At 36.5% G+C, this 67,615-nt stretch overlaps 6 protein-coding genes, 1 long non-coding RNA gene and 1 pseudogene across 9 annotated transcripts; 6 read left to right on the top strand and 2 right to left on the bottom strand.

Moving 5' to 3' along the window:
* The first annotated feature begins 8,754 nt into the window (after positions 1 to 8,754).
* Positions 8,755 to 17,332, top strand: fas (Fas cell surface death receptor). Its single transcript, XM_042742235.1, has 8 exons — positions 8,755 to 8,911; positions 9,507 to 9,615; positions 14,208 to 14,336; positions 14,610 to 14,724; positions 15,230 to 15,327; positions 15,498 to 15,619; positions 15,747 to 15,765; positions 16,117 to 17,332. The coding sequence occupies exons 1-8, from the start codon at positions 8,873 to 8,875 to the stop codon at positions 16,407 to 16,409; spliced, it is 924 nt and encodes a 307-aa protein (XP_042598169.1). The 5' UTR covers positions 8,755 to 8,872; the 3' UTR covers positions 16,410 to 17,332.
* Positions 17,333 to 19,455: 2,123 nt separating this feature from the next.
* LOC109062097 (interferon-induced protein with tetratricopeptide repeats 1-like) lies at positions 19,456 to 21,537 on the top strand. The gene is made up of 2 exons (XM_019079186.2): positions 19,456 to 19,608; positions 19,797 to 21,537. Exons 1-2 carry the CDS (start codon positions 19,604 to 19,606, stop codon positions 21,082 to 21,084), a joined length of 1,293 nt encoding a protein of 430 aa, XP_018934731.1. The 5' UTR covers positions 19,456 to 19,603; the 3' UTR covers positions 21,085 to 21,537.
* A 4,140-nt stretch (positions 21,538 to 25,677) lies between these two features.
* LOC109062098 (interferon-induced protein with tetratricopeptide repeats 1B-like) lies at positions 25,678 to 27,786 on the top strand. The gene is made up of 2 exons (XM_019079187.2): positions 25,678 to 25,819; positions 26,137 to 27,786. The coding sequence occupies exons 1-2, from the start codon at positions 25,812 to 25,814 to the stop codon at positions 27,416 to 27,418; spliced, it is 1,290 nt and encodes a 429-aa protein (XP_018934732.2). The 5' UTR covers positions 25,678 to 25,811; the 3' UTR covers positions 27,419 to 27,786.
* A 3,494-nt stretch (positions 27,787 to 31,280) lies between these two features.
* Positions 31,281 to 32,085, top strand: LOC109062102 (annotated as a pseudogene).
* A 1,341-nt stretch (positions 32,086 to 33,426) lies between these two features.
* On the bottom strand, positions 33,427 to 39,800 carry slc16a12a (solute carrier family 16 member 12a). Of its 2 annotated transcripts, none has more exons than XM_042742232.1 (8): positions 39,409 to 39,800; positions 38,716 to 38,820; positions 37,879 to 38,181; positions 37,391 to 37,494; positions 36,603 to 36,746; positions 35,437 to 36,421; positions 34,149 to 34,408; positions 33,427 to 34,054 (listed from the first exon to the last, which is right to left on the bottom strand). In XM_042742232.1, exons 3-8 carry the CDS (start codon positions 38,145 to 38,147, stop codon positions 33,918 to 33,920), a joined length of 1,899 nt encoding a protein of 632 aa, XP_042598166.1. In that variant the 5' UTR covers positions 38,148 to 38,181; positions 38,716 to 38,820; positions 39,409 to 39,800; the 3' UTR covers positions 33,427 to 33,917. The 2 variants fall into 2 exon arrangements, with proteins under 2 accessions (XP_042598166.1, XP_042598167.1); XM_042742233.1 differs by having other exon boundaries at positions 37,879 to 38,104; positions 39,409 to 39,794.
* A 702-nt stretch (positions 39,801 to 40,502) lies between these two features.
* Positions 40,503 to 52,960, bottom strand: LOC109062096 (pantothenate kinase 1-like). Of its 2 annotated transcripts, none has more exons than XM_019079182.2 (7): positions 52,231 to 52,960; positions 47,859 to 48,211; positions 46,886 to 47,139; positions 44,880 to 45,056; positions 44,209 to 44,332; positions 43,526 to 43,651; positions 40,503 to 43,032 (listed from the first exon to the last, which is right to left on the bottom strand). In XM_019079182.2, exons 1-7 carry the CDS (start codon positions 52,445 to 52,447, stop codon positions 42,973 to 42,975), a joined length of 1,311 nt encoding a protein of 436 aa, XP_018934727.1. In that variant the 5' UTR covers positions 52,448 to 52,960; the 3' UTR covers positions 40,503 to 42,972. The 2 variants fall into 2 exon arrangements, with proteins under 2 accessions (XP_018934727.1, XP_018934728.1); XM_019079183.2 differs by lacking the exon at positions 52,231 to 52,960 and adding an exon at positions 50,862 to 51,503.
* Positions 49,667 to 56,612, top strand: LOC122140156. The gene is made up of 3 exons (XR_006156856.1): positions 49,667 to 49,937; positions 56,197 to 56,340; positions 56,445 to 56,612. It is a non-coding gene; the product is annotated as an uncharacterized LOC122140156 (long non-coding RNA).
* Positions 56,613 to 58,030: 1,418 nt separating this feature from the next.
* On the top strand, positions 58,031 to 61,229 carry LOC109062027 (5-hydroxytryptamine receptor 7). Its single transcript, XM_019079116.2, has 2 exons — positions 58,031 to 58,638; positions 59,286 to 61,229. Exons 1-2 carry the CDS (start codon positions 58,031 to 58,033, stop codon positions 60,109 to 60,111), a joined length of 1,434 nt encoding a protein of 477 aa, XP_018934661.2. The 3' UTR covers positions 60,112 to 61,229.
* The last annotated feature ends 6,386 nt before the right edge of the window (positions 61,230 to 67,615 follow it).

Below are 67,615 nucleotides of genomic sequence, written 5' to 3'. Positions count from 1 at the left end.
AATCATTTGCATGTTACAATATGGAAGAAAAGATATCGCTACTTCCTTATCACCATAACTTTCAACACCAATGTTGTTTATTTGTGCCTATACTGTTCAAACATTTAGTATTTCAACATTTACATACTGGCCTCATTCACTTTTACTGTAAGTACAGTACCTCACTGTAAGTAACTCAGATTTTTACCTTTTTAATAAAGAAAAGGATAGACAAGTTGAAATTAGTTTTAGTGGTAATCAGCATTACGTGGACAGCACACACTTGTCAATAAATAAACACAGCCCCTTCAAGTTTCTATGATTAAATCCAGTAGGTTACCTGTATAAAAGCAGACACTGAACTGATGTCTCTGAAGGAAAAGCTCAGCACTGTACTTACAGAAGAGCTGCAGCAGATACCAAGTGACAAGAATTTGCAATGTATGGGCGTTAGTATTCAGAGTGTGTGTGCTCTTTCATTTTAAAGAGTGCTTGATTAGACAGAATCCCAAGGGGAAAGGATTAGAGGATTATGGCGTGTTTTCCCCAGAGACGATCAGCCACGCTAGACCAGGCTAACATCCTTCACAGCCAAATTAATACGGGGCTCAGATAACAGACACCAACACTTCTCATATCAGCGCTGAGGAGTGTGTCCTCTCCATGAACCCGGCTTACTGTCACACATCTCATATATGCACAAAGGCGATCATAAAGAGGTCTGAAATGGCTTCGAGTCGACCTCAGATTATGAAAACCTCAGAAACCTTCTCAGTCTTTGTTGATGTGAAACATTAATACGTCATGATATGAACACACACACACACACACACACACTAATACCCAATGGCAAACACACACAGGGATAAAGATAATGTGTGAATGTGCAGTTGTTCCCGGCTTATACGTTTAAGGCCACAAAAAACATCTATAGGAGCCAATAGCTAAAGAGAACTGATCATGGAGACACACAAAGCATGTCATTAAACAACAAATCACAGGACCAATAAAGCTGCAAATTAAGATTTCTAATGCCAATACTAGAATTATTTTTTTTTTCAGTTTTCTAACTGGCAATGCTTGTCACGTAGTTAAAAGCTTCACCTGACAGTTCTCAACTCCTACAGCTGACAATGACAGAAGAACGGTGACAGAAAGACTCGAAAGTCGAGACAAGGTTTTGTGGTTTCTATGTCACTGTGTGATCACATATGAGTAAAGGGGTGAGACATCAATGAATGTGTCAGTTTTATAGCCTACAGAAGTGCTACATTGGTGTTGTGTAGGAGAAAGGTGTGTTGATGTGACAGTGCTTTAATCAAAATAATTCTCTTTTGCACTCTTAGGCTGTCCATTTGAAATTTAAATCAAACCTAGAAATCAGTCATTGCACATATTATTTCACTAGTGATTAAACTTTGACAAAGTGAGTATTTTATAGTACAGGCACTTAAAAATGTTCCACTTGTCTCAAGATCCTGTGTTTGGAGAATGAGAAGTTTCTAGACAGTTTCTGAAGATACAATGGGCAACTTTTTGAGTAACGTTGTCACACAACTTTGGGAAATGTTGCCATCCAGGTGAGAGACAGAGCCCACGGCTGATCTAAAATAACCAAATAGAAATTTGTTACCCATTCTCAATGGGAAAGTGCCCAAGCAACGTGTATCATCAGCCTTATAAATAAAGGTTCCAAAGAGTTTTTTTGTGTGTGTGTGTGTTGCCATATAAGAACCATTTGGTTTCCCCAAAGTACCTTAACCCTTAATCAGCCCTTGGGGTCTATTTGACCCCAACACCATTTTCCTTTATTTTTTAAAAGTGTTCCCTTCATCTCAGGGGCATGGAATTCTGTGACTTTTCCTAAATATTCTATCTAAAAACACAAAAAACTGGACTTGACTTGGTTGTTCTAAAGGTGCATGTGTAAAAAAAAAAAAATACAAAAAAAATTCACCGTTTATGATCCTATTGACCCCACATTGAAAATGAATAAATCTGAAATATTTTACATTTTTATAAAGGCCTGGATCTAGAGCACAAATTCGAACAGTCTAATGCACACACACACACACACACACACACACACACGTGTGTGTGACTGCAATAGAGTTTTTTTTTATAGAAATTGGCATATAAAATCAACATATCTGGCATAAATCTGAAAATTTCCTCACAAATGCAACATGGAACAAGCATGTTCCTTCACACACACACACACACACACACAATAATTTACATTTACATAAACAAAAGCAGACAACAAAAACAATTTATAAACTTTGACAAAAATATAGATTTTTATTTTAGAATGTTTAAATATATATATTCACAAAATATATATCATAAAGTTGCGAGGAGAAGTTGAAACATGAAGTAAAATTGACTTGAAACTGTCCGTATGGACCTCTCTCTCTAACCAGCAGATGGCAGTATTCCATCCCCAACACATGGCCCAATATCCAGAAACCTTTTATATTTAATTTAGGTCATCATTTCATTTTTTTTTTTTTCATTAAAAAAAATACATTTCATGAGCCAATTTTTGGCATAGTTGAGTAATTGTTCAGTAAATAGGTAAAAAAAAAAACCATTATAAAAACAAAATTATATTTATTTTATCGTATATAAAAGAGTATATTTCCTTATGCAATCGCTCTGTAAAAGTTTGGGGTCTATATGACCCCAAGGGACTTAAGTGTAAACTCTATTTGAAGGACGTTTAAGGGTTAAAGTCAACAGTTCCTGAAAAAATCTTTTTTTTGTGTGATGAATTTTTAGTAATCTAAATTTTTTCCATTATTAAGAAGATTTTTGTACAAGTTCCATGAATGTTAAAAGTTCTTAATGCAACCACAGAACCAAAAACTGTGTACACCATACTTTAAATGTAGTAATTTTCATGTGTTCATATGGTATGAGCCTCAGTGATATTTATCAATGAGAAGTGTGTGTATGTTGTCCTCTGGTGCCATCTGCCAGTAACAGAGCAGAAGGAAAACACCCCATAATTAACAGCAGGAGCTTAACCAATAAGAAAATCACAGAAACTAGGTCACACAGCTGAGAGTCAGTCTAAAAAAAGAATATATGTGTGTGGCCGCAGTGTTACGTAAGAACATCAGCACACAGTGTCTGAAAATCAGACTTCCTGGCTACTAAGAAACTTATTTTTATTGTTCAGGTATGAAAGAGTTGATTTAAAATGGCCATCTCTCCCCCCACCCCACCCCCCTACCGACCCGATAAATGACATCTTCCTGTGTGTTTCTGAAAAAAGAGATGATGTAACATTGTGGTAACACCCAAACAGAGAGTGTGCACTCACTGACATACAATTTCTGCATAGAACGACCACAGCAGACAGGAGGTCATGCTGAAAAATGTTGGTAGTAGCTACCAGGTACTTAAAATTTCGTCTGCCATACGGGTTTAAAGGAAGGTGGATTGTTTTAGAGAAAGTCACAGTACCTCACATTATATTTCAGTATAATTTTTGTATTAAAGACAAGAAAATATCGTCTTTTGTTTTACCTGCAGATGTCAATTTGAAATTTAAAGGGGTCATATGATGCGATTTCTATTTTTCCTTTCTCTTTGTAGTGTAACAAGCTCTTGGTTTAAAGAAGATCTGTAAAGTTGCAAAGACTAAAGTCACAAATCCAAAGAGATTCTCTTTATAAAAGTTGAGCTTAAACGGCTCGTTCTAACACGCCCCCACATGTACAGGTCCTTCTCAAAAAATTAGCATATTGGATAAAAGTTCATTATTTTCCATAATGTAATGATAAAAATTAAACTTTCATATATTTTAGATTCATTGCACACCAACTGAAATATTTCAGGTCTTTTATTGTTTTAATACTGATGATTTTGGCATACAGCTCATGAAAACCCAAAATTCCTATCTCAAAAAATTAGCATATCGTGAAAAGTTTCTCTAAACGAGCTATTAACCTAATCATCTGAATCAACTAATTAACTCTAAACACCTGCAAAAGATTGCTGAGGCTTTTAAACTCCCAGCCTGGTTCATTACTCAAAACCGCAATCATGGGTAAGACTGCCGACCTGACTGCTGTCCAGAAGGCCATCATTGACACCCTCAAGCGAGAGGGTAAGACACAGAAAGAAATTTCTGAACGAATAGGCTGTTCCCAGAGTGCTGTATCAAGGCACCTCAGTGGGAAGTCTGTGGGAAGGAAAAAGTGTGGCAAAAAAACGCTGCACAACGAGAAGAGGTGACCGGACCCTGAGGAAGATTGTGGAAAAGGACCGATTCCAGACCTTGGGGGACCTGCGGAAGCAGTGGACTGAGTCTGGAGTAGAAACATCCAGAGCCACCGTGCACAGGCGTGTGCAGGAAATGGGCTACAGGTGCCGCATTCCCCAGGTCAAGCCACTTTTGAACCAGAAACAGCGGCAGAAGTGCCTGACCTGGGCTACAGAGAAGCAGCAATGGACTGTTGCTCAGTGGTCCAAAGTACTTTTTTCGGATGAAAGCAAATTTTGCATGTTATTCGGAAATCAAGGTGCCAGAATCTGGAGGAAGACTGGGGAGAAGGAAATGCCAAAATGCCTGAAGTCCAGTGTCAAGTACCCACTGTCAGTGATGGTCTGGGGTGGCATGTCAGCTGCTGGTGTTGGTCCACTGTGTTTTATCAAGGGCAGGGTCAATGCAGCTAGCTATCAGGAGATTTTGGAGCACTTCATGCTTCCATCTGCTGAAAAGCTTTATGGAGATGAAGATTTCGTTTTTTTCAGCACGACCTGGCACCTGCTCACAGTGCCAAAACCACTGGTAAATGGTTTACTGACCATGGTATTACTGTGCTCAATTGGCCTGCCAACTCTCCTGACCTGAACCCCATAGAGAATCTGTGGGATATTGTGAAGAGAAAGTTGAGAGACGCAAGACCCAACACTTTGGATGAGCTTAAGGCCGCTATCGAAGCATCCTGGGCCTCCATAACACCTCAGCAGTGCCACAGGCTGATTGCCTCCATGCCACGCCGCACTGAAGCAGTCATTTCTGCAAAAGGATTCCCGACCAAGTATTGAGTGCATAACTGAACATAATTATTTGAAGGTTGACTTTTTTTGAATAAAAAACACTTTTCTTTTTTTGGTCGGATGAAATATGCTAATTTTTTGAGATAGGGAATTTTGGGTTTTCATGAGCTGTATGCCAAAATCATCAGTATTAAAACAATAAAAGACCTGAAATATTTCAGTTGGTGTGCAATGAATATAAAATATATGAAAGTTTAATTTTTATCATTACATTATGGAAAATAATGATTAAATAATTGGATAATTTTTATCCAATATGCAAATTTTTTGAGAAGGACCTGTATATGTCACAATGTGGGAAGATTTGCATAACACCACCCAAATGTTCACACAAAGAAAGGAGGTGTAAGTTTGATTCTCACTGTAGTATAGTTGCTGCCGCCACCGCTGTTGTGGAGATGCTGTGTGTTTCGTGAAAGCAAAACTACTTTGTTTGGCCTTCCAAAAGAGGATGATATCCACTTCGTCATGCCTAGAGCTGATCCGTGCTGGTCACTGAGGAAATACCTCAACTTCGCACTGTGAATCGCCGGATCAGCCTTCGACTGCTTCGTTGAATCCGCCTGCCGCGTTGTTCTCAAGCCCACCGGCCGCTGCTCACTCTAGCCCACCGTGTGTGATGCTGCGTTTCATTGTGAAAGTGAAACTACTTTGTTTGGCCTTTCAAAAGAGGACACAACTAGAAAGCAGTGGTTAAGTTTCCAGAACAGTGCAACGCAAATATTCAGATGTGTGTAGCACATTTTGCGGAGGATGAGGACTGTTTCCTGTGAGAGTACAATACCAGTGTCTTTTTCTATAAAGTGGGGCAGTTCCAACTTTGCAAGGACAGTCTGGTGCTTCTGACTCACAGCCTGTAAGTACGTTTTTTATATTTAAGGAATTTGCCACTAATGATTCAAATGTGAGTTTTGAGCAGTGTAGAGTAGCACTTGTTATTTGTCGTTTCTCCAGACATGGTTTTATTTTTAGGCAGCGCGATACGCAACGCATCGTACACTGTTAAATACTATTAAAAGACAGTATTAAGTCATTATAATCAGTAATTATGTCCCCACTGGATGCAACAAATACCTTGTTTAAAATGGGTTTTTACTGTTTTTGTCTTGTCGTGCCGCATCACACAGTATGTTTAGACACAGGACCTCACAGTATGGTAAGGGTGTAACATTTCCATCACGCTTGAGGTATTCAGCCAATCACAACGCACTGGATAGCTGGGTAGTGAGTGTTCACATAGTTTTTTTAGCAACAATAATGTACATTATGTGCAAACATTATGTGTTTTTTGAACCTTAAACCGCATAAACACATTGCATTACGCCAAATACACAACATAATGTTCTTTTTAGCAATGTCATAAAGCCCCTTTAAATCAAACATAGAAATCTATCATTGCACATATTAGTTCATTGGTGATTTAACTTTGACAAAGTGAGTCTTAGTACAGGCACTTAACAAATTTCCCCTTGTCTCAAGATTCTGAGTTTGGAGAATGAGAAGTTTCTAGAAACGGTTACAAAATGGCATGCACTGCCCTGGCATGTCCTGGGTTCACACAGTGTAATAGAGGAGAATAAGATATATCAATAAATTGTATTGTAGCTGGCATTTTATTGAACAATTGTTGTAAATCACATGACCAGTTCCATTGCAATAGGTGGTAGGCTACAAAGCCTCAGGAAGCTACATCTCAACTGTTGTTTGATAAAATGGCAAATTTTCATAAGTATGTTAGATGCCAGGGGCGCCACCAGGAATTTTGGGCCCCATGACAAAAAAATCTAATTGGGCCCCCTCTGCGCAGCTGTTGTCACCACATCTCTAGGACCTAACTGTCCCATCAAAAGCTTTACATAACTCTAATCAAAGCCTTGCAACTGTCTTGCTGCTTGTAGTTCAATACTAGTACTAGCACAATATTAACTGCTGGTGATTTGTAAATGCAAGTCTGCATACAGTATGCAGTTCACTATTTGTGTGCAAGATTAAAAGCCATCATAAAAATGTCCTTAAAGCAATATTATGTAACATTTTTTACCTTAAAATGTAGGATGCACACAATGCATGTCGATATACATATATACTGTGATATAAACAGTATATTAAAATATGCCATATACCAATAAATGACACTAACACTACAGAACATTGACACAAATTACTTATAGTTCTGTATTACCACCACTTGATTACATACATTATATACGATAGATTTGCATGTGTGTGTGTGTGTGTGTGTAAGCTTCTCAAATAAATTGCCCTTCATGATGGGAATAATAAAGTCTGTATCTATAGATGTCATTTAATGGCCAAAATTCAGTCTAAATGAACACATCCAACTGGATTATTTTAATATTGTCTGTAACTTACATGCAGGTTGAGGTAAGCTACTCATTGTTTCTAACTGCATCCAGTACAGACAGGAGGTTGTTTTTTTTTTTGTTTTTTTATTTATGTCATAATGGTCATTATGTGAGAAAATTATTTGTGTTTGATTTCTGTCATTAATAAATATTTCATTTTCTTTTTTGTTATGGTAAAAAAAGAGCAAGAGAGACAGAGAACCCCACACAGACTCCTTGGAATGATGCTAAGTCATTAACACAGTGTTGCTCATCTTCTTCACTGGGACAGGGAGGGGTGCAGTTATGGGGAGACTGGGGTGCTGCTGACTCATCTGTTGTTAAGTCTGATAAAAGGGGCATGGACAATGATTTAATATGAATATCTTGCTAAACGTCTCCCTGCACTGATTTAATGTTGATGAAATGTAGGTTGACACTAGCCTGCAGCTAGCTATCTTATTTCACTTTGGACAACAGGTTAATACCACTCACAGACTAAAGGCTAACGTTACCCACCTTTCTTGGTGAAAAACTGGGATACAGAACAACACCCTTTCTTTTGTCTTTCCTCTCTTTCCTTTTCTGAAAACCAGATTTTATTTGACTACACAACATTATGGTCTCTGTATTTCTAGCGCGCCGTGCATTGATTGACTGTCTGCAACTAACTAAACACCGTCACTGATGAGTGCGCTAAGGCAGGACCAAACCATTTCATGCAGATACAGGGGGGTGGTTGGTCAATATGGATATTTTATTTTTTGGTCAATGGTGATCTTTAACTTTTATTGCCAAAATAAGTAAAATCAAAGACATCATTCATTTTATTATTATTTGAAATATACTCAATGATGATGGTTTATATAGTGTATAATATAATAAAAAAAAAAATATTAGTTTTTACCTATTTTTTGGAATTGTCCTAACTTTTCCCCCCTATACGGCGCCCATGTTAGATGCTAAAGCTTTAAAATAATAGATTTTTAATATCATTTTGGTCTACAAATGTTTGCAGTAAGAACGATCAGAAATTTGAATACAGCTCAACAACGGGGATTCCTTTAAGACAAAATTCCCTAGATGGGAAAGTCCGCCCTTTACCTCGAATCGGTTCTTTTGAACAGTTCGATTTAGTGAACCGGTTAGTTTGATTCCTTTACATCATACCGTTTTTAGCAAATCACGTGCTCTTAGAGGTCTAGACAATAAATGCTACTTATTAAAACCAACTATCATATACTAATTTCAATGAGTATGTGACTTGTTATTGTCTCGAGAACGGCTTGGACCAAGATTGACCGGTTTTGGTAAGACCGATTGATAAGATTCGGCTCAAAAGAACAATTAGCTCGCGCATAAGACACCTCCCCTCCTTCCGTTTTAACTGTGGATGTTGTTGATTATGTACCTTATACGTTTTTGGGGGATTTATCACTACAAAGCTGTTTCTTCGTGCCGTTTACTCTTAAGACATGTATGTCTGCAATCTCGTCGTATTTCTGTGCTGTGCGGTATGTAAAACTTTAAACCAATTCAGTTTTATATGGTAGCCTATATAAATTATTATTATTAAATTGAACAATTGCAAATAGCAGCTAACTTAATTCACGTGATGTGTGTACTACTAGGCATCTTTGGTTTCCTCTTGTGTAATTTAGATGGAAAATGTGTGCCTTTTTATTGTTTGAGTCACTTGTCAAAAGTTGCTAAAAGTTGCTAGGGTAGTGTGAGAAGTTGCTAAATTTAGCAACAAAATTGCTAAAAATATAATACTGCTCACTGTATATAATATCTAAAACGCGCCCGACATCGACAATCACTAGAGGAACACAGAAATGTATGGAATTGGTTTGTACTATATTTGTTGATTGCTATTTTAAAAATATTTGTATACAATTTAGTGTAAAATACTGTAGTATAAACATACTAAACGTATTGGTCTTTTAAGTTTCACTTTCGATTTTTTTGTCGCATAGCTTAGCCTATTGGTTTATGATCGTTTTAAGTTACCCATCATCTTATGGTTGAGAAAGCATGCTTGAAAAGAATTTCAACAAACTTTAATTTCATATTTTATCTGTTAAGTGCAGTTTTTCCGTGTTTCAGGTGTTAACTGTAGGACTGACAGAAGGCAGGCTCCGGCGCACGAGACGCGGCGCCTGTGAGTACGGGACTTACCAGCACGAGGGAAACACCTGCTGTCTTTGTCCCACAGGTAAGATCAAATATGTTCACACATACACGGTATAACGTTATATTGTTAGCGAGGTGGACATCGTTTCTTATTTCACATCAAACGTGTTGCGTTAGGGTTTGAGTAGGTTTACATTCAGCAGGGCTTTATTTTTCTGGTTGAAGATCCATCTTATTACGTGGCTACCTAACAAACAAACAAATAAATAACGTTAATAGGCTATTGGCAATGTTGCCAACTAATTTTCAGGGGAAGTTGCTAAAGGAATGTTGATTTGCTGCTTAAAGTTGCTAAATGACACACAAAAAAAAATCACAAAAAAAATCACACACACACACACAAAAATTACGTTGTGATGTCATTGTATGATGACATCATGTAATTACAATGCATAATTGTGTCACTACATCAAGTCTCAACAAAAAAAATATTTTATAGATGTTCATTTAGATTGGTTTGTAAAATAATATAACGTAACAATATTAAAATATAACTATTTTTGAATACAACACTGAATTTTTTTTTTAATTTTTGAACAATTACAATTTAAGTTTTTTTTTTTTAAATTAGCTAGTAAACTAGTAAAACTACACATTCTTAACAATTATAATTTTAAGCAGTGTATTAGCAGTTAGTTAGTATGCTACACTTTAAGAACTAAATATAGGACACAATCTACTATGTTAATATTAAGGAATTTTATGTATTGATGTTTAACAGGTTTTTTTTTTTTTTTTTTTTTTTTTAACCTGCATTTAAAATTACTCAATATATTTTGTGTGGTCGGGTTACAGGGTTACAATGGATAATGAATAATGGGTAAAAGATAATGTCCTGGAAAATTACTAGTACCTTATCCATTTTTCTAGATATTTTTCTTACAGTGTACTAACAGATCAACAGTCGCAGGTACAAGCTACTAACAAGGTGTATCATAAATGAACAATTATTAAATTATTATTATTAAATTGAACAATTGCAAATAGCAGCTAACTTAATTCACGTGATGTGTGTACTACTAGGCATCTTTGGTTTCCTCTTGTGTAATTTAGATGGAAAATGTGTGCCTTTTTATTGTTTGAGTCACTTATCAAAAGTTGCTAAAAGTTGCTAGGGTAGTGTGAGAAGTTGCTAAATTTAGCAACAAAATTGCTAAGTTGGCAACACTGGCTATTGGTTTAAGATAATATGAACAAAGTAATTGTAATCCAAGTTATTTCTATGGATCACTTAGTCTTATTTCTTTCACATTCATATATTCTAACTGATTTTTGTATTTCAAAACAATTTTATATTCCAGCGTAGTGATATGAGTCACAAAAGTAACCTCAGTATGTTGGGTAAACGTTTTTTTTGTTTACTTAGAAATATGTTGGTTAGAAGGAGGTATATTTTTGATTGGTAAGTGGTAGTTTTTTGTATGGTTAGTGTGTGACCATGGAGCACAAAACCACTCATAAGTAGCACGGGTATATTTGTAGCAATAGCCAAAAATACATTGTATGGGTCAAAATTATAATTTTTTCTTTTATGCCAAACATTAGATAGATAGATAGATAGATAGATAGATAGATAGATAGATAGATAGATAGATAGATACAATGAACAAAATTATAAACCCAACACTTTTGTTTTTGCCCCCATTTTTCATGAGCTGAACTCAAAGATCTAAGACTTTTTCTATGTACACAAAAATTCTATTTCTCTCAAATATTGTTCACAAATCTGTCTAAATCTGTGTTAGTGAGCACTTCTCCTTTGCCGAGATAATCCATCCACCTCACAGGTGTGGCATATGAAGATGCTGATTAGAAAGCATGATTATTGCACAGGTGTGCCTTAGGCTGGCCACAATAAAAGGCCACTCTAAAATGTGCAGTTTTACTGTATTCGGGGGTCCGAAAACCAGTCAGTATCTGGTGTGACCACCATTTGCCTCATGCAGTGCAACACATCTCCTTCGCATACAGTTGATCAGGTTGTTGATTGTGGAATGTTGGTCCACTCCTCTTCAATGGAACTGGAACACGTCGTATACACCGATCCAGAGCATCACAAACATGCTCGATGGATGACATGTCCAGTGAGTATGCTGGCCATGTAAGAACTGGGATGTTTTCAGCTTCCAGGAATTGTGTACAGATCCTTGCAACATGGGGCCATGCATTATCATGCTGCAACATGAGGTGATGTTCATGGATGAATTGCACAACAATGGGCCTCAGGATCTTGTCACGTCCATCAGTAAAATGCACTTGTGTTCATTGTCCATAACATACGCCTGCCCTTACCATAACCCCCCCACCACCATAGGCCACTCGATCCACAACACTGACATCAGCAAAACGCTCACCCACACGACGCCATACACACTGTCTGCCATCTGCCCTGTACAGTGAAAACCGGGATTCATCCGTGAAGAGAACACCTCTCCAAAGTGCCAGTAGCCATTAAATGTGAGCATTTGCCCACTCAAGTCTGTTACGACGACAAACTGCAGTCAGGTCAAAGCCCCGATGAGGACGACGAGCATGCAGATGAGCTTGCCTGAGACGGTTTCTGACAATTTGTGCAGAAATTCTTTGGTTATGCAAACCGATTGTTGCAGCAGCTGTCCGGGTGGCTGGTCTCAGACGATCTTGGATGTGTAGGTCCTGGGCTGGTGTGGTTACATGTGGTCTGCGGTTGTGAGGCTGGTTGGATGTACTGCCAAATTCTCTGAAACGCCTTTGGAGACAGCTTATGGTAGAGAAATGAACATTCAATTCACAGGCAACAGCTCTGGTGGACATTCCTGCAGTCAGCAAGCCAATTGCACGCTCTCTCAAAACTTGCGACATCTGTGGCATTGTTCTGTGTGATAAAACTGCACATTTTAGAGTGGCCTTACACCTGTGCAATAATCATGCTGTTTAATCAGCATCTTGATATGCCACACCTGTGAGGTGGATGGATTATCTCGGCAAAGGAGAAGTGCTCACTAACACAGATTTAGACAGATTTGTGAACAATATTTGAGAGATATAGGCCTTTTGTGTACATAGAAAAAGTCTTAGATCTTTGAGTTCAGCTCATGAAAAATGGGGGCAAAAACAAAAGTGTTGCATTTATAATTTCGTTCAGTGTAGATCAGGGGGTCGGCAACCTACGGCACACGTGCCAACAGTGGCACGCAGAGGGATAATCGCTGGTACGCGAGCAATAGGGAAAACTGCATACTGACGTACATTTTGAGGTAATAACTTCTCATAGTCACACAGCCTGTTAGGAGCTATAAATACTCTTAAAGTGTGAGAATTAACTTGCTCTAGTCTACGGATGTGCGCGCGACTGCTGCACATATTGCACTTAAGATCAAAGCCTTGGCGGTCTAACAGGTCTAATAGATGTCATAATTGTCAATGTGATTATGAATAATATAATAGTAGTAGGGGTTTGGTTTTAATGTTAGCAGAAGGAGAAGCAGAAGCATCAGCTCAACGGGAGCGAGGTAAGATAAAGCTGCAAATCATTTAATATTAGTTAACTTTTAACGATATGTTTATGGTAGAAATGTTAAATTACTGAAAGCTATATCCAGTAATGCAAACTACTCAAATTTTTTTTCTTCTCAAATATGGCAACTTGATTTTGAGAAAGAGAGAGAGAGAGAGAGAGAGAAGGGTGTAAATTGTGTGCGTCTGTCACTCTATTTTACCCCCCTCCTTGCTGAGAAATATAATGTAGCAATTCAGTATTGATTAATAAATGTCATGTGGCAGCACTGAAAACAAGTTTATGAGCTTCTGAATGTTACTTTTTGCACAGCGCGATCAGATCTCTGTGTGCCAGTGGTGTGTGTGTGCGCGAGCATCAATTAAAGCAGTGCATTAATATAGAACGGTGATTAAACTGTACAGTTTTAATGCATAGGACTTGTCACACATACACACACACATACAGTGGTGTTCAGTATAGTCACACTGTATATCTTTTATTTAAGAATCTTTTGAAAAGATTGTTTTAATGTTTATGAATTGTATCTTCAGAAACTATTTGGATGAAAATCAAATAGGCCTTTAGTTTTTTTTTTAATCTTATTTTAAAATGTGTATGTGCTGTAGAAAGCATTCTGTATAATACAGAATCCATTAAAAAAAGGGGGGGGGGGGGGTTGTGGGCACAGTGGTTAACCAGAAAAACTAAAAATGGCACGTCATGCTGAAAACGTTGCCGACCCATAGATAGATAGAAAGATAGATAGATAGATTCAGCTTAGCAATATAAAGTTCAGTAGAGATCATGTTCCATGAAGATATTTTGTAAATTTCCTACCGTTATTATATCAAAACTTAATTTTTGATTAGTAATAAGCATTGCTAAGGACTTCATTTGGACAACTTTAAAGGTGATTTTCTCGATATTTGTTTTTTGTTTTTCACCCTCAGATTCCAGATTTTCAAATAGTTTTATCTCAGCCAAATATTGCCCCATCCTAACAATCCATACATCAATGGAAGAACTTTCAGTCAATTTAAAAAAAAAAACTGACCCTTATGACTGGTTTTGTGTAATTATCAGAAACCAAAGGATGTTCTGGAGTATACAAATTTGTGTATTTGTGTGTGTTACAGGTTACCAGGTCATTAAAGACTGCACCGATAAAAATGAAACAAATTGTGAGAGGTGTAAGGATGGCACCTATATGGATCACCCGAACAGTGAATACAAATGCCAGCCTTGTAAAGTCTGTGATTCCAATGGTAGGTCCTAACACCTTGTTAGTTTTGTCAGTTAAATTGTGATTTTCTGCAAATCAGTGTTTTTTGTTTTGTTTTACTATCTAATAAACGTGAATTTTAACAGATGGGCAGTAAACAGTCAATTCTTATTTAGAAAATATTTGCCAAAACATCACTAATGCCAGTGATGGGGCTGTTTTCAAAGAATAGTATTGTACTTCTTGAAGCCCAAATGTAAGCATAGGCAAAACTAATTTTAAAAAGTCTTATTTCTGCTTTCTCTCCTTCCAATAGCAAACATGGACACGAAGGAGAGATGTTCACCATATTACAACACTGTCTGCTGGTGCAAAGAAAATTTTTACTGTGACAAGCGTGACGAGTGCAAGGCCTGTTATTCCTGTGACATGTATGTAGTCGGACAAAAGCCCTTTTCTCTCTGAAATGAATGACAGATATCTGTGTGCTTAGAAAGTTAGAATGGAAGTTACTGTAAAAAGCTGTGTGCATGCACGTTGCTCCCATTCAGACCAAATACAATATGTGCTAAAGCAGACTCAGTTTGGGGAAAATACTGAAATGATCCTGACATAAGTTATCTTTTTTTTCTTCCTCTCTTAAAAAGACAAAATAGAAAAGTAACAGCAATTCTTGTGATTTACATAACAATAGATAGCACTATGAAATAACTGTAACCCTTATAGGATACAGATGGTAAAGCTGTACTAAAGGTTCGCAAGGGTTTTTTTTTTTTTCTTCAATTTTTTGATTTTTTTATTTAGTGTTTATGGGTTTTTTGATTTTTGATTGGGTTTGTTTTTGGTTTTTTGATTTTTTTGATTTTTTTTTTTATTATATATTGGTTTTCAGTTTATGATTCTGTCTTCTCTGTTTGCCTATTGTTTACCCAACAGGTGTGAGGAACTTGGAGTGAAACAACAATGCACAAAAACCAACAACACTGTGTGCCATGATGCCAAAGAGCCTGTACATCCACAATCCACAAGCACAGGCAAGGGCTGCTTTATCACTGATTTCAGTACATGTTAAAATGCCAGTGTCCCAAGAGCACTTCTGTGTACTCACAGTATAAGCAATAACTCAAAAAAGTCCTCTAAAGTATATGCAGTATAAATGCTAAGTACATTACAGAGAATTGACTAATATGATTGCTTATTTCAGGGACCATTGTAGCCTTTGTGGTGTTGCTCATACTTTTGGCTGGTGTTGGTGCAGTGGTGTTCTGGCTATGGAGAAAACACAAGCTTTGTTTTAAGGAAAAACAGAGCGTACTGAATCATGAGGTAATTTTTTCTTATTCTAAGCTTTCGTCGCACCCTTGTGGTGTTACAGTGGAACGGCATGTTAATTTTTTGTTTGCATTTTCAAAACTTTTGTGACTGATGAATATGCTTGTGTTTCCCCATATAGGAAGACCTTCCCCTGAAAGGTATGTTTGCTAGTGAGAACTATTTGATATGTTTGCATGTTTTTTAAAGGCATCAAATATCAGTATCCTCCTTTGAAATGGTCATTGTTTTTTTTGGCATCAAATTTGTTGAATTCATGTTCAGTTCATTCACTAATTTTGATTACCAATAAGTAATATGTGATATTATCACCTTTTTACCCAGTTATTTGTTGGTAAATAACTATTTAAAATAACCATTAAAATAAACGCATGCCTTATTTTAGCCCCTATAGATGGAACGTTTCTGGAGAAAATAAAGTCATTAGTTCACAGTTCAAATAATAGCAGGATAATAAGCTTAAATCAGTGCTGTCTTCTTTTTCTGTGTAGATTTAGACCTGAACCCTCACCTATCAGAAATTGCTGATGTTCTGGGCTGGAAAACAATGAAACGTGTTGCCCACCACAGTGGGATAAGCAAAACTGGTATTGAGGAACATGAGCTTAATCACCGTAACGATGTGAAAGAACAGACCTTCGCACTTCTGCAAGCTTGGTCCCAGAGACAAGGTTTACATGGAGCCTACCCAGCTCTCATCAAAACTCTTCGTCACATGAACGAAAGAAGAAAAGCAGATGAGATCCAGAAAATTATTGAGAAAGAAGCAATAGCTCTGCCATAGACTGAATGAGTTGTGAACTAAAAAATGCACAACATTAAATGATAACATTGTCTTGATATTAGATATTCATATTTCATATAGTTTTTTTCTACAGTTTGAAAATACCAGTAGCAGGATTTGAATTTCTTTACTTGTCTAAATGATGTTGATCAGTCAAAACAAAGATTCTAGATATGAATGGTTTGCTGTAGATTTGGTCATTGACAGCTAGCAGCATAATAACCAAAAATAGGTCATTTTAGACTGATCTGTAAACAAAGTCAAACAATTCAAGTCATTCACAATCACTTTTATTTTGGTGTCAATTGTCATTTTCTCTCAGTATACCTCCACTCAGAATTTATTTAGTAATTTCATTTTTATTTTATTTGTTTAATTAAACTGTTAGTGCTCAGCTACTTCACTTGAAATCATGATGTTTCAAGTAATTTGCTGAGTATATCTTCTGTACAAAATAATATTTTGTACAAATGTGGCAAATTGTCATATTCAGAGCCACAATGGCCCAAACTCAACCAATTTCCTTCAAATTCTCCCAGTTAGTCAAGCATATAAGGGCAAAATCATTTAGCAATTTCACAAATGTAGTGTTTTTACAGCTTTCTGATAAGACTATCATAGATTTGTTCACTGCCAGCTGGCAGAATGATAACCAAAAATAGGTCATTTTAGACTGATATAAAAACAATATAAATCAATCAGTGTCATTCAGTCTTATTTAAGTGTCAAATTTTTCTCTCCGTATATTTTTCTCTCCACCCTGACTTTTACTTGTAATTTAACATTGTTTTTAATGACTTAAAATGGTATCCTGTTTATCATAAGCAGGTTTTCAGAATGAATTGTATCATTGTTAACAATGTCATCTGTAAGTGCTGTCACTTTACTTGAAACAATAAAAGATGATTTTTCAAATAATTGCATTCATGTTTGCTGAGGCCAATTGCTGTACAAACTAAAATTATTTTGTAACAAATGTGCTCAAGCCTTTAAATGACACAATGGCTCAAACTCAACCAAATTGCTTCAAATTCTCAATTAGTCCAGCATATAGTGCAAAACCATTTTACAACTTTAGTGTTATCTCAGCTTTTTGATAAGCTAATATCAACTTACATTTCACATCACCTTATAACCTAATACTTTACATTACCTTGGGTTTAACCTAATACTTTACATTACCTTACATGACCTTATAACCTAATACACATTATTACATGACCTTATAACCTATATACCTTTACCTTATAATTACTTTACCTTACATGACCTTATAACCTAATACTTTAGACTCTCCTTCCATGCACCTTGTTGATTGTGTGAAGCTGCACCAGAATAACTATACAACATAGCTATAATGATAACACTGCATGTCATAAATTCATCCTTAGTCATATACTGTATATGAAAAAAAAAATCTCATAATGTGGACATTTTAAGAATCAGTGATAACATAAAATATTGTCTTATTTTTCATTTAAATCATTCCTATTTTTATACTGTTATTTCTAGACCTAATACTTTTCTTTTTAAGATTACTTACCATGAGTAATTTTCTTTTTATTGTTTATTGATTTAGTGTTGATTTTTGTTTTATTGTACAACATTCGAATAATTTTCTGATCCTCTGATCTAAATGTTGTGTCAGCAGTGAATGTCCTCGTAAGACTAATTTATTTTTCTCTGTAACTCCAGTTCCTCACTGAAAAGAAATCTCAAGGGGCTGGAGTGCCACTTCACCTGGGATCTGGGGCAATATCGAAATGAGCTCCAGGGTTTGAGGAGGAACATGCAAGATGTGGAGCAGCAGGCGTGCATCAGACTGATCCACCATTACAACCTGCTAGGCTACATCCAACAGGCCCTTGGCTTCAATACAGAGGCGCTGATGTATCTTAAATACACAATAAATCTGTTGAATAGAGAGAGATCTAACAGCAAAACAGCTGGATAGAACTAAATAGATGTTTTAAAGTTCAACTTTGTAAATAGTGGCTCATATTGAGAGTGTGCTTGGCCAATCAATGTATACTTACGTCACGGGTAGTACCAGTTGTGCTGGTTAGACCCTGCTCCGGTGTAGGAGCTAATATGGGGTGCATTCCAAACGGGATATATCACAATCCCAAAAAGAAAACAATCATGGCCGCCATATTGAAGGGTCGTTCCAAACCGAAGTGCTCAAAACTGGCCACTTCAAAAGGCCCTTCGGAATGAAGGATTTTGAAGGGTACAACTGATGGACACTTCAGGCTCCCATGATCCTTTGCGCAGATTCTTTGCATGATGACGGCGCCTCTGTGTGGGCATGTGATTATGACACAGAAGGGCACTTCAAAAAACATTTGTTTGGTCCACTACACCCTTCAAACCTTCGAAAATTTTACTCCGGAGGGTAAACCCTTTTGAAGGGATTAGGGCATTGGAAAGTGCCCTTCCGAATGGAACGCAGGGTTGGTTCTCGAAAAAGGCAGTCCGGTACTAAAATCGCACCCAGTTCCAGCGGTGCGAAAATGCCAAAAAAAGTGGATAGTTCCACAATTAGTTCTGGTACTATGAAAAGTTTCCCGCGGTGCAAAAGGCCCTTTAGTTAATGGTAATATCAACATTTCTTAATACATTATTAAAATCAAACATTTTATGTTGATATTTAATGGAACTGAGCTAACATGAACTAAAAATTGACAGCTGTATATTTATTGTAAACTAACGTAAAAATAAATAAATAAATACATAATCATATGTATTGCTCAATGTTACCAAAGTATTACCATTTTTTTATTGTAATATGGTAAATATGCAAATCACTTTTTACCTTTTTAACCTTTTTAACGGCAAGATACTTGGTCTTGTCCATATAATAATATCAATATTACTTTGGACCACAGAGTACAAAGTACAGCATGGACATGTTGTGCTGTAAAACCTGCATCTTAGGAGTTCATGCTTGATGAAGGCAGGCTTTAAACTTTATCACTGTCAATACTGAAGAAACGAAACCTAAGCCAGAATAGAAAATTTCCAAGAGAAGAATCCTGAGCTGACGTGTTTAATGACTTGGTTCAGGTAGATAAGCAGATGGTTTTATGAGCTTGATCATTATAAATACAGCATGATATCTCAGTGGCTCACTTAAAGAACAAATCAACACTGCTAGAAGAAACATCTCTCAAACCGGACCACTGACCATTATTATGGAGTAAGTTGTTTACCATTCAAATATGCAAAAATGCATGACAGATTTTTAGACTGTTTGTAGGATTGTGTAAAAATGTTGTAGTCTATTAAAAATGTTGATTATCTGTTCAATGGCTGCTAGATATTCTATATTTTTATGTAAACAAAAACACAGCATCTTTTTTTTTCTAAATGATTCTGTAACTCCAGCCTGAAACAACGCCTTCAGAAGCTGGAGTGCCACTTCACCTGGGATCTGGGATACAGTAAAAATGAACTCAAGGCGTTACGGGGTAACTTGAAAGATGTGAACCAGGAAAGATGTACTTGGCTGCTTCACTATTATAACCTGCTAGGCTACATCCAACAGACTCTCGGCTTCAATACAGAGGCGCTGACGTCCCTGCACAAAGCAGAAAGTGTGATTCAGGAGCAGGGAACAGAAGAAGCTGGAGTCCGGCTGCAGGTCAACAAAGCTAACCTGGCTTGGGTCTACTTCCTTATGGGAGAGATGAATAAGAGCAAAGGATACCTAGAAGAGGTGGAGAGTCTTCAGGGCAAGCATCCTGCTCCTCCTGGATGTGCTCTACATCCTGAAGTCAGTGGAGAAAAGGGCTGGACGCTGGTGAAGTTCAACAAGTCCAAGAAGCGTCAGGCGATTGATTATTTTAAGATGGCTTTAAATGCAGAACCAGCGAGGAAAGAATGGCACAAAGGTCTTGCCATAGCTATGTTAAAAACATATAAAATTCATAATGGGTCTCCACAGCTTAATGAAGAGATTCTAAAACTGTTGAAAATTGCACATGAGAATGAACCAAACAATTTGCTCCTTCACGCTCTTTATTTAGAAAAACAGTCTGAGGTGCAACTAGAAAACAATGAGAGACAGATGCAAGATTTACTAGAGAAAGCTCTTGAAACCGGAGACCTGGAGTGTTTGGGTTCTATTTTCAGGTATTTTGGAACCATTTCTGTAGATAAATCTGTTGAAGCAGCAGAGAGAGCTCGAGAAAAGTTCCCTGCCTCAAATAGAGTGTTGAAATGTCTGGCAAATTGCTACAAATGGAAGGTTTTCAATGTGAAGGAAGACAACATGGAAAGGAAGACACTGGCTAGGAAATCCACTGAGCTGTTTGAGGAGGTTGTCAGACATTATCCTGACTCACTCAGAGAAACGGTAGCCCTTGCATCAATGCACATGTATGCAGGCAACAGGGAGAGAGCAGATGAAATTTACAAGCAGCTCCTGTCAGAGATAGAAGATTTCCCTCCCCACAGCCAACAGTATATTTACTATTGTTATGCCTGCTATCTATACAACTACAGACGGTTAGAAGATTCAATCAACTTTCACATGAAAGTGGCAGAAATCCCAGCTATTTCAGATGACAAAAAGAAGAGCATTAGCATTCTTAAAAAAATTACAATGAATCGTAAAAATCCTCGCCGTGAGGAAATTTGGAATTTTCTGGAAAGAATTCATATTGATGATTAAAATGTGCTTTAATGCAACAACCCTCAAAAATCACTACGGATGATGTTCTCTGTTTTACTTGATGGAAAACTATAATGTAGAAATTGTGCTCTGCCAGGAAATTAGAACTTTTTGAACTTATTGTAAAAATATGTATTTAATATTTCTCTCTTTTTACCTATGTGGAGGTCTTTACCTATTTAATGGCATTGTGTGAATGACTGAAGCCATTTAGGCCATTTGGCACCTATTTTAAAAGAATGTCATCAGAAGAACATTTAACCCAGGACAATAGAAAAACATAAATAAATATAAATAGTTTTCTCTGTATAATGAATTTCCAGAAAGACAAGTGGACATTTCTTAAGTCTTTATTCAAGGATATAAAGTGCAGTAATTTTCCATTCCATAAAAAAAATCACTTGTTAAATGGAACTTGTTAAGAAAAATTATATAATAAATCTTTCATGCTTATAATGACTTCATCTCCTGTTTCTGAGTGAAGAATTGATTTTGAAAACACACTGAATTTGAAATTGCCCGATGAAGATATCTAACAGCAAAAACAGGTGGAACCAACAAAATAATTTTTAAAGGCAGATTGACTTTGTAAACACTAACACAAATATTCAGTATAATATGGTGAATATGCAAATCTCCTCAAATGTCTGAACATCCAATCAGAAATACAGTCGGGTCACACCCACATAACAGCATCAACATCAAAAGATCCAAATGTTAATTGTAAACAAAATGTCTGGAATATATCTAATGATTATCCATGGTGCTTTAAAGTCGTTAAAATAAGCTACTAGTTTCTAAGCTACTAGTGTCACCTAGCGTAAATACAGCTATAATAAAGCATATTTCAAACCACCTTTGTCTCCCCCAACTCCAGCATCACAAATACAGCTCTTTATGGGTCTATAAAACTGAAGGCATGTCTCAACAGGTAAAAGTTGGTGTCTTTCAATAAAAAGTCCAACAAATTAAGTTTAGCTGTCAAGAAGAAACTCTGCAAGCTCGTCGGCTCGATTTAAACTTAAACATTCCATCAAATTCCTCTATCTTGTAAAAAACACTAGTGTTACCTCGTTTTACTCCATAGGAGGTATGCAAATACATGTTGACAGGCAGGTAGGACATCTCATCATTTCATTCAGACTGAATGTAATGATCAGACAATATAGACTAAATCTTTATGAAAAACATTAATTATCCTAGTTTTAATTTTCAATAAGTAGTTATTGTTGTATTAAATGCTGTGCTTTTTTTTTCAACACAGAAATTGTTCAAAATCAACGTCTTCAGTGATATAAAGCTTCATTCAGGACATGTCGCAATTTACAACAGTGACCTTCTACTTGGAGTTGCCACGTCCTCAGAAAACTGGTTAATTTCCAAGCATTTCTCGAGGCTTAGAATGCACGCTGCTAGTCGATGCAAATAAGGTGCAGGGAAAAATAATGTCAGGAAAAGTGTGACAAGGCTATAATTTGTGCTACATGGTTCAAAAAGGCTTGATACATTAACATATACAAACACACATAAACACAAACTAACAATCAGGGGTGCAACTGCAAATTTGATGAGGGGTATGTAAGATCATTGTTGGCTCCCCCCTGTATTCTAGCCCCTAACACTAACTCCCACAGAAAACTTTCTGAAAGTCAATGACCAAAAGCCAGTTAACTATCTTCTGCATGGAAGGATACAAACTCATCAGGGGTGAAAAAAGTGACAAAGGTTCAAACCCTCTTCACCATTTTCAATACCACAGGGAAAAAAAGTGTTTTGTATAACATCCCCTTTAACTCCAGATGGTTGTCCCTAGACAGTAGAACACTTCTGTTTAAATATTTTGGGCTTGTGTTTCTGGAGAAAATAAAGACATTTGATCACAGTTCAAATAATAGCAGGATAATAAGCTTAAATCGGTGCTGTCTTCTTTTACAGTGTAGATTTAGACCTGAACCCTCACCTATCAGAAATTGCTGATGTTCTGGGCTGGAAAACAATGAAACGTGTTGCCCACCACAGTGGGATAAGCAAAACTGGTATTGAGGAACATGAGCTTAATCACCGTAACGATGTGAAAGAACAAGACCTTCGCACTTCTGCAAGCTTGGTCCCAGAGACGAGGTTTACATGGAGCCTACCCAGCTCTCATCAAAACTCTTCGTCACATGAACGAAAGAAGAAAAGCAGATGAGATCCAGAAAATTATTGAGAAAAAAACAATAGCTCTGCCATAGACTGAATGAGAGTTGTGAACTAAAAAATGCACAACATTAAATGATAACGTTGTCTTGACATTAGATATTCATATTTCATATTTTGAAAACAGTTTGAAAATACCAGTAGCAGAATTTGAATTTCTTTACTTGTCTAAATGATGTTGATCAGTCAAAACAAAGATTCTAGATATGAATGGTTTGCTGTAGATTTGGTCATTGACAGCTGGCAGCATAATAACAAAAAATAGGTCATTTTAGACTGATCTGTAAACAAAGTCAAACAATTCATGTCATTCACAATCACTTTTATTTTGGTGTCAATTGTCCTTTTCTGTCAGTATACCTCCACCCTGAATTTATTTAGTAATTTTATTTTATTTTTAATGATTTGTTTAATTAAATTAGTCTGTTAGTGCTCAGCTACTTCACTTGAAATCATGAGGTTTCAACTAATTTGCTGAGTATATCTTCTGTACAAAATAAAATTTTGTACAAATGTGGCAAATCATCATATTCAGAGCCACAATGGCCCAAACTCAACCAATTTCCTTCAAATTCTCCCAGTTAGTCAGGCATATAAGGGCAAAATCATTTAGCAATTTCACAAATGTAGTGTTTTTCAGCTTTCTGATAAGACTATCATAGATTTGTTCACTGCCAGCTGGCAGAATGATAACCAAAAATAGGTCATTTTAGACTGATATAAAAACAATATAAATCAATCAGTGTCATTCAGTCTCATTTAAGTGTCAAATTTTTCTCTCCGTATATTTTTCTCTCCACCCTGACTTTAACTTGTAATTTAACATTATTTTTAAAAATGGTATCCTGTTTATCATAAGCAGGTTTTCAGAATGAATTGTATCGTTGTTAACAATGTCATCTGTAAGTGCTGTCACTTAACTTGAAACAATAAAGATGATTTTTCAAATAAATTGCAGTCATGTTTGCTGAGGCCAATTGCTGTACAAACTAAAATTATTTTGTAACAAATGTGGTCAAGCCTTTAAATGACACAATGGCTCAAACTCAACCAAATTGCTTCAAATTCTCAATTAGTCCAGCATATAGTGCAAAACCATTTTACAACTTTAGTGTTATCTCAGCTTTTTGATAAGCTAATATCAATGGTGTTTACACTTACATTAGATCACATCACCTTATAACCTAATACTTTACATTACCTTACATGACCTTATAACCTAATACTTTACATTACCTTACATTACCTTATAACCTAATACTTTACATTACCTTACATGACCTTATAACCTAATACTTTAGACTCTCCTTCCATGCACCCTTGTTGATTGTGTGAAGCTGCACCAGAATAACTATACAACATAGACAATATAGACTAAATCTTTATGAAAAACATTAATTATCCTAGTTTTAATTTTCAATAAGTAGTTATTGTTGTATTAAATGCTGTGCTTTTTTTTTCAACACAGAAATTGTTCAAAATCAACGTCTTCAGTGATAATATAAAGCTTCATTCAGGACATGTCGCAATTTACAACAGTGAACTTCTATACTTGGAGTTGCCACGTCCTCAGAAAACTGGTTAATTTCCAAGCATTTCTCGAGGCTTAGAATGCACGCTGCTAGTCGATGCAAATAAGGTGCAGGGAAAAATAATGTCAGGAAAAGTGTTCTCTCCACCCTGACTTTAACTTGTAATTTAACATTATTTTTAAAAATGGTATCCTGTTTATCATAAGCAGGTTTTCAGAATGAATTGTATCGTTGTTAACAATGTCATCTGTAAGTGCTGTCACTTCACTTGAAACAATAAAAGATGATTTTTCAAATAATTGCAGTCATGTTTGCTGAGGCCAATTGCTGTACAAACTAAAATTATTTTGTAACAAATGTGGTCAAGCCTTTAAATGACACAATGGCTCAAACTCAACCAAATTGCTTCAAATTCTCCTAATTAGTCCAGCATATAGTGCAAAACCATTTTACAACTTTAGTGTTATTTCAGCTTTCTGATAAGTTAATATCAATGGTGTTTACACTTACATTAGATCATATTACCTTATAACCTAATACTTTACATTACCTTACATTACCTTATAACCTAATACTTTGCATTACCTTACATTACCTTATAACCTAATACTTTACATTACCTTACATTACCTTATAACCTAATACTTTAGACTCTCCTTCCATGCACCTTGTTGATTGTGTGAAGCTGCACCAGAATAACTATACAACATAGCTATATTGATAACACTGCATGCCATAAATTGCTTCATCCTTAGTCATATATATTGCATATAATTACCCTGAAATGTTCCGTGGACACTGTGCATATTCATTTGCATGAAAACAAAACCTTGCAAAGAACAGAAACTTATATGAGAAGGATCCTGACCCCATGTATTAAATGGGCTTGTTTTGGAGATAACATTGTCATTATAAATACATAATAGAGCTCATATAAAGTGCAGATCACTACTGCTGAAGAAACACATCTACCAGACCAGATCACTGCTGCCCATCATGATGGAGTGAGTGTTTTTTTATTGAAAAAAAAATCTCACAATGTGGATATTTTAAGAATCAGTGTTACCATAAAATATTCTTATTTCTTCATTTAAATCTCATATTTATGCTGTTATTTCTAGACCTAATACTTTTATTTTTAAGATCACTTACCATGACAAATTTTCTTCTCTTTAATTGAGGATTTACTGTTGATCTTTTTTTTTTTTTTTTGTACAATATTGTACAAATAAATTTCTCAATGTCCTCTGATCTAAAAGCAGTGAATGTCCTCGTAAGACTAATAAATTTTTTTCCGTAACTCCAATTCCCCACTGAAAAGAAATCTCAAGGGGCTGGAGTGCCACTTCACCTGGGATCTGGGGCAATATCGAAATGAGCTCCAGGGGATGAGGAGGAACATGCAAGATGTGGAGCAGCAGGCGTGCATCAGACTGATCCACTATTACAACCTGCTGGGCTACATCCAACAGACTCTCGGCTTCAATACAGAGGCGCTGACGTACCTGCACAGAGCAGAAAGTGTGATTCAGGAGCAGGGAACAGAAGAAGCTGGAGTCCAGCTGCAGGTCAACAAGGCTAACCTGGCTTGGGTCTACTTCCTTATGGAAGAGATGGATAAGAGCAAAGGATACCTAGAAGAGGTGGAGAGGCTTCAGCGAATGCATCCTGCTCCAGCTGGATGTGCTCTACATCCTGAAGTCAGTGGAGAGAAGGGCTGGACGCTGGTGAAGTTTAACAAGTCCAAGAAGCGTCAGGCGATTGATTATTTTAAGATGGCTTTGAAAGCAGAACCAGAAAGGAAGGATTGGCACAAAGGTCTTGCCATAGCCATGAGCAGGGCATATATAAAGTCTGAATTTACTCCACAGCTGGAGGCTGAAATACTACAGCAGGTGAAAAAGGCAGCAGAAATGGACCCAAATGATTTGTTCCTTCAATCCCTTTATATACTAAAAAAGTTTGAGGTGCAGGCAGAAAAAAATGATAAGGATGTACAAAGTTTAGTGGAGAAATCCATTAATACAGGAAACTTAGAGGGTTTGGGTTATGTCTTTGAATATTTTAAGAACATTTCCATTGAGAGAGCGATTCAAGAGGGAGAAAGGGTTCAGGAAAAGTTCCCCACTTCCCCTAAAGTTTTGAGAATCCTGTCAAATTTATACAAAGGGAAACTGTTCACTATGAAGGAAAACAGTCAGAAAAGGAAGATCTTGATTCAGACATGCATGAAGCTGTTTGAGAAGCTTGTCATACATTACCCAGACTGTGTCAGAGGATGGTTAGCCCTAGCAACACTGCACCGTTACGCAAACAACACTAAGAAAGCCAATGAGATTTACCAGCAGCTCCTGTCAGAGAAAGATGATCTCCCTCCTCATACACAACAGTTACTGTACTATAGTTATGCGTGCCATCTACATCAGAGTAGACAGTCTAGAGACAAATCCATCAACTTTCTCATGAAAGCAGCAGAAATCCAAAACATTTCAGAGGACAAACAGAAAAGCATAATGATTCTTAAACAAACTGTGAAGAATGGCAGAAACTCTCGCTGTGAGGAGATTTCACAATTTCTAAAGAGAGTTCTTAATGATGAGTAAATATTCTCTTAATTTCACTTATTCACACAAAGTGAATAAATAAGTGTGAAGGTGTGGTCACGTTTATAAATATATACCATTGTTTGGCGAATTTTCTTAGGTGTTTCACCAGGAAACCATGCGTTTGAAGAAATTTGCAGTAGGTTTAAGTTGGTCTTATAAGGAATCACTGCATTGATTTTAAAGTTAATTCTGTGTGAGTTGTGCATAGAATATAAATTTTGTGGCTTTACATTACTCATAGCAAAGACATTTCTCCAATGATGACACGACACACTTTTGAAAATGTAGAAATTTTCCATCCCATTATCTGTAATAAAGTCACTTGTTGTATGGAACTCATTAAATCTGTTTATTGCTTGTGACTTCATTTCCTGTTTCTGTTGATATGGAAAAGATTTGACTAATTTGAAATACACAATAAATCTGATGAATAGAAAGAGCTCTAGCAGCAAAACAGCTGCATACAACAAAATAAATGTTTAAAAGAGTTCGATTTTGTAAATAGTGGCTCATATTGAGAGTGGAGCTGAGTATAAATGTTTGATAACATTTTATAAGGTTGCATTTGTTAACATTAGTTAACTACATTAGTTAACATTAACAATAAAAATACTTTTAAAGCATTCATCTATAGTTAATGTAAATATCAACATTTCTTAGTACATTATTAAAATCAAACATTTTATGTAGATATTTAAAGCTGCAGTCCGTAACTTTTTTTGGTTAAAAATGATCCGAAATAAATATTTAAGCAAGTAAATAACCAGCCAGTGTTCAAAAGCCTTACTTTAGCCCGATTCACAACGGTTAGTTCATAATAATGTTTTCTAATTTGAGTGGTACAGGTAGGTTTTCACGGGAAATTCGAGCATGCTGCCCTGTCATTATGTCACGTCTGTAAACAAGAAGTTGTCCCGGCTACTAGGCTATCGCATGTGAGGATCCTGAAGGTGGTGGATCGTTTATAGCCTTTTCTCACAGCAGCTATTATAATTAAATGTATCATTTTGATGGCAGATTGTAATCCAGAAAGGACTACGCGTTTATGAAACACATATGAAATTAAATTATATTCCAGTTATAAATGTGATTACAGATAGCCTGGGATTACAAAAGATTTGTATTTTAAAGACAACCAGTTCGAAGGAAGCATAATTTGTTTTTTTGGGTTAAAAGAATTTCTTAAGGGGGTCATATGATGTGATGTCAATTTTTTTTTTATTTAATTTTTTGTTACAAGCTCTAGGTGCATAAAGAAGATCTGTAAAGTTGCAAAGACTAAAGTCTCAAATCCAAAGAGATATTCTTTATAAAAGTCAACCATGCCCTCCTAAAACAGCTCATTCTAACACGCCCCCACATGTCTACGTAACGATGTGGGAAGATTTGCATAAAGCAGCCCAAATGTTCACACAAAGAAAGAAGGTGTAACTTTTATTCTTGCTGTTGCTGCCGGCATCATGTCGTGGAGACGCTGTGTATTTCATTGTGAAAGCGAAACAAATATGTTTGGTCTTCCAAAAGAGGACACAACTAGAAATCAGTGGTTAAGTTGTATTTACAACACTGTTCCAGAACAGTTCAACCCAAATATTCAGATTTGTGCAACGCGTTTTACTGAGGGTGAGGACTGTTTCCTGAACCAGTAGCCTACAATGCGTCTGTGGCACAACAGCTATTTCTATAAAGTTGGGCAGTTCAAACTTTACCAGAACAGTCTGGCACTTCTGACTCACAGCCTGTAAGTATGTTTACATATTTAAAAAAATTTGCCGCTCATTATTCAAACGAGACATGGTTTTGCAGACATGGTTTTATGTTTACGTGTTGCGATATACAACGCAATGCGTAAAAAGACAGTATAAGTCATTATAATCAGTAATTATGTCCCCACTAGATGCAACAAATGCCTAGTTTGAAATGGGTTTTATTGGTTTTGTCTCGTTGCACCGGGACACGGCATCACAGTATGGTAAGGTGCGTAACATTAATGTTACACGCTTGAGGCATTTAGCCAATCACAACGCACTGGATAGCTGGCCAATCAGCGTACACCCCACTTTTCAGAAAGGTGGGGCATAGAGGAGCAACAATAATGTACATTATGTGGAAAATAATGTGTTTTTTGAACCTTAAACTGCATAAAAACATTGCATTACATCACATACACAAAATAATGTTCTTTTTAGCAACATCATATGACCCCTTTAATTCGAAATTCGAATGGTTTGACAATTAGAGATTAGACTGTACAGAAATTGAAATCTACACCCTAATACACACTATAGGTAATGCTGATGTTGTTAACATTAATCATTTGAGAGTATAACAATAATAATTTGCATGGTTTGATGTGATATGATCTTTATATTAAATCACCATTGGTAGTGCGATTAATTGTAATGACTTTTTCCTCAGTTGGTCAGAAAGTGGCAGACTTGTTACTTACTTGTTCAGATGATAACATACAGTGAAAATACTTATTTGGGTGATATATTCCAAGACGTAGGCTAGAATCTGTATTGCGAAGTACAGTAAATATTCACACCAGTGCGGTGACTGACTGCCACACATCCTCCTCAAAACATTAAATTAATCCGCGCAGGAGCCGTGCCGGTATTGTGCCCAATTCTGACCTCTGCCAGATTATTACCCCCCGAGTAATGGTAGGTTTAGGGTTAGGTGTGGGGGAGGGGTTAGAATTAGGGGTGGGGTTAGAATTAGGCAATCGGGTAGTGATTTCAATGAGGGGGGTAATAATTTGCCACTGGGGTTGAAAATGGGCACAACACCGGTACACAACCCACACAAGGAAGATAATTCCACAAACAGCTGCAATTGCAGGTTTTCAAACAGCGATGGCAACAAAGAGGCAAAATTCACAGACTGCAGCTTTAATGGAACTGAGCTAACATGAACTAAAAATGAACAGCTGTATTTTTATTGTAAACAAACGTTAACAAAGATGAATAAATGCTGTAACATATGTATAGTGCTTTGTTATAAGTATTACAAATTTTGTAAATCACTTCAAACTTTTGAACGTCCAGCCAAAACGGCAAGACAGTTTGGTCTTGCCCACATAATATTATCAATATCACTTTGGACCACAGAGTACAAAGTACAGTGAATCATGGACATGTTGTGCTGTAAAACCTGCACCTTAGGAGTTTATGCTTGAGGAAGAAGGCAGGCTTTAAACTTTATCGCTGTCATTAGGTAAACTGCACTTTATAGAAGAAACGAAACCTAAGCCAGAATAGAAATTTCTAAGAGAAGAATCCTGAGCTGATGTGTTTAATAACTTAATGACTTTGTTCACCGTAGATAAACAGGTGATTTTATGAGCTTGATCATTATAAATACAGGAAGAATCTCTAGGAGACTCCACATAAAGAACAAATCAAGTAAACAAAACAAAACAAAACAAAAAAATAAAGAAAAAAATATTTTTCAAACTGGACCACCACTGGAGTAATAATGGAGTAAGTCGTTTACCAATCAAATATGCAAAAATGCCATCTAATGTATTCTGGGAACTTATTCTTCTTTAGACTGTATTCAGAATTGTGTAAAGATTTTTAGTTTATTGAAAATTTTGATTATTAACATTCGCTCCAACGTCAAAACAATGGCGGAGTGATGACAGCTCACTCAGGGCGGGTCTATGGTAAAATGCCAGATCAGTCTGTGCTGAAACATTACTGTCAGTCAAATTCATTTGAGAAAGGGATAAAGATTTTAGTAGATTAAAAAAAAAAAACACTGGGTGGATTTTTATCATTATAGGGTGGTTGTGTAAACACACTGCCAACACACATTTCAGTTAAAAAACTTGTGAAAGTGCATGTAGCATCCGATGGCCCCTTTAAAAGCAGAACCAGAAAGCAGGGAATGGCACAAAGGGTTTGCCAAAGCAATGAGCAAGGATTACAGAAAATCTGAATTCACTCCAGAGCTGAATGCTGAAATTCTAGAGCAGTTGAAAAAGGCAATAGTGATAGACCCAAATGATTTGTTCCTTCAGTTCCTTTATATACTGAAAAAGTCTGAGGTGCAAGCAGAAAACGATGAAGAAATACAAATTTCTATAGAGAGAGAACTAGAACCATTGAAACCCAAAACTTGGAGGGAATTCCAGGTATTTTTCAGTATTACAGAAAAGATTCCACAGAGAGAGTTTTTCAAGAAGGAGAGAGGATTAGAACATTCTCTACCTCTTCTAAAGTTCTTAAAATTGTAGCTAATTTATACAAATTGAAGGCTTTCTTGATGAAGGATGACGTGAGGAAAGGGAGACTTTGGCTAGGAAATCCATTTAGCTGTTTGAGGAGGTTGTCAGACATTATCCCGATCGTCTCAAAGTAAACTTAGCCCTTGCATCACTGCACTGTTACACACACAACACTGAAAAAGCGGAGGAGATTTACCAGCAAATCCTCTCAAAGAATGATGATCTCTCTTAATTAGTTATGCCTGCCATCTACATTATTCTAGATAGTCCAGAGATTCAGTCTTCTATTACATGAAAGCAGTGAAAATCCAAGAAATGACAGATCGTAAATGAAAAAGTATGTTAAAAAATACTTACAAATATTATGAGGATGAGAAGAGACCCTCACTGTTGGGAAATTCAGCATTTTCTTGAAGGAATGGAGACTTAAAATGCACTCTAATGCTACAGACAAGTTATAAGCACTGTCCCAACATCATACAACAACCCTTTAAAAAACACAATTATTCCCAATCACAAATTATAATTCCCAATCACTAGTCTATATTAGAATTCAATGCTATATTTTGTTGTATAAATGGAATTATGGCTTCCAGCACCAGTTCCATTAGTGTTTAAAAACAACAACAAAAACAACAACAACAACAACAAAAAACAACTTCTTAGAGCTGGATCATGTGCTTATTGAATTTAATTATAACTACTGTTCACATATGAATATAAAATACTTTTATAACTGCCTTGCTTTGAGACCTTCATTTCTGAAATGTGGATATACCGATGTGTTGCTTACACGTGCATCTGTTTCAAACAGAATAACCATTTATTATAAAACACTGATTCGCTTAATTTATTTCTCATTTCTAATTGATGAGATCTGCCTGCTTTGTTGATTTTGAAACTTTGTGTTTTCTGTTTGCAATAATATGCAAATTAAAAATCTTTTCTCACAGATGACTGATTTTCAAACATTAAAATTGTATGTTTTCTTTACACATTTTCCAAAGAACTTTAGCTTGCCAATGGAGGCACTGAAGATACATTGTGACAAACTGAAAATGATCTATTGTAACAGTGCTCCAGCACAAAACAAGGTCACATACAAATAAATGTGTACTGTTCAGAGTCACAAGGTATTTGATGTACTTTCTAAAAGTTTAAATCAAGAGATTACATGTGATTTGTTTCTCTTCTTGTCGAATACCCATAATTCTTTTCGAAGGGAGAATATTGTCCATGATCTTTATATGAAATACAGGTTATCTGATACTGTTTATATATAGCATCTCATATTATTCTTGTTTCCCTGATATTTTGCCATTTTTCAATCCATAAAGTCCATAAAGTATATTCACCAAGGCGTTCTCTGAATGGCTCCCACAGAATATCCGAGTCCAAAGAAAGCTTTGTAGATTGATGCATAATTAGAAAAAATCCATCGCATTTTGCCATATTTAAAAACGTAGAATTGAAAACATTTACATAAAAAATGTACACAAGTTATCATATTGATAACTCAATTGTTATCAAGTGATAACATTTATGACATTAAAAAGATGGCATTTGATTGAAATGTTTTTAGGATAGTGAGGTTTACAGTGATGTATGTAGCTGTATACACTTCTCAAAAGTTTGGGGTCAGTAAGATTTTTTTTTTTTTTTGAAGGAAATAAAAACTTTTATTCAGCAAATTATTCCATCACAAGAATGAATTACATTTTACAATATATTAAAATAAAAATAAAAATTCAAAATTCAAATATTTGTTCCAATGTTGCTTTTTTATTGTATTTTGATAAAATAAATGCAGTCTTGGTGAGCGTAAGCTACTTTTTTTTTTTTAAATCATTAAAATCTTTCAGACCCCAAACTTCTGAACGGTAGTGTACATTATAAAAACACTGAGCTGTGAATGAAGTAGTGCACATGTAACTATTGGGCCTAGCCAATCAGATATCAGCTGAGAGAGACACATTAAAATAACAAATAAGTATCAAATACAAAACACGTTTCCTTTGTAGCAAACACGTGTTTAACCAATTGGAACATAAATCCTGTATTTCAGCAGTACAGCAGTGTGTTCTTCTGTTCAGTTCTGTGTTCATAAATGCTATAAAAGAGCATTGTATTTGTTAACAGCTTCAGATCAGGAACACGTGAAAACCCTTTTTAACTCTGGAGGGGCACTTTCATGTTTCTTGACATCAGTATCACAGTGTTTTTTCAACTGCTTTAGAAATCCCCATTGTACCTGGTTGTGAGTCAGTTTAAGCAAGAGCTCCCTCTAGTGCAACGGATAATAACTCTCACAGCAGCCAGAATCACAGCACTGCAGATCAGAGCGACTCCACCGAGGAAGAATGTAGCTTTGTAGGAGCCTGTCTGATCCACTAGCCAACCTAATAAAGAGAAAAAACACCAATTTCATAAAACTTAATTAAGTTAAGTAGTTTGTTTAATTTAATTTAAATAGAGAGTGGAAAATCTGCTGACCTCCAATAGGTGGGCTGATGAGATAGGGGATGGCATGAAGAAAGTAAACAACTCCCAGAGCTGAGGTCAGCTGGGAGGAGCTGACGGTGTCGGAGGTCACCACAGGAATAAGTGCCACGTAAGCTCCATCAAAGTAGCCGTAGATGAGAGAAAAGGGGACGAGCAGGGAAAAACCATTCAGCAGAGGCAGAAAGAGACAACTCAGCCCTTCTGACCCCACAGCCAGCATGTAACTCACCACCCTATATGGCCTCAAACACCTGAACACAATGCACATAGATACAGATCAAACCACCGTGAGAAGGATAGGAATTTTGTAGAATTACAATAGCAGTGGTGCAGTATCATTGAATAAGTAGTGCAGGAATCTCTACTCTGTTTCAAGTGAGTGAGTAATTTATCTCAGTAGCCATTTATGAGCACTATTAATAGCACATCTTTTAGTCAAGCTTTTAAAAACGCAGTGTACACTAAAGTCTCATGCTGTCCCGGACACCAATATTTTAATGATTCAGAACATATGAATTACTGTCTGGCCAGGTAAGATTTAGTATAGAGATAACAGAGCACACTGTGAGTGTGTATTAGCACTGTTTGTTGTTTGCTTTTGGTATCTGTTTGAGTGTTTGGGCCCCAGAAAAGGTGACATGTGACATAAGACTTAGCAAACGGATAGGGTTGATTTCCAAACGTAGTGAATGTATAGATTTAATCTACCTTAGAAGACATGAATATGAATTTAAAAACAGATTATAATATTAAATTTTTTTATGCCTACCTCCACAGGTTTTATAAAGTTAACAGCCATCTAGTGTAGATGTAGCTCTTAAAAGGATAGTTCAACCAAAAATTAAAATTCTGTCATTAATTACTCACCCTCATGTCGTTCCAAATCCGTAAGACATTTGTTCATCTTCGGAACACAAATTAAGATATTTTAATTGTTTTTGATTTCTTTGCACACAAAAAATATTCTTATGGCTTCATAAAATTACAATTTAACCACTGATGTCACATGGACTATTTTAACGATGTACTTACTACGTTTCTGGGTCTGGGAACATTTCAGTTACATTGTTGTCTATGCAGGGTCAGAAAGCTCTCGGATTTCATCAAAAGTATCTTAATTTGTGCTCCACAGATAAACAAAAGTCTTACAGTTTGGAACAACATGAGGGTGAGTAATTAATAACAGAATTTTCATTTTTGGGGGAACTATCCCTTTAAATGTCTATAATATTTGCAATTTATGGGAGAGTTAGAAAAAAAAATCACAACAAACTCTTACTTTCTATCTGCAATCCATCCAAAAGTGATAGTACCGACAATCCCTGACACTCCAAGTATGGACATGAGTAATGCTGCCTGTTGAGGGCTGACACCTGCACTCAGGGAATATGGCACAAGATACACAAATGGCACACTGCAACCATATGCAAGGAACAGGAAGGACACCAACAGCAATAAGAAGTCTGGTATCAACAGGAAGGAATATTCTCTCAATACTGTTTTCCTTATGATAGACCATACATTGTCCCTGGACTCCTTCAGTAATTTTGTGTTTGCCACTTTTGACTGTGCCAAAGTATTGTGGTTAGTGTTTGATTCTGGGATAATTGTGTCCTCTTGGTTGGTTGGCAAACAGTCCAAAGGCAAGTCACTTGATTGTACTAAAGCTGGGACTGAGATGTCTTTATCTGAGCACTTTGGCTTTGATTCTTTGTCCCATTCATCTGTGCTTCTGATCACAGTCTCTGAGTCCTCTGAGTCTTCCTGTCTAATGTTTATTTCCACATTGGAGTGTGTTTGCTTTGCATCAGAAGGCTCTGACTCCATCTGTTCTTTTCCATCGCTCTGCATATTCTCAGCATGTTCATTTCCCCCTCTCTTTTCCATATCAGTATGTTTTACCTCCACCGATCTCTGTTCCTGTGCACTGACTTCCATATTGTGCCCTGCATCAGCAAGTTTCATATTTAGGAAATCAACCTTTTTGCCACCCTCCAAGTCCATCTCTTTCTGTCTCCCGCTTTGACCTTCCAAAGGCCTCATAAGTGCTCCACAGACACACAGGTGGGACACCAAACCCCCCAGAATGAGCAGTGCACCCCTCCAGGAGAAGAACTCAATGAGGAGTTGGACAGCGGGTGCTAGTATGAAAGTTCCGATGCCGCTGCCTGACATGGCGATCCCGTAAGCCAGTGCTTTTCTCTCGCTGAAGTAAGAACCCACCATGGCAATTGCAGAAGTGTAGCTAAGAGCAAATCCCACACCTGTGCAGAGAATCAGGAAGGTAAGTATACAAGACTACGGTTATGCATGCCTAGTTTGTTGCAAATTGATATAATAATTGCAGGGCAAGGTGACTACAATAGCTTCCCCAAATTATGATTATCTGTGCAGTTAAAAATAAAAGCTTGTATGCTGATGTATGTGTGCAAATCTGAATCAAACCTGTAAGAACCCCCAGTGTGAGATACAGGAACTCCACACTGGTGGCCAGTGAGCTGAGCAGCAGGCCGGCAGTGGAAAGAAGCCCACCAAACATGATAGCTATACGAGAAGAGAGGCGGTTCCCTATATAACTACCCAATGGAGCTATAAAGAGAACGAGAAAAAGAATGAAGAGAAAGTGGTGGATAGCATGGTAAATATTGAATATTAAATGATAAATATACAATATCAACCTATACCAATAAATAAAAGAATATAATTCATGACACTGCTTCGAAAAAAAATTATTCTAAAAAAAAAAAACAGCCTTAAAAAGATGTCAACAAGACATCTATTACAGTAAATTACACTGGAAAAGCTAGCTCCTTAAGGTGACATCTGCATATGATTTTATTAACCTCTACAGTGCTTTTAAGAGTATATATATCTTTATATGAATAATGTTTATGTAATCTCAAACATTTGACAAATACTATGATATCTAACTGCTTCAACTAAGTAAAAGAATTGTGAAAAACAGATACCATAAGATATAACCAAGGCCCTTACATAAATATGAAAATGTGTTTCTGTGAACATTCTTTCTCACCAGCAGCAAGATAAATCAGGTTTAGAGTGGACTATGCACTGTAAACCTGTCAACAGAGACTTTTTTTTTTTAAAACAAAGTTCTCCAAAAATCAATATAGTTTTATACAGTTTGAGCTGCCACCTTTGAGTCAGAGAGTTTTTCTATAGAGAGAACATGGGGGATTTAAAAAAAAAAAAAAATTTGGCATGAGTCTTACCACACAACATTGTGGTGCAGTCCAGCAGAGAGTGTATCCATGCAGTTGCAGAATAATCTCTGGAAAAGTATGACTGGAATTCCACAAAAAATATGGAAACACACCTGCAACCAGCATGAGAAAGTGCAGATTTGAGAAAGCAATACAATAAAGGTCTTCTGGTGCTTAGAGCAACATTCATTTTATTCATTTTAAGCACAACATCTTAAACTGGGTATTTTCTCTTGGGTAGTTATTCTGCTTATTTAATGATTTTATATTAAAAGACATGAGTAATTCAGTCTTGGCCAGTGGCTCAGAATTAAAAAAATAAGAGAACATAAGAATATTGGTTAAGTTTAAAGGCCTTTTCTGCAGCTTTTAGTTTAATTTAGGCTCACATTAAACTTGCAAAAACTGAAGTGACATGAGGGTATCACCTTAATTCTTGGTAAAGTAAGAAGTGAAAAAAGAAAAAAAAACTGATCCCGGGGGAGTCATGAACCAACCTAGTGACTGCACGTGTGCAAACAGTGGTGAGGAAACATCCGGCTACGATCATCCAGCCCCATCCGCCATCAGGAGCAGCCGCTGAATGTGGAGTTTTTTCACTCATCTCTAGACTTCTGCTGGACAAGATGCTTCCTCTCTTCATCCTCTCCCTCACTCTCTCACTCCTTTCAGCCTCTTGTTTCCTCTTCTGTCCAGTTTCAGCTGGTTTTGCTCTCTCTGGCTCTGTTTGGGACAAATTTACTTGCTGTTTTTCTCTTGCCTTCATCTATAAGGAGCTTCTAAGTGCCATTAAGCAAAATCTGCAGGAGAAACAGAACTTTTTTTTTTTAACTTTAGCCTTCTTCTCAAAATGTATGTGCAATCTAAATCAGTTTGTGTGAAAAAAAAATCTGTATATTTATTGTAAACTTACCTCAAATGACACTGTGGTGCTTTTGATTAAATACTAAAAATGTATCACTTATGTCTCTGAGATAAAACGGATAGTTCAGCCAGAAAATTAACATTCTTGTCATCATTTGCTCACCCTCATGAACGTGTGAATGCTATGGTTAGTGAGTAAGAGCAATATAAAGAAATTAGAGCCTGTCTGAGTCTGCCACATAAACACTCCATGATACAGAGTGTGACCAAGTTACTACACACACTCTAGTCTGGTCCAAAGGGAGGCAAGGAACACAGTGTGTCTTCATCAATTCCAAGAGAGAGGGCCAAAAACGAATTCATAGGGGCAAAAGTAGTTACTTTATTGCAAAAATGATCAGACATGGAACAAAGACATGGAAAAAAAACAAATGATTGGTATGTGCTGGGCTTGATTGCTATAGACTCACCTCAATCTATGTCCTGTTAAAGCACAGTCAGAATTTATGTGATGACTTTCAGTCTTCAAAATAAAGACTCAACAGTCGGCCTCACTGAAGGTGCATCTTCTGAAACTTGAAAAATGAGAGATAGTCTTTAAAAAAATAGACTACTGTTCAAATGTTTGGGTCAGTAAGATGTTTTTTTAAAATGTATTTTTAAGCAATTAATGCTTTTATTCAGCACTAAATTGATCAAAAGTGACAGTAAAGACATTACAATGTTACAAAAGACTTCTATTTCAAATAAATGCAGTTCATTTTAACTTTCTAGTCACCAAAAAATCCTGAAAAAATGTATCACTGTCTCAACAAAAATAAGCAGCACAACTGTTATCAGCAGTGATAATAACAAGAAATGCTGATATATGTCAATAACCAAAGGAATGTACTATGCATATGCTGTAAGTGATAAACACTTCATAAACACAGAACCCGAATACTTGCAGCTGAATAGTTGAATAATCTTTGAATAGTTGTAACCAGGAGAGGTCATAAGAGTGAATGTAAAAATAATATTTAGCTAGACAAATAATTATGAATTAGCAGATGAGAAGAGTCATAACAGTTGTGTAAAATCCCTTGGGGAGGTTTCTCAACAACATACAAACAAACAAAATACATGACTGAACGTGTGAAGAGGTCAAAGAGAGACGAACTTACTCTGAAACACACTCCCCAGTGTACAGAACCTAGAGCAGACGAGGAACAAAAACAACCGCTGCTCTCCTCCAAAGTGTGGTACACATTGGCGCACATGGCTCTGCATCACTGCGCGGCGTGCGCGCTTGGACAGAACAGGGCGGAAAACAACCAGCCAACGGGTGGAAGTACAGGGGACCTCTTACTCGGTTTCAAGTCAGAGGGCTAAAGTAAACTAGCGTTAACTGCAGTCCTGGGACGGATATTTGCCATGTTTTCCCTCTCACCCCACCCTGTGTGCATATTATACAATGACTTTAAGGGGTGTCGACTATTTTAATAGAATTTCAATAGGACGTTTTCAGGACAAATTCTGTTGAGGTTCGTCTCGAGCAACCCAAGCTCTCTTTGGTCAAACTCAGTAGCTTACAGTTAGCTGACAACTTTAAAACCATCTTATATCAACACTAAAGTTCCTTAAGGCATATTTAAAATGTAAAAAACTATCTAAATCAATAATAGGTTTTTTTATTTTTTATTACCCTAAAAAACAATTTCCGTGACTGATTATCGTCGGTGAAAACACAAGCCCAAAATATCTTGTAAACTAACTTTTGTGATTACTTAAGTGTTTGAAAATTTAAAACCGAGACATATATTGATATGTAAACATATATTGATATGTAAAAAGTTTATGTACTTTTAAGACCCCGCCCCACCGTTAGTTTTGAGTTCCTAGGGTTCAAGCTAAAGCTTTATGGGTGGGGGGGCAGTCAGGAGATAACAGGAGATCAGCTGTTTGCCTATGAGTATTACCCTAGGGGGCAAGGTGAGCCACTCATTTGCTTTTGAAAAGCGTTTATCTAGTAAGTTTTTAGAAGGTAGTGAATAGTTCAATTGTACCTGACATTTTTGTCCTCGTTCCCTTTCTCATGTTCAACTTAGTTTAGTAAATATCTCTGCTTTTGCATTATCAACGTGTTAAGACAAAATAGTACAAAGTAAAAAACGATGTTTTAGGATTTGCACAAACCTGTGTAGGCTACTTCTTGTCTTCGTTATTGTGTTAGCATTTTAAAATGGGTGACAATAACTGAAAAAAAAATAAATAAACATTTTTTTTGTTTGTTTTTAAACTTTATTATTCTTTAAATTGTCCTTTCTTGAGTCTATGCATAATAGCATCCAATCAAACCCAGTGAATCGCAGACATCAAATCTCTCATATTTTCTTAACAAAGCCACAAATTTCAACAGTGTGGCTTTAATGACATCTGAGAGGTGAAAAACAAAGACAGGAATATTTAGGTTTGTACAATTGAATATAACAGCACAAAGTATCCATTAAAGAAGCATCAAACAAGCAACTCAAAGTATAATTTGTTTAAAAATGTCAGTAGGAATTAAAAGAAAACACCCAGGTACAGAAAAAGAACAATAATGTGTCAAAAGCCCCTTTTCACTCTTTATAACAGTGTTACTGACAAAAGTGGCGAACAGGACACGAGCAGCTAGTTTCTAACTCTCTCAACCAAGCTGCTTTTAGCAAACAACATTTAGCTGAACTGACTTTACTGCATAGCAAAAGGAGTGAAAGGTCACCTTTCAGAGGAAGAGAACCATATACATTAAAATGATCTCTATAAGGATTTGTATTAGTACAACCGTCTATGATATAGACTAATACAGCTTTGAAACTTAAGCGTCTGTGCAGTTTCTTTACTAAACAAAACTGCTGTAACTGGCAGCTGGTTTTGTTGCTTACTAGTATGACAACAAAAGTTACTTCAAACCTTACAAATGTTTGCAAAACATGAAGCTGTATTTTGTGGATTCAAGTCTAATGCACAATGAATGACAGCTTTAAGTATAGCATAGAATTGTGCAGTGCAGTCACACAGGCTTGAACACTTGAGGAAACATGCTCATACTTGCATCTTACTAAGGTTGTGGCAAGAACATTTTGTCAATACCATTAATATACAATCTTCATCGATGTTAATTATCCATTCAGCATTCAGCTCTCATACTGATACACTGTTTGGTATACAAACAAAAAGAGCATCCTAGTTTAGAATGAGGGGTTTAAAATACTGCGGTTGACATGTGAGGTCCCCAAAATCGAATTTAGATTTGAAGTAACAAAAAAGTTAAAATAAAATAAAAACACAACCTAAAAACAGCCACAGAGGTTAAAAGAACAGATCAATCACATAGAAGGCAAGAAAGACAGCAAGGAGAATTGAACAACAGAGTTTACTAGTAAGGGAGTGGTGTTTTTATTTTTAATTGACAATGGACTTAGAAGGATCTTAGAAATACTCTAATGCTAGGTAACTTTTAGGAGAAGTAATGTGGTACATGGCCTGGCAAAGCAGGAATGCTGGCATTGGCAGGCTGTCTGGTTTGACTTCTCCCAGTCTCACTTTGGCACTACAATGGAAACACAATGGCTGAGTCTTAGAACTGTCTAAACATGTTTGAAATTTGAATACTGAGGAATGGGGAGTTGTGGGTAACTGCTGTCATACTGACTTAATCTTTCTGTTTTGTAATCACACGGCTACTCTGAGTACTCTAGTACCATTCTAGATGAAAGAAAGGCAACCAAAGAGGAGGTATATGCATATAACTGTGTGCATCCAGAAAAAGACGACAGAAGTAGCTTTGGTTTACACAGGGAAAAGAATGGGAAAAGGCAGGATGAAAAAGAGGCAAAGCTGGACAAAGAGGACAAAAATGTGGGATGTTAGGGAAGCGTTCTATCTGAAGTGCCTGTCAAATTGGCCACTTGGTCCCACAGAATTCCCTTTCAAAAATAAGTGACACCCTGAGCTTTCTGTGTATCCTTTTATAAGTAAAGGCTTCATGTGAATCACTGTAAATATATCTTTAAAAAAACTATTCTGATATAATTAAGAGTGGACTGATTCCCATTTAAAATGACTTTCATGCATAAATGCATGGAGAACTCTTAACTGTAGCGAAGAGGAAGAGTGAAAGAAGAGGCAAGCGAAAAAAAAAAGGTTGCTCTATGCTGTATAGAGACCAGTGTCTTTTCTTTACTACGAGGATCCCTGTCAGTCGACACACATCTAACATAGCACCCGAGGCTTAAAAATGAACTAGAATAGTGTGTCAAACATCATTTTGGGTCTGAACAGCAGTTTAACGCAAAAAAACCTCTAAAAGGTCCATCATTTAACCAGGCCTAAAAACAGAAACCAGTTAATGCCGAATACAGTCTCACCTGGTGGGCATGACAAGGATAGCAAAACTTTAACAGAACAGGTTTTTGCCATTAATAAACTCTCCCTGTTCACTACACAATGACATGTACAAACATTACAAAATGGAAACAACAAAAACAACCAGAAAACAAATTAGCAATAAGGTTAAGTTACAGTCGGCAGTCTGAGGGAGACTAAGTCATAAAAATATTGTTTAGAATCTTATTTTAAGGATTATTTACAGGTTAATTACTATAATGGCTTCATTTAAATTTTCCAGTGTTCCCAGTATTCCAGTTTTCCTGTTGGAGCTTCTGTGTAGAAGTCTTAAAGCAGTTTCTGATGATTTCTTTCCTTTATGCATCATCAGACGACTTCAGCAGTTCTAGAAAAGCACCGACAGCTCCAAAGTATCCCTGAAACGCACATACACACATTTAAGTGTACATACAAACATACATGTTTTCATTAAACTACCACTGTATAAGATAAATGTTTCTGAAAATTTTCACTCTTATACACTACTTCAAAAATTTGGGTCCAGTATTCTCCCCCCCCCAACATTAATAGTAATGAAAAATATTTCTAAATCTGCATATCAGAATGATACTTAGAACTGAGTAATGACTACTGAAAATTTAGCTTTGCCATCACACAAATAAGTTACATTTTAAGATATATTCAAATAGAAAAGTTATTTTAAATTGTAATAGCATTTCATGATATTACTGGTTTCACTTTATTTTTGCTTAAATAAATGCAGCCTGGGTGAGCATAAGATGCTTTGTGGGATGCTTTTAATCAAAAACATTACCAACTTTTACAGACCTCAATCTTTTTAAATATAGTGTATTTCATTCAAATGTTTTTCGATAAAAAAATAATTATTAAAAACACAGAGAGATTTACCTCATGTTCCAGGAAAAGGGCCCTCAGCTGGCCCTTGGACCAGAAGTCCATAGCATAGGCAAGAAGCTTTGTCGACACAGTGTTTATACGCAGAAAGTTCCCCACAAAAACAACCCGCTCGATTTTCTACAGGACAAAACAGAAACATCACTCAGCATGACCAGGCCCAGGTAGAATGCATGGATGTTTTTCACATTTTCTGCACTCATTTTGGAAGAAAAAAATCTACGGAATCCTGTGGAACAGATTTAAACACTATTTAATTAGTTAAAATGAGTGCTGAGTACTGCTGCAGGCATATATTTCATGTGGTTCTGTTTATAACTCTAAGTGAGACTTTTTCCTGCAGCACCAGCAGGGGGAGTCCCGGCACAAGCAATTTGTTTTATGGACTTTTTATAGGTGGTGCTCAAATTGGTGCTTTTGGTAAAAGTCAAAGCATTTGCCATCATCAACTTGTCATAGATAGTAGCTAATGTGATAAAATCATGTATTCTCTGCATATTGTTGGGAGTTTCTGCTCTGATGATGTTCTGTACACCCTGAAAGCCCTGTACAATGCTGCTTGATCACCAGGCTACAAGGCAACACTGTAGAGAAGCCCAGAGTGGCCAGACAGATGCTCACAGCTGCTGCTGACTGCACACACACACAAACACACACACACACACACACACACACACCTCATTAACTGCACACATGCGTGCGATGGAGCCAATGTTATTTGTAATTGTGACGAGCGTGGCTCGGGCCAAGTCCTCTTTAGAAATACTCTCCCTCTTCTCTTTGCTCATCATGTGCCCAAAGCTATAATAAAAAACAAGCACATATTTATTATGCACCTATCAGACACTCAGAAAAAGACCAGTTTGTCTTACTTGTTGCATAATAACATAGGGCTGGATAATGCAACAGTCCTATGTCACTCCTATAATTTACTGTACAATTACTATAGACTATGCATCTAAATCAGTGTAGACTGTGCAGTTATGATAAAAATAACCAGTAAAATAAATATAGATTAAAATGTATAAATAATTACATACATACAATAATTTATAAGGTTATAAATGTCTCTAGTGTCCTGATTTAATCAATTAAATGTATTTGTGCTGAATAAAAGTATTAATTTCTTTCCAAAAAAAAGGGGGAAAAGCAAATGAAAGCAAACTTTTAAACAGCAGTGTAAATTCAAATAGCCATGTAAAGGAAGTGTGATCTCATGCGTTTGTGTCACATGAAACAGACAAGTCTACACGCAAGACCCCATAAATACAGCTCAGAAGCATCAGATTTCATTTGTGGATCTCTGTCATCTGACACCACGCACACAAACACAGAGTGTCTTTTGTACCTTGAAGCCACAGCAGACCCTTGTAGGCCGAAGCGTTGGTAGTCCCCTCCATAGATGTCCTTCACCAGTTTGTCCACGTTGGTGCTGTCCCCTTTGCTGGCCATTTCCAGGGCTTCTTCAAACGTCTCACAACCCGTCAACAGGCAGCAAAGTCCCAAAAACGTCCCTCCACCAAGACTAAAGAGAGCAAAAAAAAAAAAAAAAAAAAAAATGAGAAAGGAATATTTGGAGTCAAAACATGGTTACAGGTCACATCTGAAGTGCATAATTGCCTTCATACATGCATACAACTTGTGACCACAATTTAAACTATGTGCCTATGGCCAAGGTCACTGCTTGTGTTGTATCACTGCAACACAAAGCAAAGTCTACATCATACCTTATATTAAACATACTCTACCAGAAGTTTAGAATAATTAAGATTTTATGTTTTTGAAAGTAGTCTCTTATTCTCACCAATGCTGCATTTATTTGATTTAAAATACAGTAAAATAGTAATACTGTCAAATATTACAATTTAAAATGATTGATTTATATTTTTATAGATTTTAAAATGCAATTTATTCCTGAATTTTCAGCATCCAATACTTTAGTCTTCAGTGTCACATGATCCTTCAGAAATCATTCTAATATGCATTCTATATTTGATGCTCAAGATACATTTTTATTATCAATATTTCAAACAGTTGTGCTGCTTAATATTTGTTTGAAAGCTGTTAACTACAATTCAAAAGTTTGGGCTTAGTAAGATAAAGTAATAATATTTTTATTCAGCAAGGACGTATTAAGTTACAATAAAAATCAAAAGTTACAGTAAAGACATTTACAATGTTACAAAAAAATCCCATTTCAAATAAACACTGTTCTTTGAAAAAAATGTTTTTATTTGTTATCAAAGCAGCAAAAGCTGTTTTCAATACTGATGATAAGAAGAACCATCACTGGTCATGTTATACTGAAGACTGCAGAAAATTCAGTGCTGTCAAAGGATTAAATTACATTTTAAAATATATTAAAATATAAAAAATTGTTTAAAAACTTACTTTGGCTTGTAACAATTTTTCACACTATTACTGATTTTACAGTTTTTAATCAAACAAATGCAGCTTTGGTGAGTGTAAAAACATTAAATCATCTGAATAATTCCAAACTTTTGACATGTAGTGTAAATGAATGTGGTAGAAATGACTAAACTGAACAGGATCAAATTGACAGGAAAATACACACAGAGGTTTGTAAAATGTGAGTAATAGCCCCTGATCCTCCTGCAAGTGTGACAGATTTGCACATCAGCTTTGACTACTGCTGACAAATCTCCTCCCATCTGTCAATCACGGCAGAACGGCTGTTCCATTCTGGCACAACCACATTTAAAACGCTCATCTGTCAACTGACAGTGAACTTTACAACCTACTCTGTTGTCAATCATATTTGTTATCATCTGAAGATGACTCAATCTCGTGTTTCAGAGGGAAAAATGAACACAGCAGGAGTCGATTGTGTGTTATTGTGCTTATAAGAGGCTTTTGATTCTGTGTCCATGATAGACGAGGAAACAATCAAGTTCATGTGGTTAGCAAATGGCAAATGTAAACTCATATTTCATGCTGGAGAGGGACATTTTAAGATTAAAGCTCCATGGCATGGATAGATCTCAGCAAAAGTTGCTCATAGAAAATACAGAATAAGCAAATTTTTTTTGTTTGTTTGTTTTTTTTCAGTAGAATAACTGTAAATTACAACCAGTACTTTTTAGCAATTATCAACAATAAAACATCCCTATGTGAAATTCTTTTGGAAACAAATGGACAAAACCAAAATACTAATTTTATCACATTCTGTAGTTATCGAGAGTGTAATGCACTCAAAATTGCTTTAGAATCTGCCAAATCAATGTAAATGTTAATAAACTAGTTTAAATGGGCCTGGGCAAAGTCTGGCCATGTTACTGACACTCCTATATGTAGGTTTCTTCTATATGGTGCAAGTTGCTCAGCTGTGCTGACCTGGTGCCTGTCACTCTCTTGTAATCATCCTTTGCATAGACTGCCAGAATGCTGACGCCCGAGCCAATGTTGACCAGCAACATGGGAAAAAGGTTGTCAAGACAACAGGGTTTCTTGATGCAGTTCTGTGTATCAGAGGGGTTCTCAAAGAAATAGCACTCAGGATGATCGTTAAAACCGACAGAGTCTATGTACAGCAGCCCCTGGATTAAGCAATCAAGCTCATCCAACTTCAGCAGCTCTAGGTCTGCCATCTACAAAGAAAAAAAAAGAAGGATTCATGATTCATTTGCTTTGAATGTACAAGTTTCATTCACTTAAACACGATTTTTTCTTGAACATACTTTTCTTAATGAAAAAAATGTGATGCTTAGCCTTTCCATTGAGAAGTTTGGACTTTATTAAACCAAGACCTATTTTTTACAGGTCAGATTAAAAGTAACACTGTGTCCTAAACACAGTAATAAAGCAACAAGCAATAAATGTAAATCTGTCTTGATTAAAATAAATAAATAAAATAAAAATTAAGATATATAATATATACTATAGTTCAAAATTATGGTGTCAGTAAATAAAATTTTAGAATTTTACAAATATTTTCTAAAATACAGAAAACTGGTTTGTTTAGATTTTTTAATGTAATACTTTCACATTATCACTGTTTTTACTGATTTTTGGATTGAGTAAATGCAGCCTTGGGGAGTATAAGAGACTGCTTCCAAAAATATCAAAGTCTTACAAAACCACAAACTTTTGAACAGTAGGCTATTTAATTCTAAATAAATAAAAATAGTATACTATATACTATTTATTTTTTTACACACACACACACACACAGGTCTTTATTGTGACATAAATGTAACCCCTTTGTGAAATCCACTGGTCCAAAATACTACTCCACACCACTGTATATTAACCATTTGATTTTATGGTCAAACCAGTTTGAAAGCCATGCTGTGGTACATCTTCTTACCGTTCTGAAATCATTCTCAAACTTGTATGCCCCGCCGCCAGTGGCGCACAGTGTGGTATGCAGGCTGGAGAAGTGCTTATCTCTGCCCATCTGGATGAATTTGTGCATGGCAGCGGTGGGGAAGCGGATAAAGTGCAGGTTCCCTGTGCGACCGCAGATTGTCAGGTTGCGTAGCTCCAGGTGTACATCACGGACACCGGTTTTGCCATAGGCCGTGTTGGAGGTGAGGTACCAGCGTATGCTCTTCAGATTCTCCACCTCCTCCTGCTCCTCTTCTGCAGTGATGTCTTTTGGCTCGAAGTAAACAAGCTTTACTAAAGTACCACCGATGTCCATTCCAAACCATGGAAAGGCTAGAAAGAGATAAAGAGACTGATCAACATGATTGTATAAGTTGTGTTCCAAAGATAAGACAGTAGATAAACTGGATTGGCAAACAAAATCTTCTAAAGAACCCTTAAGTACACAATAAATAATGAAAGGTTAATTAAAACATAAGAATAAAAACTTGACCATATTTTTGTAGTGTATACAACCGTTCAAAATATTTTTTTCCTCACAAAGAATAATGTTCTTTTGTACTTTCTGTTCAGCAAAGAAAAAATGCACCATGGCTTCCACAACACTGATATTAAAAAGAAATGTTTCTTAAGCAGCATATTAGAGTGATGTGGCACTCAAGACTGGAGTAATGGATGCTAAAAAAGTTCAGCTTTGCATCTCAGGAATAAATTATATTTAAAAATATATTAAAATAGAAAACACTTATTTTAAATTGAAGTAATATTTCATAATATTACTGTTTTAATTGTATTTTTGAACAAATAAATTTAGCCTTGGTGAGCATAAGAGACTTCTTTCAAAGCCACTAATCCAAAAAAAAATCTTACAGACCCCAAACTTTTAAAAGCAAGTAAGCTAATTCAAACATTGCAAGCAGGTCGGCTAAAGAGAGGCAGAGACTTGCCTCCCCCAAGCAACACTGCAGCATCTAATGAAGAGTCAGGCAGTTACCATGGAAACAGTCACGAGGCTATAAATGGCTGTTTTAGGATGCTTAGCAGGTGAGACAGATACACACTAAGGCAGCAGAACCAGTACAAACGTTCACACAGATGCACAGGTCTGTTTCTATAATTAAATACATATCAGTACACAGAAATGTCGCATTTGACCTGAATTACAGATCAGCGTCTAATATGCAGCAGGGGCAAAGTCTTAACAAATAATTGGTACATCATTACTGATATGACTCTTACATCAGACTTTCACTGGACTGACCCCAGTGAAAACTGGAAGAATTAGGGCAGGTCAGGGACACAGATCTGAACTTGAATAGCCTTGTACACGCAGATCAGTCTGACCTTCCAGGTATAAAAACACTGTCAGCTGGTGCTGCACAGGTGACTTATCTGCAACCAGAACGCTCTCTGCTACAACATCATCTCAAAATACCCTCACACTTCTGTCCCCCACTAATATAGATGTTGGCGTATGCTGGGAGGGTTATTTTGGACGCCACTCTCATTTCAGAGAATGCAAATCAAGTGGACGAGAGCCCATCTAAATGAATATGCATGTGCTTTGCTTCCATAGTTTTAAAAAACGCAGAGAAAATTAATGTTATTTGAAGTGAAAAATGCAGAGGAACATCCTAGCAAGGAATGAAACAATGTTGCCTCTTCATTGACATGAATGACCTGAGCCAGAAGCAGCAGGTGAACAGGGGGTGTGACAGTGGTGTGACATAATGACATCAAACAGCCCATGTGGGTGAAAGGTCTGTTTACTTCCCCCAGTCAGCCGAGGCATGAAGAGGGAGAGAGACTGGGAGACAGAGAGAAAATTGGCAGGCAAGCGTGTCCATGTGAGGGTCTGGGAAAGGCAAAGAAGTGGCGAGAGAGAATGTGACCAACGAGAAGGAGAGGGGCTGACAGAGAGAAACTGGCAGGCAAGTGAGTATCCATGTGAAAGAGAAGTGGATTGTGCAAAAGAGCAAGAATGAAGACCATTGAGTACCTGAAACACCCATCAAACTAGAACAGAAGAAACACTGCCATCACCAAATTCAACATTAAGGTCAGTCCTACAATCACTCAGTATAACGTACTGCAAAAGCAGTCAAAATATTCATATACATAAATTTAAATATAATAATCTAATATAATATAATAATAGTTTTTTATATTCACAAATATTTAATGCCTATCCACTTTGTGTGCTTGTGGTGTGTGAATCTGAACAAAACTACTGAATAGAACATAAAACCTGTGACAGTCCAAAAGTTTGCACTTAACTACATCCTGCTGTTTTGTTAAAATAACAATTCGCCCTTTTTTTCCATGTTTTTACTATTCTTATATCCCTCCTCCTTCTAGCTGGTGCTATTCTGGACAATGTTTGAAACTTTGTGTTGTCAGTACTTCTTGTGTTATTGCCTCATAATAAATAGCTTGTTGTATTTTTCATTTGTCATTTTGGAAAAAGGTGTATGAAAAATTAATAAATGTAAAATGTAAAAAGTCTTTAACAATACAGAGAAATATCTTTTTAAAAAATCTATGGTTAATACACTACTCTAAAATATTGTTTATGTGGTGGTAAGAATACATTTCAACACTGTGTACATGGGTTGATAAAAGAACAATAAAAAATGCTGCTACAAAGGCGTTAGCACACACACAAAACATAGCTGGAGCAGAGGAATGTTGACAAGCTGGCCTGGCATGCAGTCTGACACAACTAAAGACTCACTCAACTGTGTGAATGCTATATTAAGCATTCATTTTTCTGCTGCTGTTACCTTTGGCAACACAAACTAATCCTGACATCAAGAGACCTTGTTTTACAGCATTTTTGCACTTCAGTAAATACCAAAGAAAAAAATCAAATCCATTTACAGTGTCACCAGAGTATGTTGCAAGGACATAAAATTTATATCAGAGCAATTTCCAAGGAAGTAGATGTTTTACAACATCACACAAGAATGAGGTGATGTCTTACCTGGCTTACTTGAACTCTTCAACTTCATCCTGCTGGTAATCCTAATATATTCAGGTGCAATCAAAAACGCCCGAACAGCAGGAGAGCTCACAGGCAAAACTTAATTAATAGTCTAGTTTGGCTTGTAATGCATTATAACTACACTCTAAAAAGTTGAATTCTTCGCGTCGCTTTGCAAAAGTGAGTAAAAACGGAGAAATTCTGTATAGTGGAGGGTGGGGGCGGTTCTGTCTAGCCCTTTAAAGGGGCCACGCGAAGACAAAATTCAAGCGCTGATTGGCCGAAACGCCTCGAGCCTTTCCATCAGGAGCGGCTTCAGCACACCTCCTGACTTCACAAGGACCAATCAGAACAGTCTCAAAGGTTTCCTCAAAACAAAAGACACTCTACAAGTCAGACAGCATTGAAATGAAGACAGTATGTTCTAGGATTGGGAATGCATTTTTAAACCAGAAGTGAATCATTTTCTTATACGTTCAAGCGTTAAAAACTGGAACGTCATCCTTTCCTGAAACGAACAGAACGCCATATTAAACCAATCTGACAGGGTTTGCTACTGAATCTACAGCATAAAACATACGAGACCGGCGTAGTCCGATTTCCGAACCAATGACTCTTAAGAGTCGGTTCTTTTTAGTGAATCAGAAACATATTGTTCGTCCAGTGTTGTCCGATTCCCGGACAAATGACTCTATTGAATCAGTTATTTTTAGAAAAAAAAAAAAAAAAAAAAAAAAAAATATGAATCAGTCATAAGATTTACTAATTTATCTGACATAATGAACCGCAGATTATTATGATCCAACTAAAGTGTTTTATCTAAAAATCTGTCAACTCCTTTTGCATGAACTTTATATAAAACCTAACGTTACGTGTTCTCTGGAAAAGTGTAATTAACGTTACCTCACAAATTTGGCAACAGTAAATTAAATCAAATTTTAATTTCTTTCTACTCAAAAGTACTTAATAAAAAAAAAATCGATAAATTCCTTAAGATTCCGAACCCTACTTTGGACTCTTTTTCAAAAATCGTTATTAACGTTAACCTGAGGTAAAACTGAGGTTTGAAATCGATACAACTGTAAAGTTAAATACCTTAACTTACAAGAAATGAACTCGCACGTATATTTTCAATGTCAGTTACTGTCCCAACAATGAGGACAATATTTATTGTGCCATTACACTGGCAAAATTCATTTTAACCCTAACAATACAGCCAGTGTAAACCATGACTCTCGCAATAATGTGTTAAACATTGACATGAACACGTCCTTACCTCGGGGAATTACTGCTTATCAGACACTGTTGAAATCAAAAGTACAAATATTATCTGCTGCTGAACTCTGAAGGTGTCTGACTATAAACTCACGCGGTCGGTTTTTCCTCACTGACTCCATTCGCCTCCGCAGCCGACACCTCTTCGCCGGGGAGCCGTTGGTTTGAGGGTCGTGGTGGTGATCATCGTCCGTCGGACTGAACGGGCTGCAGCTCCCGTTGCTCAGCTGTCGCCGCAGTGGCTTGTGCATGCCGTTTGTGCAGCAAGGACCCGATCCTTTCTGATCCATCACTGATTTGGCCTTATCCATATTTCAATGCCAAGCAAAAGCCTACAGCCCACGGTAACGGTAATAAGGTTGGAGGCGAGCCTCAAAGCACACACAGACACGCGCTGTCGAGATAAGACAAAGCTCGTGGCTAATGACCTACGCCAAATGCACGGATTTTATCTATTAAAAAAGCAGCATTGAGGATAAAACCGCGTGTTTACAAGTGTTGAATTCTAAACGATGAGAGTGAAACACTAACACAGGCTGTGGTCGAGGTCATTGTCGGTCACATTTCCACTCTCCAGTCCTGGCGCTGCGGCAGCCACCCCGTCAAACACCCGGCTCGTGACGTCACCAGAATGGCTCCACGAACCAGTTTTACAGCCCAGCACGCGCACTCAACTCAGCCATGGCCTGTCGCTAACAATAAATCAAAGTACAGAACGATCTTTCCTCACAAGTCATTCGAGAATGTCTTTAAATATCTCCTTTTGTCTGTGCGGTATAAGGGTGTACGGCATGCTCGTCTGCGCCACTCTTGGTGTCTGTTGATAACAGTAGGCTAGCCTATCTATCTATCGTTTCAAATGAATTATTTTAATGAGTAGCAATTGAAAGCGATTGCTCTCTGTATGAATGTGTGTGGGGTGAATGAGTTTCAGTTTAGTGGTTCTCGGGTATCAAGTAGGCTAAGTATCATGAAAGTAAGGAAGGAATTAAAATTAAGATGAAAATGTATTTTTTTTTTTTTTTTGTGATTGTTCTCAACTGGCTTGGCCACCTAACGGGGAAAAAGAGTAACTGACAAGTAAGACTGAGTGCCAGAGAGAAGTAAACACCACTAACCAGAAGCAAATCACCAGTATGTCTCCAATCAGTGGTAACTAAGTTTTGTCAGTCCTTTTAGTAAGCTTCAGAAGAGTATATCTGACAAATAATAAAGTGTGTTAAAGAGTAATTGCATAATCAAATGTCATTTTATTCACTGTGTACATTTCTGGAAAGTACTGTGGGCAGTGCTTTTCAGAATAGATACATGCTAAAATAGCTACAGGACTGAGAGGGGCCAAATCATTCAGGAAACTGCAGTGAATGTGACATCAGTGACCTCAACTACTTGGAAAGCCAGGAGAGAACTGGACATCTTGGCCATAATGTAATGAGGGCAAATAACAACTGAAAATGTTGTTTTTAAGCTATGAAACAAATACACACACAAAAACACACTTTACTGGGTCCAATCAAAGGAGCAAATAACTGAAAAAATAATAAATTCAAGGCTTTCTTGGATTCAATAATAATAAAACAAAATTATTAAACATTTTCACCATGCATATAGCTTTTAAAATAGACCTAAAACGATTTAACTATATCATAAACACAAAAATCCAAGTATGAAATCTTTTATACTGAAATTTGTAATAAGCTGTACTTATCTGATGTGGTAGTTCTGTGTTTTGAGCACAGCAGATAGACTGCATTATTCTTATAGTCAAAATGAAAAAGAAACAAAGGACAGTTACAAGTCTTCCTGGAATGTTTGTGTATGTTTCTAAGACTTTCATTAAAACAACTAATTTTTAAATCCAATTTTCCTTAATATACAAACATTTATTTTCAGTACAAGACTTTGCTTGATTTGTTTCAGCATTATTTTCCTTTGTCATTTTTTCTCATCCACCTTATTTTAAAATGGGGTACACACAGAATACCGTTTGGTTTTGATAAGACAAAATTTACCAATGTATTTCAGTTCTGTCCCATAGGCTTTACCAGTTTCTTTATTTAGAGTGTCTATAATGTTCATAAGTTCAAATCTGTATTTAGAGTGTCTCAATGTTCATAATGTTCAAATCTGTATTCACAGTTCCAGGATGCAGGGATACACACGCAATTTTAGAGTGCCCTCGTCCCAGCTCAATGGATAGGTTTCTATTGGCCATGTTTAAGGCAGCTTTAGACATCCAGCTGTTCCAGCCTCCAAGAGCTGAAGACAGAAAAATAAACCAACATAAATGTGAGCTTTGGGTTGTTGAGAGAAACAGACCAGATGCAGCTTTAGACAACTCTAGTAAATTTCATCTGTGGCCACTCACAGCATATTGCTATAATTGTATATTGGTAGGTGTTAATTATTTGTGCCCTGCTCAGAAAAGTAACATGCTATTCAAACTGATTTACTTTGGGAAGCTGACTTGAATGGGGATAGAAATTATTGAGGAAAATTGATATGAGTTTGTTTGCATTACTATGCAAAAAATCATAATGTTTGTTTTGGTATTGTCATATTTGTGGGCCCTGGATAACTTTGAATGCTCTTAAAAATGATGTAGTAATTAATAAACATTTTTTTAATTTAACAAACTGTGTCATTTTGTTGTGCTAAAAAAGAAAAAAAAATGCAGCTGTCCAACAAAATAGTCTGTTTTAATTATCATTCAATCACTATGCGGCTTACGTCACTTATTTCTCTCACAAGCAAGGTCACGCTTTCGATGTTTAGGAGTCAGGCTTTTATTTGATGTTAGAGAATTTCAAAATGTCTTTTGCCAAATTCTCTGTAATCTGTAGACAGTCGATGTGCATTTCACACAGTATGTGGTCAACGGTAAATTGCTCTTCCTGTCGTGTGAATTTCCAGACTTTATAAACACTCTTAGAAGAGATTGAACCTTTAGAGTTCAAAAAATAACTTTAAAGTGCAAATATGAACTTCTAGCTATCAAAATGGTTCAAAGTTGAACTCAAAGGTTCTGTAATGATACTCTGGTTATTTGGCAGTTATTTCTAGAACCTTTGTTGTGGTAAAAGGATCATATTAGAACCTAGCATATTTAAGGTTCTTTCATGAACCTTTTCTAAGATGTACTGTAAAGACTAGTACAGTTAGAACACCATTTGCTTGTTACATTAATAAATTACTATTTTTAAAATAGATAATATAATATAAATTATACTCAGTATTAATGAATTTACTTTTATTCAGTTAATTGTGATGTCAGATGCAGTTGTGGCCTCCATCAGTTTAACCAAAATGTTTAGGCCTTGAGTTGATACAGTGTGTTTCGTCTGTACCCATGACCACCTCACATATCTCTAAATTGCACAATAATCTTTAGTGCACCATGTTGTTGTACATTTTTAGAACACAAATTAAAAATCACAAAAATCAATATTCAGTTTTATGTTCATAAATGAACAAGAAGCTATTCTTTGTTAAACTGAGAGGTTGAAGTGAAATTCTTACCCCTATAAATAGACTCTGTTCAATAGACTAGCTGCATATTTTACAGCACATCCTTTAAATTTTCCCCATACCACATTCAACCTTTAAATCTCAGGGAGCCTACTAATTCAGCTCAGAACAAGTTACTAAAGCAAATTATTTTAAAGGAATCTGGTTGGTAAAACACCTTTTAGACATGATCAGGTTGAGCACGTTTATATTATTGATGAACACCATTATGTCATTCTGTAACACTCCTTCATATCTGAAGCATATCTATGTGTTGTGGTTTCATCAGCAAGATTATTTTTCTTTTTTGTCTTTCTTTCTTTCTTAGTAATTGTTTATTATTATTATTATTATTACATTATTATTATTATAATATTGTTTCGATTTTGAGAATAAAAACAAACAAAACAAAACATTTAAACCAGGGCGAAGGTTTCTGGGCTTAATATGCAAGTTGCGTAACACAAGATCAGAGGTCGCGCGGAAAAACCGTTACAAATTTTCAAACTGTTTTAAAATACTAACATGCACCTTTTTGCAAACTTTTTTGTAGGACTTCCTAATGATATTCCACCTGGATCAATCTCAAGACAACATATTGCTTGTTTGTAGCAACACATTGTAGCAAATAAATAAATAAATAAATAAAAAGACTTGAGACCAGAAACAAAGCAAACAAGATCAAAAATGATTAAAGGTCTGTTTGATTAGATGTGCACATATGCATGATAATTTCCACAATAAAGTAAGTTTATAATTTTAGAGAATGATGAGGGTAAAAATGTTTTTCTCTATTTTCAGGTATGCAACAGGCAAACACAACAAGGTGTCTTCAGCCCTTGTTACCAAACACTAGTTCTTGAGAGAAAAGACTGAAAGAGGATGTGCTTAAAAAAAGAAAGATCACCTTTGATTAATGTTGAAGAATTTTTTTTTTATTAAATGAATTTATATGCATATAAATGCATGATATTGATTGTTGTTCGTTTGTTTATTTATTTATTTATTTTTTTTTTTTTTTTTTGTTATATATTTTTGTGTTTTAAAGTTTTTGTGGAATATTGTTGTGTTGTTTTTATATTGTCAAATTATATTAGTAATGTATAATATTATTAATAATAATAATAATAATGTTATTGCTATCTAGAAAAAGGTTTAAAAAGGAACTGATGAGGGTCATTAATGCACCTTTAAATGAGGGTTCCAATTAGAACCTTTTCAAAAAGGTTAAAAAACGAACCTTTAAGGTTCCCCCACAGTTGCAATCTCCAGGAACCTCAAAAAGTTCATTTTTTAACCTTTTCTTCTAAGAGTGAGAGGTGGTGTGATCTGCTTCACTGCTAAAAGACCCGCTAGTGCACGGTAACTTATTTTTAATGAGTCTTATGTTTTCCTTTGCTTGATCTATTGTAAATGAAGACACATTTAATTAGTCAATTAAACTATTTTTAACACATATGCTTTAAGAGACATACAAAATGTGCAGGGCAGGGGGCTGGAGAGCCACTGCTGTAGTTCATATGTGCGCTATGCTCGCACCTGAGAAGAAGTCGCGCGCTCAGTGCACACTTGGGTAATAGCGCATTTGCTCTGTTCTTATATTTTGTCACTAGGAGGCGCCAGTGTAGCTTGTTTCTGGAAGAAATTTCCAAAGTTCTGTTTTTCAGTCTGGTTGATGTGGAATCATGTTCTTCTGTACTGGAAACAGAACTGGTTTGAATACAAACCAGCATTTTTAATGCATTTCAGTTTTATTTGCTCTTTTCAATTACAGTGTCCTGGTGGTTAGGCTATTATTTTAAATTAAAATTAAAGTTAAAGTAAATTAAAAAATATATATACTGGATGGGGATAAAGGATAGCATAATTTCTAAATTATCACAATATTCACACACAAAATTTAAAATGTCACAAATTACACAATATATTAAATACTTGAGTTAAAACCCACGCCTATCAGTGCAGGTTGTAACAACAGCACTATTTTTTCTTGTTATTTTATAATTATTTTAATTTGCAGACAGAATGGAAAAATGAGAGACACAAAACTCTATTTTGTTAATCCATTCAGTTCATTATCAATTCATGGTTATTATAAATTTGGTGTTGTGAAGGGAAAAAGACTGACATCTCACATCTGTTTGCTAACGCGTGGGTTACACCCGTTAATGCTTAAAAACAAAAAGTTAAACTTCCCTCTCACTCAGTTTTTGTTAGAATACGGTGTGCAAAAAAGACGAATCAATAATCTCCTCTAAAAACAGAGAAATTAGCCGCGCGTCAGTGACTGAACGCTAATCGGATGCGCATCACTCATTGCGCGCGCAGCTGTGATCTCGTGCCATCATCGGGCGCTCTGAAAAGTTCATGGATAAAAGCAAAACGGCATGGTGCTGGGTGATGCCAACAGATCAACTGTCGCGGAAAGCCACGGAGAAACTATGAAGTCCTTGATGGGTGAGGAGCGCGCGCTAGAGACAGGTGCAAGCGTGGAAACCTCTAACAGCATGATGATCTCCGAAGTTCTTATCCCTCGCCTATTCAAAATTGCGCACGAGTCTGTAGAGGTGGCAGTGGCTGCGGGCTCCGGATCCTTGGAAATGAAGCCCTCCAGCTTCCCGATCCTTCTGGAGATGATGGAGGTGGCGAACGGCACGCGCTGCGCGGAGCAGATCCTCAGTTACGGAGAGGTCGAGAAGGTGCTGATCGGTGGAGTGCTGACCATGCTCACGCTCATCACCATCTGCGGGAACTTGCTTGTGGTCATCTCCGTGTGTTTCGTGAAAAAGCTACGGCAGCCCTCCAACTATCTCATCGTGTCCCTCGCGCTCGCGGACCTCTCCATTGCGCTCGCGGTGATGCCGTTCGTCAGCATCACGGACCTGATCGGTGGCCGCTGGATTTTTGGCAAGTTCTTCTGTAACGTGTTTATAGCCATGGATGTGATGTGCTGCACCGCGTCTATCATGACCCTCTGCGTTATTAGCATCGACCGGTGAGTTTTCTTAAGGGTGGACTGATGATTATTGATCATCATAATCATGATCAATGATCATGAAAATTGATTTGGCAACACTTTACAATAACATTGTTATCATTAGTGAATCTGTTAGGTATCATGAACTAACATCGACAGTACTTTTTATAGTATTTATAATTTTATGTTAATGTAACTTTCTACAAAAACTAATATTTTAAACATTAAATTAAACTCAAGTATAATTATACATAATAATTCCAATTGTTTTTAGTTTCAAGAACATTAACTGATGTTAACAAATTATAAAACCTTATTGTAAAGTGTTACTAATTACACATTCAGTTGCTATTAAAGTAGGTTTCTTTGAAATTTAATGCTTCTGAGTTTTATTTTTCTGCTTTGAAACTCTGTGTGGCATGAATTGTTTATTATGAAATGGCATGCAGTGTTGCAGAAATTAATTTTTTGGGTCTTGACTGTTTTGATCAGACCAGTAGAGAAACTGGATAAAGTCTAAATAAAATAGCTAAAAATTGAATGGCACAAAAAGCTCATCACATATTTATTATAACATATAGCTGAAGCTATTTTCTGTCATGATAGTATGACTTTGAATAAAGCCCTGTCTTCTTACTTGTACATGTATTTTTCCTCTATCACAGGTACCTTGGCATCACCAGACCCCTAACTTACCCAGTGAGGCAGAATGGCTGGTGTATGGCCAAAATGGTGCTTTCTGTATGGATGCTTTCTGCGTCAATCACTTTGCCACCGCTCTTTGGCTGGGCGCAGAATGTGAACGATGACCGTGTGTGTCTGATCAGCCAGGACTTTGGCTACACTATTTACTCTACAGCTGTTGCATTTTACATTCCCATGACTGTCATGCTGGTCATGTATTACCGCATCTACCGTGCCGCCAAGCTCAGTGCTGCCAAACACACCATCGCTGGTTTCCCACGTGCAGGACAGGAGGAGGAAGAGGAGGATGAGGTGGAAGGGGCTGATGGGGCGGAAGAACACGTGGAAGTGGATTGCGTAACCGTGGCGATCAAACTGCAGAGGGAAGTGGAAGAGTGTGCGCGTCTGCCTCGACTCCTGCGAGGAGTGGGCAAGAGGAATTCGGACCGCAGGAACATCTCCATATTTAAGCGGGAACAGAAGGCGGCGGCCACGCTCGGGATTGTGGTAGGAGCGTTCACCGTCTGCTGGCTTCCGTTCTTTCTCCTCTCCACAGCCCGGCCCTTCATCTGCGGGACAGAGTGTAGCTGCATCCCGCTGTGGGTGGAGAGAACGCTGCTGTGGCTGGGCTATGCCAACTCACTCATCAACCCCTTTATCTATGCTTTCTTCAACCGCGACTTACGCACCACTTACCGAAGCCTGCTCAGCTGCCGTTACCGCAATATTAACCGCAGACTGTCAGCCGCTGGCATGCATGAGGCCCTACGACTGGTGGAAAGACCGGAGGTGGTTGTCTCTGGGTGACCCGAACTGTGCAAACAGAGTTCAGAGGTCAACATTTGAACAGGAACTCACAAGCCTAAATGGTCATGATGGCATTTAGGATTGTGTCATGTTTGGACAGTACCTACACAGTCCAAAACAGTGGTCAAATTAGACAGATGTGTGTTATGGTCAATGCAATTGCATTTCTCATCTTTGCTGACACAGGAACACAATCACTGGCTTTCCTTTAGTAAAACAAGAGAGAAAAATACACATAGCTGATGAATCAAATAGAGTCCAGGTTCTATTTCAATTCCAGATATTCTAAGAGAACAAAACAAGAAATACATATACTCTATATATATGAATTTATATGCAAGACGTGCAATATTGCACCAGTATCGTGATATCTTGTCACTCGAGGGACTCTGGATATACAGATCAATAGAACCGTCAGGAGAAATTGGTTTAGATTTATTCATTCTTGAAAACAGAAAACCACTCAGCTTGGTTTCTGCGTTAAAAACGTTTATCGAGCCATGAGAAACTCGTTTGTCAGCTGTCAGCACCTGTTATTTCACTAAGTGTGATTCATCTGTGTCTGAATCTTGTGCCTCTGTGCTAAACACAGCTAAAGGCAAACCATTTCTTTCTGCACATTCTTACTCTGTATAAAACCACAGATTGTTTTATGCATTGATGGAAAGCGCATTAAAGCACAGCTCTAATGTCAGCTAAGCTTCTTTCTGCAGCTGTGATTAAGCCAGAAGGAACAGGACATAATCTGATCACAGATCAGTAATTAAAGGGATTTTGATGAGATTGACTCGGGTCTCTTTTTTGTAGGCATCTATTTATAGTTTGATTCTGCTGGGATCTTATGTGATTAGCTGGTATGTCGCTAGTATTTATTTATCATACATGTCACTGAAAAATTCATGCAGTTGTAATCAGGTTCACTCTTTTGAGTGCCTCACAATTACTTGTGCATAAATATCAACAAATTTGTAATGACTTTTGTACTTATGTCTACCTGTGTAAATATTATAAGCAGATGCACCAAAATATAAAGATACCTATTTATTGTCTTTTAACTGTAGTAGATGTTTTAATGTTACTCCTTGTGCATATTTTGAAATAAAGGATCAGAGAACTGGGATTTTTGTGAAGTTCTTGCATTTACACTTTTGAATCAACATTAGAACATTGCCAGATCTATAGAAAAGTGCAGCTCAGTTACCTCACTCATTACACATTTTTCCCATTAGGATGCCATTTCTATGACTTCACCTTGAATACTGAATACATCCAGGTGATGAGGATAAGAGAAAGATGGCGGGAGAAGGGAAAGAAAAAAAGCGAACTGCAGGGGAGGTGTTCCCATTCACTTAGAATCACTAAAGGACTTGTTATGACTCAAATGCAATTAGTTTCCCAGTCCTTGAGGCCCTCCTGGGAATTCTATTTTAAGGGTCCAGTGTGTCTACCCGTGACAGCTACCTGTCGCTGCTGTAAAATCTATTCATAGAGAGGCTGCACTGCTGCTAATGATAATGATGACGGACCTGATTTCACCAACCTGCTCTGGTCCATGAGTATTGAATGAGCTCTTGCTGACACATAGAAATAATTTTTTTCCCACTGAGCTTAAGAAGAAAAATACGCCACCGTAGTGAGTGATGGACTGGAGGACTGTAAAATTACATGTCAGAATAATTCCCTCACATTTCACCCAACTGAGAAAATCCTTTCAGCTGTAAGAGCGAGAAAGGAGAATTTTAAGTGGGCAGTAATCATCTGTGCCTTTCTTTGCATCTTTTTTTTTATATTCTCTAATTTTCCTCCATCTTTATTTCCTCTTTTCCACTGACATTTAGGTGTTCTCTTCATCCATCATGACGCAGATTATTGACTGATTCCATTTCTTCTTATGAATACTAATTATTTTTTGCATAAATTAATTACATTTGTAACCTGGAGATTAATTCTGAAAATCACATTATGCTCAGCTAAATTATCCCATTGAAATACCTTTAATATTTTCAGTGAATCTCATTTGAGTCCTTAGCACTCACACTTTGTCAATGGACGATAATCATAATAATACAATTTCCTCTTACTTTCCTCTCGTCTTGCTGTAGAGGTTGCAGTGGGTTGTTGAACTGCTCTTTACGTGATTTCTGTGATTTCTTTCCTATATGAAGTGGCTCAGAAGTGTGTTGGTCACAAAAATCGCTCAAACTACCTGCTGAGAGAAAGCGAGAGAGATAAGAGCACTGAGAAGCAGAGAAAAATAACAAGAGGCTTCATCTGTGAGCTTTCTGTGCATTTAAGACTGATTAGCTCATACTTGTGTTTGACTCTGCTTTAAAAAAGTATTAAATATTCAAGCTGGCTTATTTCACTACATAACAGTAATCACAGATGCTAATCATGATTACAGAATTTGCATTGTATACATTATTTAACAATCAGTGGCATTCATAAAACAAAAATAATGACATCTTTAAAGCGGTGTTCTGATTGGGCTGTTTATAAAAAGGACCTGTTGTTGCTTGTCCAAAATGTTACCTGTTACTCATCAATGCCCTTTGAGGACGTCTTGTACACTCAGATTTACTCAGTTCTGTCTCACTGCTTCTGTCTGTCACTCTTTCTTTTTTTTTCAGGAAGTTGTGTCAGATGTACTGCACTGCACTGCACTCCTCACTGCACTGATTATGGGATGACCTAAGGACTGGCTCAATTGTCAGAGCAGGTAATTATTATAATGGTTAATGTAATTATGTCTATGTAATAATACTTAAGTGACTCTCTGTACATCTGGCTTCCCTCAAGTTATGTTCCTTTGGAATAAGAACTGAAAGGCAGTATTATACATTAACTAAAATTGACCATTTCTGAAGTGTTACTCCATTCTATTTCCATGCTCAATTTGTTAAACTACTACACAGAATATTTGAAGCAAAGTTATAATCAAGATCATTAGCAAAGTTTCTATCATAGTTTCACTTATTTTTCACATAAGCGTGTTTAAGCGTGGAATTCCTGGCAAAAAACAAAACAAAAATAAAACAAAAAACAAAAACAAATGATGTAATATGACGTGATCCTCGCACAAAATGCAAAACTGTTCATTGTCCTGTTTTCTAGAAAAAGCTAGTCCAGAATGTAAGGTCTTAAAAAGTATTAATTCACTCAAAAGTTTTAAGTCACTGCAGAAAGTCAAATATCTAAAATTGTACATATCTCCACATTCTTGTTTTCACTTTTAATTAAGTTGTTTTTCTGAGACCACTGGCAGATATTTATTCTCGTTTTAATCATGAACTCATTTCATTTTGATCAATTTTGCACAAGACAAGAGTTATTACCTTATGTAATTTTGCATCTCAAGTAAATAAATCTTGATTAAAGAAACTTTAGACATTTGCACTGGAAAACAAGACAAAATTACTACAGAAGAAAGAACATCACGTTTTTGCAAACTCTTAAAAATATAGGTGCTTAAAAGGTTCTTCTCAGCAATGCCATAGAAGTACCATTTTTGGTTCCACAAAGAACCATTCAGTCAAAGGTTCTTTAAAGAACCATCTCTTTCTTACTTTTTTATAATCTGAAGAACCTTCTTTTGGTTCTCCAGATTTTAAAGGTTCTTTATGGAACCATTTAGACAAAAAAAGTTTCTTCTATGGTATCGTGAAGCGCCTTTATTTTTAACAGTACAGGTACACTCTAAAAAAAGTGGTGCTATTTAGCACTAAAAGCAGTTCTTTGGCTTGTAATCATAGGGGAACCACTTTTAGTGCTATTTAGCACCTGTTTTTACAGGTGCTATATACAGTACCTTTGTCAAATGTTGCCATGTAGAACCATAAGAGGTGCCAAATAGCACTTTTTCTCAACAATGGTGCACCAATCAGAACTCATTCATGGCTCCCAGCATGCATTGTGACAAGAATAAATAACACAGCTGCATTGTCTTAGTATTTTCTTTACTTTTTACTATTTGCTTTTATTTTTGTTGTGACTTTTTACTGCCCTGTTTTGTGATTTTCAAAAATCATAACAAAACTATCAGAATATTTTACACAGCATTACACATTCTTCATGTCTATGAGTGACAGAATTGAAACCTTTTATAATCCATAATTCTAAAAGTGGTTTATACAATTTTCTCACATTGCCACTTAGTATCGTAGAACTGCAATAATATAAAACTCATAAAAGAACTACAGATTGTGATAAAATGCAACCAGAGACTCAGACGCATGAAATTATTTTACCAAGTTCCTTGCCATCACATATGTGCTTTATAAACACTGTTGTAACAGCCAAAGAGAAACTTATTTTAACTTAAAATTAAAATTAAAGTCAAGGGTCAAGAGGCAAACACTATTCACCAAAACGGTAAGTAAAAAAAAAAAAAAAAAAATCTAAACCTTAATTCTCAATAAAGAACTTCAGTTTTAGATTAGTAATGTGTGAAGCTGGTGTTGCTGTTTTGGAGAGGTCCTTTTTTTCTGAGGTCAAAGGTCTCATGTGGGGGCCCTTGAAAGGTCCCTATTCATGTGTGCTTCCAAGACATTCACATTAGGAGAACATACATATATATGCTGTATTGTGTTTCCTTCAGTTAAGTCCTAACATTTTCTTAACCTGGTTTTGAAAAGATCTTTAAAAAGTCTTAAATTTACATTCATCAAACCTGCTTGAGAAGTCTACAGGGCCCTGCCTGGTTACATGTGATCTTGGCACTTAGTATAGGAAAATGTTTAAAAATGTAAATTTTAAATTAAAATTAAAAGATTTTTTTTTAAAATCACGTCAATCTCTGGAAGCGCTAAGTATTTAAGCCTCTATGGTCAGATCCCCTCTGTGAAGCTGATTACAAAAGGCTGTGCTCCCCACAGCCATCATATAATCTCACAGCATGGACAAAGGAAGAACTCATACACATCCAAACACACCCACACCCACACACACTCCCATATGCCCTATAGAAAGAAAACATATGACCATACTGAATGTATGTAAGACAGGATAGCTAGAATGAAACACTGCTGGCTGTTTTAGCTGGTTTGCAAGAGGAAGAAAAAAAGTAGAAGCTGTAGAGTGGCTACAACTGAATTTGAGCATTACGTAAGCACAGACTGAAGACAAGGGTGAGAACTGATTATAATTCAGCCTTTAAAGCCAACAATAAACAATTCAATAAAATACTATGTGAAAAAAAGACTTTACAACATTGTAAATATCCCCAAATCTCCATCATATACCCCCCCACCCCCCCAAGATATGGCTCAAGTGGTCTCTCCTTCAGTGCAAGTATGGGACATTCTTATTGGATATTTTAAAATATCATTCATATCCACTGCACAAACACTGAGTTACAACCCAAATTTTAATATTTCATTGCTATTTTTATTCAAACCCGTAACCCCAACAACGAGCAATAGCAATGTTATTGCCTGCTTGACCAATAAAAAGCACACAGATTAAGTCCCATTATAGTATAATCTTACTATATATTTGGTATGTGGCAGAGATTATTGACAGAAAATAGCAGGGATATCCAGGTGGAGGAGAGGGGGGAGAACAAACAGAAACAGGAGGAGGCTAGAGAAGAAGGGTATTTATATCTAATGCTTATATCAGATGATGGCAGGGTTACTTTTACAACACAGGAAGGCTCTTCTGTAATATTATATATCATTTATGGAATGCAGTTTGAAATTGCTGACCAATACTCTGAAATACACCACACATGTTCATACACAAACCCATATGTTCTTCAGATGCCCCCATACTGCATTGAGTATATTGCTGACCAATACTCTGAAAATATATATATATATATATATATATATATATATATATATATATATATATATATATATACACATATATAAGTTTCCATCTGTCCTGTTTATCCGTTTTGGCTAAATGTTGCAGATCTGATAATATCACATAATATCTTTAATAAATCACATTAGAGAATCAGTATCTGAGAAACAGATACACAAACAGCTCTGCCGGAACTCTCTTTAAAATTCTGTCAGACCTAATAGCCAGAAGTACAACTTTGCAGTTGGTTTAATTGTGCCTCAAAACAAATGTTTTACACACACACAAACCTTTTCACACACAGTCAACTACATAAATTTTCAATAACACCAAATCTGTGCCTGTGATAACACAAGAGACAGAAAAGTACTTGCAAAAGCTGTCATGTGAGAAGATAAAATTGTGGAGAGTGCAATAATTATTATATGTTCCTTTTTGCCATTACTTCAAACTCTTAGACAAAAAAAAGTCTAGTACTGTTTCAAAAGGTAAAACTTACTGAAACTTGCATATTAGTACCTAAATATTACATATTAATACTTTTTTGACTTTACTGTAAAGATTGCAAAACAATTTCAGTTAAAATCTAAAACAGTAATATACTGTATAAAATAATCACCTGAAAAGGGAATACATGTCTTATACTGCATAAAATTCTGCATATGATGTTATGCCTTTTATTCTGCCTAAAAAAACCACAGTCACAACTTAAACAAACATCCGAAAGACCAAGATATTACTGAGATAAATTGGAATGTATATCATATTTGCTATATATATATATTTGCTATCAGTATCCTTAAATCATGCCTCAGCAGGTTTTATTAAAAGCATTAATTAAATGTTTAATATGCATTAAGGTTCAGGTTTAGAGAAGACTATTAAAATGATTTATTGGCTTACACACACACACACACACACACACACACACACACACACTAAGGTTCAGGTTTTGGATCTAAATAGATGGTTTCTCTCTAGAGCCAAGTGGATTAACTTAATTAGTCCAGTCAGCAGTGTAACTATAGCAGACACATTGCGGCTTAAGATTCAACTATTTTCTGTACTTCAAGACTGAATGTTTTCTGGAAATCCTTCTCTATGAAGCCTGTGGGCAATTTAAATGTCTGCCAGAAAGGTTTTCAAGATTTTGATTAACGAGTGATGCGGTAATGAGTGGCATATACTGAAAATGAAGTTAAGGCTCATACCTCCTTCCCTAATTTGTTCCTTTCACTCATTCCTTAAGATTTTGTTCTCCTCTATTCTCTAATTTCTAATTTTCATTGTGTCCCTTTCTGCCGAATCTGGGTTTGCAATCTTAAATAAACCGCTCAGAATGAGTCAACTCCTCTCCTTTGCTTCCATCAGGGCTGACGGTGGCAGGTCTCGGGGTATGCTGATGACAGCTTTATTGTGCTATTAAAGGATCTTGCATAAATCAACAAAATTATGAAGGAAAGGAACAGAGAGAGAGAGAGAGGTGCGTTTGTCCTCTTCTCTGCTTTACTGAGAAGCATCTGTGCTGCTGTTTCAGTGAAATGCTTCAGTATGCAGGAGTGTTTTGTGAAATCTTAGGATGATACTTCACAGATCATAATTTAAAATCAAACCAGTGTCTTGAAGAACAGAAGCATCAAACATCACAATCTAGCTTTGATAGAAACCTCTTATTTAAATAGCCCTTATAAGGATA

This window comes from Cyprinus carpio, chromosome B17 (genome assembly GCF_018340385.1).
Source record: "Cyprinus carpio isolate SPL01 chromosome B17, ASM1834038v1, whole genome shotgun sequence".
In the NCBI taxonomy this organism is placed as follows: Eukaryota; Metazoa; Chordata; class Actinopteri; order Cypriniformes; family Cyprinidae; genus Cyprinus; species Cyprinus carpio.
The sequence above is the reverse complement of the archived record's forward strand: the minus strand, read 5'-3'. Positions and strand labels throughout refer to the sequence as shown.

Coding starts and splice junctions, on each gene's coding strand:
- fas (XM_042742235.1), top strand. CDS start 8,873: ATGTATGTCTGCAATCTCGTCGTATTTCTGTGCTGTGCG. Junction 8,912..9,506: donor TCGTATTTCTGTGCTGTGCG/GTATGTAAAACT, acceptor TCCGTGTTTCAG/GTGTTAACTGTAGGACTGAC. Junction 9,616..14,207: donor CTGCTGTCTTTGTCCCACAG/GTAAGATCAAAT, acceptor TGTGTGTTACAG/GTTACCAGGTCATTAAAGAC.
- slc16a12a (XM_042742232.1), bottom strand. CDS start 38,147: ATGAAGGCAAGAGAAAAACAGCAAGTAAATTTGTCCCAAACAGAGCCA. Junction 37,495..37,878: donor TGCACACGTGCAGTCACTAG/GTTGGTTCATGA, acceptor TGCTGGTTGCAG/GTGTGTTTCCATATTTTTTG. Junction 34,409..35,436: donor GGATGGATTGCAGATAGAAA/GTAAGAGTTTGT, acceptor CATTGTGTTCAG/GTGTTTGAGGCCATATAGGG.
- LOC109062096 (XM_019079182.2), bottom strand. CDS start 52,447: ATGGATAAGGCCAAATCAGTGATGGATCAGAAAGGATCGGGTCCTTGC. Junction 45,057..46,885: donor AAGAGAGTGACAGGCACCAG/GTCAGCACAGCT, acceptor TGCTCTCTTTAG/TCTTGGTGGAGGGACGTTTT. Junction 43,033..43,525: donor CCCTTTTCCTGGAACATGAG/GTAAATCTCTCT, acceptor TGTGCGTTTCAG/GGATACTTTGGAGCTGTCGG.
- LOC109062027 (XM_019079116.2), top strand. CDS start 58,031: ATGGTGCTGGGTGATGCCAACAGATCAACTGTCGCGGAAAGCCACGGA. Junction 58,639..59,285: donor TGCGTTATTAGCATCGACCG/GTGAGTTTTCTT, acceptor CCTCTATCACAG/GTACCTTGGCATCACCAGAC.